Source organism: Pelophylax lessonae (genome assembly GCF_965119305.1).
Source record: "Pelophylax lessonae genome assembly, chromosome: 10".
Lineage (NCBI taxonomy): Eukaryota > Metazoa > Chordata > Amphibia > Anura > Ranidae > Pelophylax > Pelophylax lessonae.
In genome coordinates this window covers 5,092,798-5,164,886 of record NC_138777.1, presented here as the reverse complement: position 1 = coordinate 5,164,886, position 72,089 = coordinate 5,092,798, and the positions used below count along the sequence as shown (strand labels likewise).

The 72,089-nt window shown below is 42.3% G+C and overlaps 2 protein-coding genes across 2 annotated transcripts; one reads left to right on the top strand and one right to left on the bottom strand.

Annotated features, from left to right (window-relative positions):
• Nucleotides 1–20,324: 20,324 nt before the first annotated feature.
• LOC309564878 (uncharacterized protein C11orf16 homolog) lies at nucleotides 20,325–39,758 on the top strand. Its single transcript, XM_082269564.1, has 8 exons — nucleotides 20,325–20,497; nucleotides 22,135–22,297; nucleotides 26,378–26,606; nucleotides 27,491–28,153; nucleotides 33,113–33,285; nucleotides 35,665–35,837; nucleotides 36,718–36,967; nucleotides 39,622–39,758. Exons 1-8 carry the CDS (start codon nucleotides 20,337–20,339, stop codon nucleotides 39,724–39,726), a joined length of 1,917 nt encoding a protein of 638 aa, XP_082125690.1. The 5' UTR covers nucleotides 20,325–20,336; the 3' UTR covers nucleotides 39,727–39,758.
• Nucleotides 39,759–41,969: 2,211 nt separating this feature from the next.
• On the bottom strand, nucleotides 41,970–49,628 carry AKIP1 (A-kinase interacting protein 1). The gene is made up of 5 exons (XM_082271085.1): nucleotides 49,576–49,628; nucleotides 46,245–46,398; nucleotides 46,081–46,161; nucleotides 43,171–43,284; nucleotides 41,970–42,158 (listed from the first exon to the last, which is right to left on the bottom strand). Exons 2-5 carry the CDS (start codon nucleotides 46,386–46,388, stop codon nucleotides 41,979–41,981), a joined length of 519 nt encoding a protein of 172 aa, XP_082127211.1. The 5' UTR covers nucleotides 46,389–46,398; nucleotides 49,576–49,628; the 3' UTR covers nucleotides 41,970–41,978.
• Nucleotides 49,629–72,089: the final 22,461 nt, after the last annotated feature.

The following is a 72,089-nucleotide window of genomic DNA, read 5'->3' as shown; positions in this document are numbered from 1 at the left end:
GAGGCAGCGGGTGAAATGCGTCAACGAGGGCTACGCCAAGCTGCGCCACCACCTTCCTCCCGAATACGCAGAGAAGAGGCTTAGTAAGGTGCAGACGCTCAGGGCGGCCATCCGCTACATCATCCACCTGCAGGAGGCGCTGCGCTGGGGGGTGGAGACCACAGATTCTCTACAACCAATCAGCAAGACTAGGAAGAATGACACCTACCACAGACACGACTCCTGCGACATCGTGAAAGAGTCACAGCGCTGAGACGCCGATCAGGTGCCGATATTGATACCGGTAATGATCAATATTTAGTTTCCCCGTAGCAACCTGCCCGCAGAACGGACAGAACAGGGAAGACGTAAAGCAGAACTCCGGGCAGATATAAAAGACACCAATAAATGCCGCTCTGTAATCAATAATCCATTAAATCATTTTCATACAAGCGCTGGGAGTACCGCCTTTCATTTGGCATCAGCCTCTTCCAGTCCCTGTACAGCAGAGCTCAGACTGGGAAAAGTTAAAGCAGCACAATGAGGCAATCATTTGCACTGCAGTGGGGGGAGACACGCTGATAGGAGGAGAGAGCAGAGTGAAGGAGAGATGAGCTCATCAGCCTGCTGCTTCTCCTTTTCCTGTCCAATCACAGGCTGGGGGCGGTACAAGACCTGTAAGCCCTCATGCACATGGGACATTATAAAAACGCCAGTAGCTTTGTAGTGAGTTTTTTCAGCGTTTTTTGGCGTTTTTAGCTAAAAAAATCACCTCTGCTATTTTAGTGACTCCCACTTTCCCACAATGCAATGCTTGCCAGAAATGCATCGCATAGGTGTTCACACCCATGCCATAAGATTTAGGTGCAGGGGGAAAAAAAGGGTCCTACAACATTTTGGTGCAAATGCGTATTTTTTTTTTTCCCCGCATTAAAATCGCATCACATGGGTGTGAACACCCATACAATGCGATTCTGGCAAGTTCACTGCATTTTGTAATCCGTTTTGGGGTGTCATTCATGGAACATTAAGCCCCCATTCACATCGGGCAGATTTGACAAATGATGTCGGCAAAGTCACCGACCGAGTTGGTGCAACTCTGACTTTGCGGCGCCGCACCGATTCCCAAAAGTAGTTTCTGGACTATTTTTGGCGACTTCAGGGTGATTTCTATAGATATCTGTGCATGAACCCGTACAGATGTCTGTCAAATCGCCCCCGAAGTTGCACTGAAATGCGAGTTTGATATTGTGCGCGTTCCGCTGAACGATTTCAAACCCGCCCTCAGTGTGAGCCGGTGCCGTTGCCGGGAATAGGATCCGATTTGACACTCGATTTCACATGACAAATCGCATGCCATATCGTCCCAATGTCAACGGGGGCTTCAATTTTCAATGAACGATACCCCGAAACAGATTGCATAGCGTTCACACCCATGCAATGCGATTAGGTGTGAAGAAAAAAAGGGTCCTACAACATTTTGGTGCAAATGTTATGCAATTTGAGCCATACAAAATTATTTGCAGGTGGAGAGCCGGGAGGGTAGGCTGTGGTGCTGCAGGAAAATATAAAAAAATAAATGTAAAGCTGGCCATACACTATACAATTTTCTTATTCAATTTCCTTTAGATTTACCTTAAACTATGTAGTGCAAGGGCCTGCCTGACTGCATACAAATTGAAAGTGTTTATGTTTGACCCTATATTACATGGTTTTGGTAAATCTAAAGGAAAGTTGAACAAGAAAATTGTATAGTGTATGGCCAGCCTAAGAGTAGTGCTAGTAAAGGGTGATCTGCCCTGGCCTGCTCTAAAGGGGGATCTATGGGGGACCTGCCCTGGCTTGCTCTAAAAGGAGATCTGTGGGGGACTTGGCCTGGTCTGCTCTAAAGGGGATCTCTGGGGGACCTGCCCTGACCTGTTCTAAAAGGGGGATCTGTGGGGGACCTGCCCTGGCTTGCTCTAAAGGGGGATCTGTGGGGGACCTGCCCTGGCCTGCTCTAAAGGGGGATCTCTGGGGGACCTGCCCTGGCTTGCTCTAAAGGGGGATCTGTGGGAGACTTGGCCTGGTCTGCTCTAAAGGGGATCTCTGGGGGACCTGGCCTGGCCTGCTCTAAAGGGGATCTATGCCATAGATCCCCCTCATTTGCAGGGTCCCCATAGAGACCCCTTCATAGTAGGGTCACCATAGATCCCCCTTTATAGCTGGGTCCCCATAGATCCCCTTTAGAGCAGGGTCCCCAAAGATAGATCCCCCTTTAGAGCAGGCCAGGGTCTCCATAGATAGATCCCCCTTTAGAGCAGGGTCCCCATACATAGATCCCCCTTTAGAGCAGACCAGGGTCCCCATAGATCCACCTTTAGAGCAGGGTCCCAATAGATAACAACCCTCTTTAGAGCAGTCCAGGGTCCCCATAGATCCCCCTTTAGAGCAAGGTCCCCATAGATCCCCCTTTAGAGCAAGGTCCCCATAGATCCCCCCTTTAGAGCAAGGTCCCCATAGATTCCCCCTTTAGAGCAGGTCAGGATCCCCACAGATTCCCCTTTAGAGCAGGGTCCCCATAGATCCCCCTTTAGAGCAGGGTCCCCATAGATCCCCCTTTAGAGAAAGGGCCCCATAGATCCCCCTTTAGAGCAAGGTCCCCATAGATTCCCCCTTTAGAGCAGGTCAGGATCCCCACAGATTCCCCTTTAGGGCAGGGTCCCCATAGATCCCCCTTTAGAGCAGGTCAGGATCCCCACAGATCCCCCTTTAGAGCAGGGTCCCCATAGATCACTCTTTAGAGCAGGGTCCCCATAGATCCCTCTTTAGAGCAGGCCAGGGTCCCCACACAGTGCCGGGACAAGGCCATCTAGAGCCCAGGGCGAACATTGCCCCCCCCCCCCAAGATGTATAAGTGTTGTGTGTCAGCAAAAATCCCCCCACAATAACACTGAGCACTAATCTGTGTGCTTTCCCCCTAAGCATAAATCCCCCCTCCCAGTACAAATCCACCCTACTAGCACAAATCCTCTACCCCTAAAATTTCCCCTCCCAGCACAAATCCCCCCTCCTAGCATGAATCTTCTCCTCCCCCATCAAAAATCCCCCTAAATCATCACTTAGCATCCCCCCCCAGATCTTATAACACAAATTGCCTTCCCCCCTATTCTCCTTGTGGTGCCCCTCCACTTCACATGATGCCACAGCGCCCAGGGCAGCCGTCTCTCCTGCCCACCCCTTGTCCCGGCCCTGTCCCCATAGATCCCCTTTAGAGCAGGGTCCCCATAGATCCCCCTTTAGAGCAGGGTCCCCATAGATCCCCCTTTAGAGCAGGCCAGGGTCCCCAAAGATCCCCCTTTAGAGCAGGGTCCCCATTGATCCCCCTTTAGAGCAGGCCAGGGTCCCCATAGATCCCCCTTTAGAGCAGGGTCCCCATTGATCCCCCTTTAGAGCAGGCCAGGGTCCCCATAGAACCCCCTTTAGAGCAGGCCAGGGTCCCCATAGAACCCCCTTTAGAGCAGGCCTGGGTCCCCATAGATCCCCCTTCATAGAGGGGCCCTAGCCTTAGTAGAGAGTAGTGTTTTTTGATGATTTTAATTTGAAATGTGCCTTCACTATTTTCTGTACTTTGCAAAATGTCCCCCACAGCTTTGGTCCGTGCCTCTCCCTGGCTGGTGAGGAGGTAAAAAAAATCCTTCAAGCGGCATCTTTGGAGCGCAAAAAAAAAGCGCCTCAAAAACACCCCTCTCCATTGAAATGAATGGAAAGTGCCTGAAAAGTGCTTTAAAATGGTTCTTGAAGCAGTTTTTGAGTCACATGTCCTTTAAAAAAAAAAAAAAAAGCACACCGCTAACGCCTGAAAAGCACCGCAAAAGCACTTAGCGTTTTATGGGCAGTTTTCAAAAGGCTCAGTGTGAAAGGGCTCTAAAGGCAGGTGTCCCAATACTTTTGACAATACTTAGTGTATTTCTACGGGGACAGGGACGGGGGGGGGGGGGGGGGGAGTCTCTCCCGATTTATTTGTATTATACCTGAGTCTATGCCAGGCCTTCACTTAATGATTTGTTATACTGATATTATTTTGAAAAACCTTCAATAAATTCTTTGAAACGCAGAAATGAATTATATCAAATAAAGGATAAAATAAATAATTACAGTCAGGTCCATAAGTATTGGGACATGGACACAATTCTAATCTTTTTGGCTCTATACACCACCACAATGGATTTGAAATGAAACAAACAAGATGTGCTTTACCTGCAGACTTTCAGCTTTAATTTGAGGGTATTTACATCCAAATCAGGTGAAAGGTGTCGGAATTACAACAGTTTGTATATGTGCCTCCCACTTTTTAAGGGACCAAAAGTAATGGGACAATTGGCTGCTCAGCTGTTCCATGGCCAGGTGTGTGTTATCCCCTGATTACCCCATTTACAAGGAGCAGATAAAAGGTCCAGAGTTCATTTCAAGTTTGCTATTTGCATTTGGAATCCGTTGCTGTCAACTCTCAATATGAGATCCAAAGAGCTGTCCCTATCAGTGAAACAAGCCATCATTAGGCTGAAAAAACAAAACAAACTCATCAGAGAGATAGCAAAAACATTAGGTGTGGCCAAACCAACTGTTTGGAACATCCTTAAAAAGAAAGAACTCACCGGTGAGCTCAGCAACACCAAAAGACCCGGAAGACCACGGAAAACAACTGTGGTGGATGACCGAAGAATTCTTTCCCTGGTGAAGAAAACGCCCTTCACAACAGTTGGCCAGATCAAGAACACTCTCCAGGAGGTAGGTGTATGTGTGTCAGATCAAGATCACTCTCCAGGAGGTAGGTGTATGTGTGTCAGATCAAGATCACTCTCCAGGAGGTAGGTGTATGTGTGCCAGATCAGGATCACTCTCCAGGAGGTAGGTGTATGTGTGCCAGATCAGGATCACTCTCCAGGAGGTAGGTGTATGTGTGTCAAAGTCAACAATCAAGAGAATACTTCACCAGAGTGAATACAGAGGGTTCACCACAAGATGTAAACCATTGGTGAGCCTCAAAAACAGGAAGGCCAGATTAGAGTTTGCCAAACAACATCTAAAAAAGCCTTCACAGTTCTGGAACATCCTATGGACAGATGAGACCAAGATCAACTTGTACCAGAGTGATGGGAAGAGAAGAGTATGGAGAAGGAAAGGAACTGCTCATGATCCAAAGCATACCACCTCATCAGTGAAGCATGGTGGTGGTAGTGTCATGGCGTGGGCATGTATGGCTGCCAATGGAACTGGTTCTCTTGTATTTATTGATGATGTGACTGCTGACAGCAGGATGAATTCTGAAGTGTTTCGGGGAATATTATCTGCTCATATTCAGCCAAATGCTTCAGAACTCATTGGACGGCGCTTCCCAGTGCAGATGGACAATGACCCGAAGCATACTGCGAAAGCAACCAAAGAGTTTAAGGGAAAGAAGTGGAATTTTATGCAATGGCCGAGTCAATCACCTGACCTGAATCGGATTGAGCATGCATTTCACTTGCTGAAGACAAAACTGAAGGGAAAATGCCCCAAGAACAAGCAGGAACTGAAGACCGTTGCAGTAGAGGCCTGGCAGAGCATCACCAGGGATGAAACCCAGCGTCTGGTGATGTCTATGCGTTCCAGACTTCAGGCTGTAATTGACTGCAAAGGATTTGCAACCAAGTATTAAAAAGTGAAAGTTAGATTTATGATTGTTAATCTGTCCCATTACTTTTGGTCCCTTAAAAAGTGGGAGGCACATATACAAACTGTTGTAATTCCTACACCGTTCACCTGATTTGGATGTAAATACCCTCAAATTAAAGCTGAAAGTCTGCAGGTAAAGCACATCTTGTTTGTTTCATTTCAAATCCATTGTGGTGGTATATAGAGCCAAAAAGATTAGAATTGTGTCCATGTCCCAATATTTATGGACCTGACTGTATAAAGTAATTAATTGCAAAAAAATATTCCACATTCAATGGCTACTTTGAAAGAGTCAGTCGAAACGCGTGAGTGCCGCCGTAGGCATTGCATGTGACTTATGGAGTGGGTCTCCCAGTCCTGGGCGCTCCTATAACACGTGACTGTAACAGCTTTTTATTTGTTTTCAATAAACGGATTTACACTTAACGGTCTTTCACGTTACGTTGTTACTGGAAATCGTTATCTGAGGTCAGATCCATCGCACTGCGTGGAAAAGAAGGAGCTTTGAAGTGTCATCAGTGCGATGGGAGAGGAAAGGAGGAGGAGGAGGGTGGGGGAGCTATTGATGAGGTCTAATCATCTCTCTGTAATGAGGAGGTAATGAGATTGGAGCCTTTCCACAAGAGCCGGAGAAGGTGAGGAGCGAGGAGGGGAGTGAGGAGAGGAGCGAGCAGGAGAGCGAGGTGAGGAGCGAGGAGGGGAATGAGGAGGAGAGCGAGGTGAGGAGCGAGGAGGGGAACGAGGTGAGGAGCGAGGAGGGGAACTAGGAGTGGAGCGAGGAGTGGAGCGAGGAGGAGAACGAGGAGGAGAGCGAGGTGAGGAGTGAGGAGAAGAACGAGGAGGGGAGCGAGGTGAGGAGCGAGGAGGGGAACGAGGAGGGGAGCGAGGATGGGAGCGAGGTGAGGAGCGAGGAGGAGAGTGAGGTGAGGAACGAGGAGGGGAATGAGGAGGGGAGCAAGGAGGAGAGCGAGGAGGCGAACGAGCTGAGTGAGGAGCGAGGAGCGGAACCAGGAGTGTAGCGAGCAGGACAGCGAGGAGTGTAGCCAGGAGGAGAACGAGGAGGAGAGCGAGGTGAGGAGTGAGGAGAGGAACGAGAAAGTGAGCGAGGTGAGGAGCGAGGAGGGGAACGAGGAGGGGAGCGAGGATGGGAGCGAGGTGAGGAGCGAGGAGGAGAGTGAGGTGAGGAACGAGGAGGGGAATGAGGAGGGGAGCAAGGAGGAGAGCGAGGAGGGGAACGAGGTGAGTGAGGAGCGAGGAGGGGAACGAGGTGAGTGAGGAGCGAGGAGGAGAGCGAGGAGTGGAGCGAGGAGGAGAACGAGGAGGAGAGCGAGGAGCACGTGTCTGGAGCCAAGAGAAAAGCGCAGAATTATTATCAGTACTAATACAAAGAGACAGTGTGCCGCGGTACTGTGCACTCAATGTCTGCCGCTGACTACACAGTACAGAGGCCGAACGACAATTATCCTATGTAAACAAGGCAGACTGTCGACCTGTCAGTAGGGAAGGTAGTGATACTTTGTTTCTGCTAAGCAGGAACACGGATCTTTGCCTTCCTCCAGTCAAAGCACCTCCCCAACAGTGAGTTGGCACAACTTAGGCATACATTTAACCCTTTGATCGCCCCTGATGTTAACCCCTTCCCAGCCACTGTCATTAGTACAGTGACAGTGCATATTTTTTTTGCACTGATCGCTGTATGAGTGTCACTGGTCACCAAAAAGCGTCAGATAGGTTTCTGATTTGTCCACCGCAATATCGCAGTAGCTGATCACCACCTTTACTAGTACAAAAATAAATAAATAAATATACCCTAGTTTGTAGACGAACAAACCAAACCAATCAATATACGCCTATTGAGATATTTTTACCAAACATATGTAGCAGAATACATATTGGTTTTAAATTTATGAAGAAAATTTTTTTACATTTTTATATTGGATATGTTCTATAGCAGAGAGTAAAAAGTATTGTTTTTTTTTTTTTTTAAATTGTCAGTTATTTTTTGTTTATAGCGCCAAAAATAAAAATCGCACAGGTGATCAAATACCAGCAAAAGAAAGCTCTGTTTGTGGGGAAAAAAGGACATCAATTTTATTTGGGTACAGCGTCGCACGACCGCGCAATTGTCCATTAGAGTACAAGGCAGACCGCTGTTCTGTCACAGATGAACACAGGGATCTTGTGCGCCTGCGATTCAGAAACACGGATCTCTGTGTTCATCTAGTGAGACCATCCCCCACAGTTAGAAAGCACCCTCTAGAGACACACTTAACCCTTTGATCGCCCTTGGTGTTAACCCCTTCCCTGCCAGTGTCATTAGTACAGTGACAGTGCATATTTTTAACATTGATTACTGTAGTAATGTCACTGATTTCCTCAAAAGTGTCAGTCAGGGGTCCGATGTGTCCGCTGCAATAATCGCAGTCCCGCTAAAAATCGCTGATCACTGCAATTACTAGTAAAAAAATAAAAATGACATAAATCTTTCCCATAGTTTGTGGACGCAATAACTTTTGTGCAAAAAAATCAATAATTGGGTGGCACAGTGGTGTAGTGGTTAGCACCTTCACCTAGCAGCAAGAGGGTCGCTGGTTCGAATCCCAACCACGACACTACCTGCCTGGAGTTTGCATGTTCTCCCTGTGCCTGCGTGGGTTTCCTCCCACACTCCAAAGACATGCCGGTAGGTTAATTGGATCCTGTATAAAATTGGCCCTACTATGTATGTGAGTTAGGGACCTTAGATTGTAAGCTCCTTGAGGGCAGGGACTGATGTGAATGTACAATGTATATGTAAAGCGCTGCGTAAATTGACAGCGCTATATAAGAACCTGAAATAAATAAATAAAATAAAATAAAATTTACACCTATTGGGATTTTTTTGTACTAAAAATATGTAGCAGAATAAAAACGACTAAAATATTGAAAAAAAAATTAGATTTTTTTTTTTTTACTGGATGCTTTATAGCAGAAAGTAAAAATTATTATTTTTTTTTTTTAAATTGTTGGTCATTTTTTGTTTATAGCACTAAAAATAAAAATCGCACAGGTGATCAAATGCCACCAAAATAAATCTCTATTTGTAGGAAAAAAAAGACAAATTTTATTTGGGTACAGCGTCGCACGACCGCGCAATTGTCAGACCGCTGTTCTGTCACAGATGAACACAGGGATCTTGCTCCACCACAATGTCGCAGTCCTGTTAAAAATTGCTGATCGCCGCCATTACTAGTAAAAATAAATACATAAATATATAAAAATTACATAAATATTTCTCCTAGTTTTAAGACACGATAACTTTTGCGCAAACCAAAAATATGTAGCAGAATACATATTGGCCTAAAATGATGGAAAAAAATGATTTTTTATTTTTTTTATTAAATGTTCTATAGCAGAATTTAAAAAGTATTTTTTTTTTTTTTTTAAATTTTCAGTCATTTTTTGTTTATAGCGCTAAAAATAAAAACTGCAGAGGTGATCAAATACCACCGAAAGAAATCTCTATTTGTAGGAAAAAAGGACATCAATTTTATTTGGGTGCAGCGTCGCACGACTGCGCAATTGTCAGATTAATGCAGTGCCAAATCGCAAAAATGGCTTGGTCATGAAGGGGGGTAAATCTTCCAGGCCTGAAGTGGATAAGTAAAATGTAATAAATGTTTGCTGTTGGGTTTAATACACTGCAGAGATTTCTTCTTCCTTGCTTTACTGCAAAAAACCGAAAAGATACAAAGCAAAGCAGCGACATAAATGAATACAATGTAATATATAATTTATACAGCACAGTAAATCTCTCCATCTTTCTGCTAATTTACAGGGAATAAAAAACGTATTCATTTCAAAGTATTATTGAAGAATCTCCCCCTCCCCCGCCGAGTTAAATCTCTTTTATATAAAATAATGGATGGAATTTCGTTTTCCATTATAAAATAAATCAATAAATGATCGGCGTGTGACATTGGGAGGACACGTGACCCGCGTACTTCACAGACACGTGCCGACTCTCTTCAAGACTCCCCCCCCCCGCACACCTGTGCCACACCGCGACACAATGAAACGCGCTCCCCGCTTCGCGTAGTGAATATGCTGCGGGCAGCCCGACCTTGGCAATGAAAAGCTTTTCAGCATCCACAGCGCAGGAAAATATTGTGCAATCTGCTGAGAAATACGTCTTTTTTTTTTACATTTTTAATTGTGAATAGAAATGCGGCAGCACTGAGCGACGAACGCGGTTCTTTTCATGTGCCTGAATAGAAGAGCTGACGCTCATTTGAAGGATTAAAAGGATATTATGCAGAAACTTTGTATTATTTGAAATTAAAAATGTCACAAAAAACGTGTGCCAATGTTGGAGATCGGGGACGCTGAGTTCAGCTTTGCCTTTGTAATGCTCAGAGAGGGAGAGAGAGAGAGGGAGGTTGCACAGCATCATGTGATGAGATGTTGCAGTTCTTCACAGAAGCACGGATGGATTAAAGTGGATGTAAACGTGAATCTTTTTCTCAGTGAATTTTGAATCATAACCCTTTCCTGCCCAGTTCGGGATCCCTTTACAATATGTCTGGAAAGTAACTATTCACAGCGCTTCACTTTTTCCACATTTTATCTTACAGCCTTATTCCCAAAATTTAGAAATTCATTATTTTCCTCAATCCCCCATAATGACAACGTGAAAGAAGTTTGTTTGAAATCTTTGCAAATTTATAAAAATGAAAAAATCCCATGTACATAAGTATTCACACCCTTTCCCATGACACTCAGAATTGAGCTCAGGTGCATCCTGTTTCCACTGATCATCCTTGAGATGTTTCTACAACTTAAATCGAGTCCACCTGTGGTAAATTCAGTTGATTGGCCATGATTTGGAAAGGCACACACCTGTCTATATAAGGTCTCACATGTAACAGTGCATGTCAGAGCACAAACCAAGCCATGAAGTCCAAGGAATTGTCTGTAGACCTCGGAGACAGGATTGTATGGAGGCACAGATCGGGGGAAGGGTACAGAAACATTTCTGCAGCATTGAAGCTCCCAATGAGCACAGTGGCCTCCATCATCCGTAAATGGAAGAAGTTTGGAACCGCCAGGACTCTTCCTAGAGCGGCCGCCCAGCCAAACTGAGTGATCGGGGAAGGGGGGGGGGGCCTTAGTCAGGGAGGTGACCCCGATGGTCACTCTGACAGAGCTCCAGCATTTTTCTGTGGAGAGAGGAGAACCTTCCAGAAGAACAACCATCTCTGCAGCACTCCACCAATCAGACCTGTATGGGTGTGGCCAGATGGAAGCCACTCCTCAGTAAAAGTCACATGACAGCCCACCTGGAGTTTACCAAAAGTCACCTGAAGGACTCTCAGACCATGAGAAACAAAATTCTCTGCTCTGATGAAACAAAGATTGAACTCTTTGGCCTGAATGGCAAGCGTCATGTCTGGAGGAAACCAGGCACCGCCCATCACCCGGCCAATACCATCCCTACTGTGAAGCATTGTGGTGGCAGCATCATGCTGTGGGGGTGTTTTTCAGCGGCAGGGATTGTGAGACTAGTCAGGATGGAGGGAAAGATGAATGCAGCAATGTACAGAGACATCCTTGATGAAAACCTTCTCCAGAGCGCTCTGGACCTCAGACTGGGGCGAAGGTTCATCTTCCAACAGGACAACGACCCTAAGCACACAGCCAAGATAACAAAGGAGTGGCTATGGGACAACTCTGTGAATGTCCTTGAGTGGCCCAGCCAGAGCCCAGACTTGAACCCGATTGAACATCTCTGGGGAGATCTGAAAATGGCTGTGCACCGACCCTCCCCCATCCAACCTGATGGAGCTTAAGAGGTCCTACAAAGAAGAATGGGAGAAACTGCCCAAAAATAGGAGTGCCAAGCTTGTAGCATCATACTCAAAGACTGGAGGCTGGAATTGGTGCTTCACCAAAGTATTGAGCAAAGGGTGTGAATACTTATGTACATGGGATTTTTTTCTTTTTAATAAAGTTGCAACGGTTTAAAAAAAACCTCCTTTACGTTGTCATTATGGGGGATTGTTTGTAGAATTTTGAGGAAAATAATGAATTTAATCCATTTTGGAATAAGGCTGTAACATAACAAAATGTGGAGAAAGTGAAGCGCTGTGAATATTTTCTGAATGCACTGTATTTGGGCTATTACACCAAGGGGGGTGGGCAGCTGTGCTCGATCACGTGACCTCTGTGATTGGTTGTCATGGTGGTCACATTAAATGGGAGCCAGTCCCACCAGCTTCTGATCATTATTAGAGACTGGGAGCTGTTGACAGCTCAATCCCTGTGCTGAGAGCATGCAGTGACCCTGGCCTCCCATTGATATGTATGTGCAGCTTGTAGGTGTTAATGTCTGCCCTCTTTGCCACCACACATACGCGTTACATGGGCAGATTTGTAAACATATCATGCCCCCCCCCCCCCAGCTGCCCTCTGAATATTGAGCTACAATGGATCACTTTTCAGGGGGTCAGCAATGGCTAATGCTAACTTCAAAACTTCAACAAGCCTTTGCAAAGTTTCTTACCTGGAGATCCTGGCAACAAGGGCGCTTCCTGCTGACTTTGCAGCTGGGACAGGTTGAGGATGACCAGGGCTCTTAGGAAGTGGTATCTTTTTATTTTTGTCTGGGATTCTGCTATAATGGACATTGTGCAGAGTGTGGACAACACATAGGTAGGGACTGTGAAGTCCAAGCTTGTCACCCCCCCCCCCCATTTCCAGGCTGTGTGTCCCGAGTCCCCGGTATGTTCCATCGCCGGACTGACAGTATACTCGGTGTGTGCAGCCATTCATAGGACACACAGAGGCCGAGCAGCCGGGCCAATCCCTGTACTCTGTGTATAGAATAATATGTGATATCCCGGGAGTCTCCGAGTGTCACCAGGTGGGGGCGACAAACAAACACCGGAGGCAGAGAAACGCTTCATGAATAATAGATTTCATGGCCATTAAAGTGATAATATAACCAGAAGCAAACATTTCTTATATTGCAGCTTTCAAATCCTTAGATGTGATGGCTGCATTCCTTTTCTTTCCTTTATTTTCATCGGGTGATCCAGCCAGGAAGTATTTTCAACAGAAAACCTCTCTCGCAGTTACAGGGATGAGACAAACCATTTACCACTGACATGGCTGCTTACAATGATTATCTTTTGTAAATTATGTAAAACCGTTATCCAAAAAGGAAAAAAACAAAGTTTGCTGTAACTGTAATCCTGTGCTCCTTCATCCAGAGTGGGGGGGGGGGGGGGGTGATCTCATACAGGAGATGGACAGATTGCCAGGTGAAAACAGAGGGGGGAAAACCTAAAAAAGAAAAACAATGCAGCCACCACATCTAATGATTGCTAAGCTGCAAAATAGGACAGTTGGTATATAATAAGGGGGGGGGGGGGTTATTCTTGGAGAAGGATATTACTGTCACTTTAAAAATGGAAGCAATATATATTATACAGAGTGACATCACCACTTTCCAGATATAAGATATATTATACAGAGTGACATCACCACTCTCCAGATATAAGATATATTATACAGGAGTGACATCACCACTCTCCAGATATAAGATATATTATACAGGAGTGACATCACCGCTCTCCAGATATAAGATATATTATACAGAGTGACATCACCGCTCTCCAGATATAAGATATATTATACAGAGTGACATCACCGCTCTCCAGATATACGATATATTATACAGAGTGACATCACCGCTCTCCAGATATAAGATATATTATACAGAGTGACATCACCGCTCTCCAGATATAAGATATATTATACAGAGTGACATCACCACTCTCCAGATATAAGATATATTATACAGGAGTGACATCACCACTCTCCAGATATAAGATATATTATACAGGAGTGACATCACCACTCTCCAGATATAAGATATATTATACAGAGTGACATCACCGCTCTCCAGATATAAGATATATTATACAGAGTGACATCACCACTCTCCAGATATAAGATATATTATACAGGAGTGACATCACCACTCTCCAGATATAAGATATATTATACAGAGTGACATCACCGCTCTCCAGATATAAGATATATTATACAGAGTGACATCACCGCTCTCCAGATATAAGATATATTATACAGGAGTGACCTCACTGCTCTCCAGATATAAGATATATTATACAGGAGTGACATCACCGCTCTCCAGATATAAGATATATTATACAGAGTGGCATCACCACTCTCCAGATATAAGACATATTATATAGGAGTGACATCACCGCTCTCCAGATATAAGATATATTATACAGGAGTGACATCACCACTCTCCAGATATAAGATATATTATACAGAGTGACATCACCGCTCTCCAGATATAAGATATATTATACAGAGTGACATCACCACTCTCCAGATATAAGATATATTATACAGGAGTGACATCACCGCTCTCCAGATATAAGATATATTATACAGAGTGACATCACCGCTCTCCAGATATAAGATATATTATGTTGAATATGAGGGGAATATCGTAACAAAAGAATAAATAAATATAATACATCAGGTAGTGGGCTTGTACGGAGATAATAACGTAAAAGCATAGTAATATAGCAGTAATTATTGTACATCAGTACATTGGAGCCCACTACCTACAAAAAGGTACAAAACTGGGGGGACGGTTAAAAAAAGGGGGGAAAATGGGACTTTAAATGAAGTGTGAGGACATGCAGTTGGTAATAATTGTTTAAAGAACATTGGTAAAAAACAAAAACAGGTTTATTGTTACATATAAACTTGTATAGCATTGCATCAATTGCATAGTACATACATATAGTATTAGCAGATCATGGTGCAGTACAGAGCATAATATTGAAAACACATGATGTAATAGGCTTGTATATAGGTTCTTTGGCAGCTATGGGTACATATTGTATAAATCCAAATCGTAGTAACATAGATGCATCGGTAAAAGTCTCGACGCGTTTCGTGGACATAACCACTTTCTCAAGAGCAGGTGCATCATAAAATATATGCATATACAGCAGTAGAATCAGTATGCAAGACTAAGAGAACATCATGTGGCTTGGGTCAAGAAGGCAGCATATCCACACCGGGAGCTGAGGGAGCCCAGCCAGCAACCAACATAGGGCACACCGAGAGGACATTCATAAAGAGGAAGTGTAGCCAAGGTATTGACAGAGGGGCGGTATCATATTAGCAGTCACCAAAGTAATCTGTAGAAGTGAGTACAAAAATATATATAAGTATTCAGAAAATGGTGACATTGTAGTAGTGGGTCTTAAACAATGATAGGCAAAAAAGATTATTACAAAAAAGTAATATACCAAAAAGGTGATGTAAGTGGCCTATGCCAGAGAGGTAAGGTGATAAGCATGGGTAAAAAGTGAACATAGAGGAGATAGGTGTAGAGTACCCTAGGAACCGATAGGTATTGAGATAGAAAGAGTGCCACTGCCAAGAGACCCAATAGTGAGGATGAAACCAGACAGGCTGGTGAACAAAAAGGAGGGAGAATGTCCAAATCAAGTACCCGAGTACCTTGGTTCAATTCTCTTGTTTATAAGATATATTATACAGAGTGACATCACCGCTCTCCAGATATAAGATATATTATACAGAGTGACATCACCGCTCTCCAGATATAAGATATATTATACAGAGTGACATCACCACTCTCCAGATATAAGATATATTATACAGAGTGACATCACCGCTCTCCAGATATAAGATATATTATACAGAGTGACATCACCGCTCTCCAGATATAAGATATATTATATAGAAGTGACATCACCGCTCTCCAGATATAAGATATATTATATAGAAGTGACATCACCGCTCTCCAGATATAAGATATATTATACAGGAGTGACATCACCGCTCTCCAGATATAAGATATATTATACAGAGTGACATCACCGCTCTCCAGATATAAGATATATTATATAGAAGTGACATCACCGCTCTCCAGATATAAGATATATTATACAGGAGTGACATCACCGCTCTCCAGATATAAGATATATTATACAGAGTGACATCACCGCTCTCCAGATATAAGATATATTATACAGAGTGACATCACCGCTCTCCAGATATAAGATATATTATACAGAGTGACATCACCGCTCTCCAGATATAAGATATATTATATAGAAGTGACATCACCGCTCTCCAGATATAAGATATATTATACAGGAGTGACATCACCGCTCTCCAGATATAAGATATATTATATAATCTGTGTATTCTGTATCTCAGTATATCATTTGTATTATAGATGAGTGAGAAGTTTGCAGTATTTGCTCTCGGCGGGGAGGACGGACTGAGCATGCTCCAACTGCAGGTCTCATTCCCAGTGCCTCCATGACAACCATACTGGTAACCAGGAAACATGTCACCTAGGAACCAGTACACTGTGTATAGAGGACTCTGCCATCCGACTGATCTCCGCTCTGCTGCCTCTGGTAAGAAATATCTCCCAATGGAAGTCATCATAGATTATACAATTATTATTGATACATTGTAATCCCCCCTCCCCCATCACATAACTTCCACTTCCAGGCTGATTCTTCCCTCTGATCTTCCTTTTATATTCTCAGCTAAGAAAACTTCTCAATAACTTCCCAGAGAAACTTCTATAGAGAAAAACAGGAAAGATGAGACAGGCACTGTGATAGGCCCTGCTGAATTATCACAATGTATCATATTAGGAGTGTGTCACCCCGCCCCCTCGCTATTTTTAACCACTTCCATACCGGGCCAATTCTTCCACTCCGCTCCTACATGTAAAAATCATAATTTTTTTGCTAGAAAATGACTCAGAACCCCCAAATGTTATATATATATTTTTTTTAGCAGAGACCCTAAGGAATAAAATGGCGATCATTGCAACTTTTTACGTCACGCGGTATTTGTGCAGAAATTTTTCAAACGTGTTTTTTGGGGGGAAAAAAACAGTTTTAGGAATTAAATAAAAACATAACAGTAAAGTTAGCCTAATTTTTTTGTATATTGTGAAAGATGATGTCACTAGATATCTAGATAAATACATACCTAACATGTTACGGTTTAACCACTTAAGCCTCGGAGGATTTTCCTGCTCAATGACCAGGCCCTATTTTGCAATTCGGCACTGCGTGACTTTAACGGACAATTGCACGGTCATGCGATGCTGTACCCAAATGAAATTGATGTCCTTTTTCTCCCCACAAACAGAGCTTTCTTTGGGTGGTATTTGATCACCTGTGCGGTTTTTACTTTTTGCGATATAAACAAAAAAAGAGCGACAATTCTGAAAAAATAACAATATTTTTCACATTTTTTTATATGAAATTCTCAAAAAAAAAAAGAAGGTAAAAATCTAAATTTTTTAACATTTTAGGCCAATTTGTTTTCTGCTACATATTTTTGGTAAAAAAAAAATCGCAATAAGCGTATTTTGATTGGTTTGCGCAAAAGTTATTGCGTTTACTAACTACAGGAAAGATTTATGTAATTTTTATTGTTTTTTTTTTTTAACGAGCAATGGCGGGGATGTGCGATTTTTTTTGCGGGACTGCGACATTGCGGCGGACAGATCGGACCCCTAACTGACATTTTTGACACTTTTGGGGGTACCAGTGACATTACTACAGTAATCAGTGCTATACATATGCACTGTTACTGTAAAAATGACACTGGCAGGGAAGGGGTTAACTTTTTTAGAGTCCAGGGGTTAAGTGTGTCCCTAGGGGCGTGCTTCTAACTGTGAAGGGGTGTGGCTTGTGATGTTACAACAGAGACATACGATCCTACATAGCAGGACCGTATGATCTCTGTTGTTACACAGGGGAGAATGACAGGCGGCTTTGTTTACAGCAGCCGCCTGCCTTTCTCCCTCTCCAGCGGGAGATTGCGAGTGGCCGGTGGACATCGGAGCCGCCGGTCACACGCGCGGGGACCTCAGTGAATGAGCAGGGGCGGGAGCACGCGCTCGCCCCCTACAGGCTCCTGGGCAAGCGACATAGTACTACGTCACTTTGCCCAGGAGCGGCAAGTGGTTAAAATTGCGCACACTCATGAAATGACGCCAAACGTCGGTATTTAAAAATCTCCATAGGCAATGCTGTAAAAATTTTTACAGATTACCAGTTTAGAGTTACAGAGGAAGTCCAGGGCTAGAATTATTTCTCTCACTCTAACGATCGCGGCGATACCTCACATGTGTGGATTAAATGCCATTTACATATGTGGTCGCGACTTACGCATGCGTTCACTTCTGCGTGCAATCCTGCGGGTACGGGGGCACTGTAATTTTTTTTTTTTTTTTATTGTTTATTTTATTTATTTATTTATTTTACACTTTCCCTTTATTTATTTATTTTTGATCACTTTTATTCCTATTACAAGGAATGTAAACGCGCCTTGTATTAGGAATAGGGATGGCAGGTCCTCTTTATGGTCTATAAGACCTCCGATCTTTCCTATAGGCTGGAATGCCTGAAATAAAAAAAATTAAAAAAAACGATCTCGGCCATCCAGCTGAGATTGAGGCAATATTGAAAATTGCCAGGCCGGGTGTGACGTCATAACGAGACAATTATTCCCCACCACTGGGTGGCGCCATCTCACTTCTCACACAGCATAGAGAATATGAAGTGCTCCAGAGACACAGTTATTCCCCACCACTGGGTGGCGCCATCCCACATCTAACAGCATAGAGAATATGAAGTGCTCCAGAGACACAGTTATTCCCTGCCACTGGATGGCGCCATCCCACCTCTAACACAGCATAGAGAATATAAAGTGCTCCAGAGACACATTTATTCCCCACCACTGGGTGGTGTCATCTCACTTCTCACACAGCATAGAGAATATGAAGTGCTCCAGAGACAAAGTTATTCCCCGCCACTGGGCTGCGCCATCCCACCTCTAGCACAGCATAGAGAATATAAAGTGCTCCAGAGACACATTTATTCCCCACCACTGGGTGGTGCCATCTCACTTCTCACACAGCATAGAGAATATGAAGTGCTCCAGAGACAAAGTTATTCCCCGCCACTGGGCTGCGCCATCCCACCTCTAGCACAGCATAGAGAATATAAAGTGCTCCAGAGACACATTTATTCCCCACCACTGGGTGGCGCCATCTCACTTCTCACACAGCATAGAGAATATGAAGTGCTCCAGAGACACAGTTATTCCCCGCCACTGGGCTGCGCCATCCTACCTCTCTCACAGCATAGAGAATATAAAGTGCTCCAGAGACACATTTATTCCCCACCACTGGGTAACGCCATCCCACATCTAACAGCATAGAGAATATGAAGTGCTCCAGAGACACAGTTATTCCCTGCCACTGGATGGCGCCATCCCACCTCTAACACAGCATAGAGAATATAAAGTGCTCCAGAGACACAGTTATTCCCTGCCACTGGGTGGCGCCACCCCACCTCTAACACAGCATAGAGAATATAAAGTGCTCCAGAGACACATTTATTCCCCTCCACTGGGCTGCGCCATCCCACCTCTAACACAGCATAGAGAATATAAAGTGCCCCAGAGACACATTTATTCCCCACCACTGGGTGGCGCCATCCCACCTCTAGCACAGCATAGAGAATATGAAGTGCTCCAGAGACAAAGTTATTCCCCGCCACTGGGCTGCGCCATCCCACCTCTAACACAGCATAGAGAATATGAAGCAAAGCTGTCACATACAGTACACCACTGCCCCTTCCTGTGCAAGATGTCAGTGCAGGCTTATTATATCAAGGGGAGGAGTTAGAGATGGAGAGGAGGGCTTAACTGCTGACTTTTCCCAAAAAGAAGTCAACATTTGCATTTCAGCTCCATTCAGTCGACTTAGACGTCACATTTTGCAGTGTATGGAAGTCGGCCGGTGGGGCAGATCATGGAAAACGTTCACCTGTGTGAGAAATGAAAAGATTTACTTTAAAACATAACTCCGGGGAAACAACTAAACATAGAGATCCATTACATCTATAGGCATTGCCAGGGGAGTGGTATTTCCTGTTCTGTTTCAAACGCTGCTTTACGCATTGACACGCCTCCTTAGACCCATTCTGTCTATTTTATTCTTTTATTTTCAATTATATTCTGTTTTCTATTTGGTTTTATTCCATTCCATTTTTTTTCGAAATTCGAATTTTGGAGGCAGCTTTTTTCTATTTTTTTCTGTTGTAATTTTTTTCCTTTTTAATTCTATTCTTTTCTTTTCTATTCAATTCCTTTATTTTCTATTCTATTTTACTATATTCTTGTTTATTGAATTCGATTTAATTTTCCAATTTGATTTTGTTTTTAAATTTGATTTGAATTTGGCTCGAATTCGAATCGATTCGAATTTCGGACAGTTATTTTGGATTTGTTTAAATTTGTTTCTATTGTAGTTCGGAACTTCGGATACATCATGTGGGGGTAGGGGGGTACATACATGGTACCCCTACTTATTCACAAAAATAATAAACAGTAAATAAAAACGCAGTTTTTGACAAGTCCGTTAAAAGTCCCAGAATGCCCCTCCATTGTCAGGAATCTTTTTGTTTATTTGTTATCTTTGTGGTTTTGTAAGAAATAATAAAACGATACAAATCTGAATGAAATGTTTCTGTTTGTGTTGTGCAGAGTGTCGTCTCCTCAGGATGGATCACTGTGTCAAGTCGCTGTGTCTGGACCACAAGTATTGCAGCGTCGCCCCTCCCCCCACCACGCACGCCTGTCACAGTCTGATCGCACACTCTGACCCTCTGTGGGGGTGTGCATCTCACCCATGTGCCCCCCACCATCATCCAATCCACGGCCGGTATGTACCATGTCCCCTCCCACCAGACTCCTATCTGCTTCCAAGGAGCTCTGTACCCTGACCTCTCTCCTTTCCATTACCAATAATCGCCGAATGCTTTCATAGATCAATGATTTACCCTGAAACTCAGCGCAGTATAATCAATGAACAAAAACTCTGACTACAGAGACACAGTTATTCCCCACCACTGGGTGGCGCCATCCCACCTCTAACCCAGCATAGAGACTAGAGAGACATAGTTATTTTCTGCCACTGGGTGGCGCCATCTCACCTCTCACACAGCATAGAGAATATGAAGTGCTCCAGAGACACAGTTACTCCGCGCCACTGGGTGGCACCATCCCACCTCTAACACAGCATAGAGAATAGAGAGACACAATTATTTTCTGCCACTGGGTGGCGCCATCCCACCTCTCACACAGCATATAGAATAGAGAGATACAGTTATTCCCCACCACTGGGTGGTGCCATCTCACCTCTCACACAGCATAGAGAATATAAAGTGCTCCAGAGACACAGTTATTCCCCACCACTGGGTGGCGCCATCCCACCTCTCACACAGCATAGAGAATAGAGAGACACAGTTATTCCCCACCACTGGGTGGTGCCATCTCACCTCTCACACAGCATAGAGAATATAAAGTGCTCCAGAGACACAGTTATTCCCCACCACTGGGTGGCGCCATCTCACCTCTCACACAGCATAGAGAATATGAAGTGCTCCAGAGGCACAGTTATTCCCTGCCACTGGGTGGCGCCGCCCCACCTCTCACACAGCATAGAAAATATGAAGTGCTCCAGAGACACAGTTATTCCCCACCACTGGGTGGCGTCATCTCACCTCTCACACAGCATAGAGAATATGAAGTGCTCCAGAGGCACAGTTATTCCCTGCCACTGGGTGGCGCCGCCCCACCTCTCACACAGCATAGAAAATATGAAGTGCTCCAGAGACACAGTTATTCCTCACCACTGGGTGGCGCCATCTCACCTCTCACACAGCATAGAGAATATGAAGTGCTCCAGAGACACAGTTATTCCCCACCAATGGGTGGTGCCGTCCCAGGAGTGTGGGAGGAAACCGGAGCACACGGAGGAAACCCACGCAGGCACAGGGAGAACATGTTTTTCCAATCTTTTGAAGAATAAGAAGACATTGGGGTTTGATTTACTAAAACTGTAGAGTGCAAAATCTGGTGCAGCTCTGCATAGAAACCAATCAGCTTCCATTTTTTTTTTTTTTTTTGTCAAAGCTTTATTGAACAAGCCGAAGTTAGAAGATGATTGGCTGCCATGCAGAGCTGCACCGGATTTTGTCCTCTTCAGTTTTAGCAAATCAGCCCCAATAAGTTCCAAACTCTCTGAGAAACACAAACAAGACACGGAAGAGACAGGGAGGACTGAACAAACTAGCACTAAACAGGAGGACAGGACAGAGGGAGATACCAAATCACATTGGTAAACAAGTTGTGGCACAAAACCTCCACTAGATGTCAGCATACTACAAAACAACAGTTGAATAAAACACAAATCACAAAAAAGTGGACTCAGGGAACCCCTGCCAGGCAGCACAGCCAGAATAACGACCTTCAGCTGCAGATTCCTCCAAGAACACTTTCTGCTTTTATTTTGCACAGATGTTCATGTACAGATCCCTTCCCCCGCTACACCAGTGTGACCTGCAAGAAGCTGAACTGGTCATCAACTCCTCCATGTCTCACCACCATCATTAGGCGGGAAGCGGTGCTGGCACGCCGGGACCCCGACCGATTTTACTACCTCGGTGTAGTGAGGCACGAGGTAAGTCAGGGTATAAAAAACATCAACTTACACCTAACAGTTCAGGGGCCAATTTTATTTCAATTATTTTTCATTTACACATTTTTAAACAAATGTTTTATATATTTTTTTATTATATTTTTATATTCTAAATATTTTTATATTTGATTGTATTGTAAATATTTTATATAAATACAAAATCAATGACAAAATATTTTAAATATACAAGATTTGTTTTGGGTAAATATAATTACATTTTTTTTAAATTGCGCATCTTTAAACTCATTTTTAAAATGTATATTTGTTTTCTATATATTTTCATGTAGGGGTCTATTTATAAAACATTTGTTGCGTGAATGTCAGAAACATTTGTGCTAACAGAACGAAATGTCTCCATAATTTTTGTAGGAGATGTCTATATATTTTCAAAATATATTGTACTTTAATTGTTTTATAAATATACAACATAAATGATAAAATATTTAAAAAATATACAATTTTAGTTTTAAATCTATACATTTTTAAACTAATGTATATATTTTATGACTTTATATAGTCCATATATTTTCATATTATATTGTATTTTATATGTTTTATGAATATACAAAATAAATAATAAAATATTTTTAAAAATACAATTTTATTTCACATTTTTTAAATTTTTAAACTATTTTTTCATATTTTGTATGTATTTTTTTAATTCTAAATATTTTCATATTTTTGTATTTTATATAAATACAAAATATGTGATAAACATTTTTTAAAAATACAATGTAATTTCAATTTTTTTATTTTATACATTTTTAAACTAATGAATTATATTTTTTAATGTGTTTTTATAGTCTGTAGGATTTCATATTTTATTGTATTTTATATAAATACAAAATAAATTATAACATTTTTAAAAAATAATATTTTATTTCAAATCTTTTAAATTCATACATTTTTAAACTAATGTTTTATATTTTTTTAATGTATTTTTATATTCTGTATGATTTCATATTTTATTGTATTTTACATAAATACAAAATAATTGATAAAATATTTAAAAAAAAATACAATTTTATAACTGTTTTATATTTTTTATGGTCCATAAATTTTCATATTATATTGTATTTTATATGTTTTATAAATATGCAATATAAATGATAAAATATTTTTGGAAATACACTTTTATTTCAATTTTTTTTAGTTTATACTTTTTTAAACAAATTTTTTATATTTTGTATGTGTTTTTTTAAATTATATATATTTAGATTTTTTTTGTATTTTATATAAATACAAAATACATAACATTTTTTTTAAAAATACAATTTAATTTCAATTTTTTTTAATTTATACATTTTGAAACTAATGTTTTATATTTTTAAATGTATTTTTATATTCTGTATGATTTCATATTTTATTGTATTTTATATAAATACAAAATAAAAGATAAAATATTTTAAAAAATACAATTTTATTTCAAATCTATTAAATTGTTAAGTTTTTCAACTGTTTAATGTTTTTATGTATTTTTATGGTCCATATATTTTCATATGATATTGTATTTTTTATGTTTTATAAATATACAAAATAAATGATCACATTTTTTAAAAAATAAAATTTTATTTCAAATCTTTTTATTTATACCTTTTAAACTAATGTTTTATATTTTTTAATAAAGTTTTGTATTCTGTATGTTTTCATATTATATTGTATTTGATATATTTTATATCAATACATCATTATTGATAAAATATTAAATGCAATTTTATTTTATTCCTTTTTAATTTACACTTTTTTTTAAACCATTGTTTTCTCTTTTTTATGTATTTTTATAGTCTATATGTATTCATATTTTATTGTATTTTATATATTTTATATAAATACAAAATAAATGATAAAGTATTTTAAAAATAAAAGAATCGTTATGGATAACATTTTCATTTTTTTTTTTTTTTGATTACACAATTTTTGACTAATTTTTTTAAATGTATTTTTGTTTTCTATATATTTTTTATATGGGGGTCTATTTATAAAATATTTGTTGCATGAATGTTGTGCAAGCAGAATGAAATGTCTCCGAAATGTTTTGTAAGAAATAAATTTCTGTGTCGTCAGCTCCATCTAGTGGCCAACATGCGGTATAGTATTCTGAAGTACCTCAATGAGAAAACTATACCGCATTTTGGCCACTAGATGGAGCTGATGATACAGGAATTCATCTTGTACAAAAATGACTGATATTTTGTTCAGCTTGCACAAATGTTTCTGACATTTGTGCAATGAGTATTTTATAAATAACCCCCTAATAAAAATATCGGGAATATAAAAATTCAAAAAAATATAAAACGTTAGTGAAAAAAATGTATAATTTATTATTAAAATATTATACAAAGTATTAAAAAGATGAAATAAATTTGACCCAAAATCTAGTTTATTATTTATAATTTTTTTGCAGATTTATAAAAGATATATTTGTATCTCTATATATGTGTGTGTGTATATATATATATATATATATATATATATATATATATATATATATATATATATATATATATATATATATATATATATTTTTTATAATTTAATTATAATTTTCATCCAGAATATGGAGCTTTGGGCTACTTTTCATAGTTTTCCTATCTTCTTTTTTGCTTTTCTATAACGAGCCTGCTGTTTAGAGAGCTCTATTGTTCAAGCTGAATTTTTCAGAGCTTGAAATGTGACACCTCCCTCCCATTTTTGTCAGACAGTTTTGTCTACAGTTTCAATCAGAGAGAGAATGTCTGAAAGGAGATAATTATGTGTGGACTTTCTCTGTATCCTCTTGTGTTTTGAGGTATGATGTTAAAAGGCGTTTTGTGAATGTTTGTGTATATAGATATATATATATATATCTATGTACAGTAAAACCTTGGATTGCGAGCATAATTCGTTCCGGAAACATGCTTGTAATCCAAAGCACTCTTATATCAAAGCGAATTTCCCCATAAGAAATAATGGAAACTCCGATGATTCGTTCCACAAGTCCTTCAGTTTATAGTCTATATACAAAGATTATAGCAATGTGATAGGTTGTGTAACCATAAAATGTCCATCCACAATATGCAGCCTTCCCAAGGGGATTAGAAGCAAAATCTAGCAGAGCTACAGAATATAAAAGAGATGAGAGTGTAGAAATATGGTTACATGTAATGAAGTTTCAACATTTAGTAACTCACATGGTTGATGATTAAAATAGGCACACTTAAGTATGCAGGCATCCGGGGTAAAGCTGTTCACATAGACCATCTTCTGAACCACCGACTCTCACCACTGTCAGTCTGCAATCCTGACCGGGAAGAATAGCCTGCAGTAGAGTGATCTGAAAGTGAGGCTTTGAATCACTTGTGGAGTGCAGCGGGGAAGGGATGATGAAGACGGCTGTGCAGAGGATGGTCTATGTGGACAGCTTTACCCCAGATGCCTGCATACTTAGATGTGCCTGTTTTAATCATCAACCATGTGAGTTGCTAAATATTGAACCTTCATTAAATGTAACCATATTGCTACACTTTAGAGGCTCCTCTCTTCTTTTTTTATACATGACGCTACTTGTATATCAAGACATCGCTTGTATATCAAGTCAAAATTTATTTAAAACATTTGCTTGTCTTGCAAAGCGCTCTCAAACCAAGTTACTCTCAAACCGAGGTTTTACTGTATATCTATATCTATATCTATCTATCTATCTATCTATCTATCTATCTATCTATCTATCTATCTATCTATCTATCTATCTATCTATCTATCTATCTATCTATCTATCTATCTATCTATCTATCTATCACAGAAATATAAGGAAAAAGAATATATATTTATATGCAATGTTTTTATTTATTTATTTTTTTGCTTTAAAAATACAATTTACATTTTTTAAGTTAATAAAATATATACAAAATACCAGAAAAAATGTATCAGAAATCTAAAATATGAATGTGTATACCTGACAGTTAGTGAAATGAGCCCAACTTTAATCCTGCAGGCGCGGTTTGTACAATTTATGTGTTTTCAAAAAACCCGCCCATTTGTCCCAGTAAAGCAAATCAAGCCTTTATTTTTTGCCCCCTGTAGGAGGAGCCGGGGGTCTTCCTAATCGAGTTCAATAAGCCATCTGTGCAGAGGGATCGCTACCCGGCCATGCTGCAGAAGACGCGCTCCGGTGACATCATCCAGTATGAGGAGGGGCGGAGACATTCTATAGTACCCGGTGACAACGTTCTAGCCCCATGGGAGCCAGAACTGACCCGCTATGGGCCCGCAACCGTCATCCTGGGCCTGGAGACCAGAGACCCTCTGCGTGGTAAAGAACATTATATTCTCTCAGGGGATGAAAGGAACACTGAACTTTCTTCCTTTTTTATTTTTAAATTTGTGACATGCGGCAAGATTTTATCTTTCGTAACTCTGTGAAACAAAGAGAAACATACATTTAAGACTTAATTCTTAATGTATTTATTTAATTTATTTTCTAATTATTTTTATTTCAAATGATAATAATAAAGTTTTAATATTTTTCTAGAAATGTAATTTTATTTTTTTACATAGTACTTTTTTTATTATATATTTATTTATTATTTACTAAAGAATTCAAATAATTAATTTATGTTTTTATTTATTTAAATAAATCTATTTCAAACTATACTCTAAATGTATTAATGTAATTTATTATTTAATTATAATGTAATTTATTATTTAATTATCTATCTTTATTAAATGTATTTTCATTTATACATATGAATTCATTTAAACTTAGTTCTAAATTAATTTATTTGAACTGTTCTTTCATTACCATATGTATTATATTATTATTATTATTATTATTATCAATAATAATAATAATAATAATAATAACAATAATAGTAATGGAAGTGATATTTTTTTAATTATTATAATTATGCATTTTTCATTTTGTTTTTATTTTTATATTTACTATACATTTATTAATTATTTAATAGAGAATTTAATTAATTGATTTATTACATATTGTCCCTTTATTATTATAAATGTATATAAACTAAATTCTAAATATATTTAATTTATTTTTAATTAACAATTTTTATTATTTAGTTACTATTATTATTATTTCATTTTTTATTAATTTATTTTTCTTTTTATTATTATGAATTTAGCTTTTATTTCTTTATACATATAATTTATTTTATAATATTATTACATTTTTAATAGTGATGGAGGATGAAGAGTTGACCGTTTGTTTTTGGAATGGTAAGAAGGTCAATGTCCCGCTGGGTGTGGCTGTGTGGATATCCCCGACGGTTCATCATAGGATCATAGACACGCTTCATCGTCCTATCACCAGTCGCCAACTCCAGGAGGACCAGCCCCCGAGCACCACCACCTACGTCATCACCGACCGCTGTACCACGGTGCCCGTCCCTGTGTGCACGACGGACCTCCACCATGGATGGGGCCATCACACCGTCCACCCGCATCTCACCCACCGACACTGCGACTGCTGCTGCTTCCCGAGACACCCAACCTGTACCTGCTGCTACGACCCCAAGTGTCAGGATTGGTGGGCGCTCACCCCCAGGACCTCCGTCTACATCCGGAACAGAGAGGAAGCTGAGAGGGATGAGAGTTCGTATTCCGGTACCGGAGGGAGAAGAAGTCCCAGGAACTGCGACTTCCATCTGTCATCCACTTCTGAGAGTGAGGAGGAAGATCTGGAGGAGGACACAGACGGTGAGACCACACATAGCACCATGGTGGACAGCGCAGTCAACACCGATTCCAGCCTATGGGAGAGGCCGAAACTAGAGGCCGGCGACCGACCGGAGTGGAAGTATTGGAAACACGGACAACCGGAACCCTTCCACCGAAAACCGGGTATGTCATTGTGTCACCTTCATATTATCTCTTCTGGAGAGCGGTGATGTCACTCCTGTATAATATATCTTATATCTGGAGAGCAGTGATGTCACTCTGTATAATATATCTTATATCTGGAGAGCAGTGATGTCACTCTGTATAATATATCTTATATCTGGAGAGCAGTGATGTCACTCTGTATAATATATCTTATATCTGGAGAGTGGTGATGTCACTCCTGTATAATATATCTTATATCTGGAGAGCGGTGATGTCACTCTGTATAATATATCTTATATCTGGAGAGCGGTGATGTCACTCTGTATAATATATCTTATATCTGGAGAGCGGTGATGTCACTCCTGTATAATATATCTTATATCTGGAGAGCGGTGATGTCACTCTGTATAATATATCTTATATCTGGAGAGTGGTGATGTCACTCTGTATAATATATCTTATATCTGGAGAGCGGTGATGTCACTCTGTATAATATATCTTATATCTGGAGAGCGGTGATGTCACTCTGTATAATATATCTTATATCTGGGGAGCGGTGATGTCACTCCTGTATAATATATCTTATATCTGGAGAGCGGTGATGTCACTCTGTATAATATATCTTATATCTGGAGAGCAGTGATGTCACTCTGTATAATATATCTTATATCTGGAGAGTGGTGATGTCACTCCTGTATAATATATCTTATATCTGGAGAGCGGTGATGTCACTCTGTATAATATATCTTATATCTGGAGAGCGGTGATGTCACTCTGTATAATATATCTTATATCTGGAGAGCGGTGATGTCACTCCTGTATAATATATCTTATATCTGGAGAGCGGTGATGTCACTCTGTATAATATATCTTATATCTGGAGAGCGGTGATGTCACTCTGTATAATATATCTTATATCTGGGGAGCGGTGATGTCACTCCTGTATAATATATCTTATATCTGGAGAGCGGTGATGTCACTCCTGTATAATATATCTTATATCTGGAGAGCGGTGATGTCACTTCTGTATAATATATCTTATATCTGGAGAGCGGTGATGTCACTCTGTATAATATATCTTATATCTGGGGAGCGGTGATGTCACTCCTGTATAATATATCTTATATCTGGAGAGCGGTGATGTCACTCCTGTATAATATATCTTATATCTGGAGAGCGGTGATGTCACTCCTGTATAATATATCTTATATCTGATGTCACTCTGTATAATATATCTTATATCTGGAGGGCGGTGATGTCACTCTGTATAATATATCTTATATCTGGAGAGAGGTGATGTCACTCCTGTATAATATATCTTATATCTGGAGAGCGGTGATGTCACTCCTGTATAATATATCTTATATCTGGAGAGAGGTGATGTCACTCCTGTATAATATATCTTATATCTGGAGAGCGGTGATGTCACTCTGTATAATATATCTTATATCTGGAGAGAGGTGATGTCACTCCTGTATAATATATCTTATATCTGGAGAGCGGTGATGTCACTCCTGTATAATATATCTTATATCTGGAGAGCGGTGATGTCACTCCTGTATAATATATCTTATATCTGGAGAGCGGTGATGTCACTCCTGTATAATATATCTTATATCTGGAGAGCGGTGATGTCACTCTGTATAATATATCTTATATCTGGAGAGCGGTGATGTCACTCTGTATAATATATCTTATATCTGGAGAGCGGTGATGTCACTCCTGTATAATATATCTTATATCTGGAGAGCGGTGATGTCACTCTGTATAATATATCTTATATCTGGAGAGCGGTGATGTCACTCTGTATAATATATCTTATATCTGGAGAGCGGTGATGTCACTCTGTATAATATATCTTATATCTGATGTCACTCTGTATAATATATCTTATATCTGGAGAGCGGTGATGTCACTCCTTTATAATATATCTTATATCTGGAGAGCGGTGATGTCACTCTGTATAATATATCTTATATCTGCAGAGCGGTGATGTCACTCTGTATAATATATCTTATATCTGGAGAGTGGTGATGTCACTCTGTATAATATATCTTATATCTGGAGAGCGGTGATGTCACTGTATAATATATCTTATATCTGGAGAGCGGTGATGTCACTCTGTATAATATATCTTATATCTGGAGAGCGGTGATGTCACTCCTGTATAATATATCTTATATCTGGAGAGCGGTGATGTCACTCTGTATAATATATCTTATATCTGATGTCACTCTGTATAATATATCTTATATCTGGAGGGCGGTGATGTCACTCTGTATAATATATCTTATATCTGGAGAGAGGTGATGTCACTCCTGTATAATATATCTTATATCTGGAGAGCGGTGATGTCACTCCTGTATAATATATCTTATATCTGGAGAGCGGTGATGTCACTCCTGTATAATATATCTTATATCTGGAGAGCGGTGATGTCACTCTGTATAATATATCTTATATCTGGAGAGCGGTGATGTCACTCCTGTATAATATATCTTATATCTGGAGAGCGGTGATGTCACTCTGTATAATATATCTTATATCTGGAGAGCGGTGATGTCACTCTGTATAATATATCTTATATCTGGAGAGCGGTGATGTCACTCTGTATAATATATCTTATATCTGATGTCACTCTGTATAATATATCTTATATCTGGAGAGCGGTGATGTCACTCCTTTATAATATATCTTATATCTGGAGAGCGGTGATGTCACTCCTGTATAATATATCTTATATCTGGAGAGCGGTGATGTCACTCCTGTATAATATATCTTATATCTGGAGAGCGGTGATGTCACTCCTGTATAATATATCTTATATCTGGAGAGAGGTGATGTCACTCCTGTATAATATATCTTATATCTGGAGAGAGGTGATGTCACTCCTGTATAATATATCTTATATCTGGAGAGCGGTGATGTCACTCCTGTATAATATATCTTATATCTGGAGAGCGGTGATGTCACTCCTGTATAATATATCTTATATCTGGAGAGCGGTGATGTCACTCTGTATAATATATCTTATATCTGGAGAGCAGTGATGTCACTCTGTATAATATATCTTATATCTGGAGAGTGGTGATGTCACTCTGTATAATATATCTTATATCTGGAGAGCAGTGATGTCACTCTGTATAATATATCTTATATCTGGAGAGCAGTGATGTCACTCTGTATAATATATCTTATATCTGGAGAGCGGTGATGTCACTCCTGTATAATATATCTTATATCTGGAGAGCGGTGATGTCACTCTGTATAATATATCTTATATCTGGAGAGCGGTGATGTCACTCTGTATAATATATCTTATATCTGGAGAGCGGTGATGTCACTCTGTATAATATATCTTATATCTGATGTCACTCTGTATAATATATCTTATATCTGGAGAGCGGTGATGTCACTCCTTTATAATATATCTTATATCTGGAGAGCGGTGATGTCACTCCTGTATAATATATCTTATATCTGGAGAGCGGTGATGTCACTCCTGTATAATATATCTTATATCTGGAGAGCGGTGATGTCACTCTGTATAATATATCTTATATCTGGAGAGCGGTGATGTCACTCTGTATAATATATCTTATATCTGGAGGGCGGTGATGTCACTCTGTATAATATATCTTATATCTGGAGAGTGGTGATGTCACTCTGTATAATATATCTTATATCTGGAGAGCGGTGATGTCACTTCTGTATAATATATCTTATATCTGGAGAGCGGTGATGTCACTCTGTATAATATATCTTATATCTGGAGAGTGGTGATGTCACTCTGTATAATATATCTTATATCTGGAGAGCAGTGATGTCACTCTGTATAATATATCTTATATCTGGAGAGCAGTGATGTCACTCTGTATAATATATCTTATATCTGGAGAGCGGTGATGTCACTCCTGTATAATATATCTTATATCTGGAGAGCGGTGATGTCACTCTGTATAATATATCTTATATCTGGAGAGCGGTGATGTCACTCTGTATAATATATCTTATATCTGGAGAGCGGTGATGTCACTCTGTATAATATATCTTATATCTGATGTCACTCTGTATAATATATCTTATATCTGGAGAGCGGTGATGTCACTCCTTTATAATATATCTTATATCTGGAGAGCGGTGATGTCACTCCTGTATAATATATCTTATATCTGGAGAGCGGTGATGTCACTCCTGTATAATATATCTTATATCTGGAGAGCGGTGATGTCACTCTGTATAATATATCTTATATCTGGAGAGCGGTGATGTCACTCTGTATAATATATCTTATATCTGGAGGGCGGTGATGTCACTCTGTATAATATATCTTATATCTGGAGAGTGGTGATGTCACTCTGTATAATATATCTTATATCTGGAGAGCGGTGATGTCACTTCTGTATAATATATCTTATATCTGGAGAGCGGTGATGTCACTCTGTATAATATATCTTATATCTGGAGAGTGGTGATGTCACTCTGTATAATATATCTTATATCTGGAGAGCGGTGATGTCACTCTGTATAATATATCTTATATCTGGAGAGTGGTGATGTCACTCTGTATAATATATCTTATATCTGATGTCACTCTGTATAATATATCTTATATCTGGAGAGCGGTGATGTCACTCCTTTATAATATATCTTATATCTGGAGAGCGGTGATGTCACTCCTGTATAATATATCTTATATCTGGAGAGCGGTGATGTCACTCCTGTATAATATATCTTATATCTGGAGAGCGGTGATGTCACTCTGTATAATATATCTTATATCTGGAGAGCGGTGATGTCACTCTGTATAATATATCTTATATCTGGAGAGCGGTGATGTCACTCCTGTATGATTGTAGCAGATTTCGAACCTCTCTTGCTCTTTGTTTATAAACAATGTTCGGTGATGATGGAACGCGGTAGGACAGAATATATCAGTAAGCAGTTTGGAGAATCTTAGATATTTTTTCTGTTTAGGAATTCTAAGATCAAACAGTAAAAAGTCCACTGAGAATTCCAGAGTTGCCGTGTCGGATGTTTTCGGGTCCACCAATCGGAGTGCTCTGTTTGATACCATAGTGGATTCACCAGTCAGGCGTCTCACAGTGAAAGATGTTTTGGTCCACACTGATTTTGTCCCATCTGGCACGGTAAGTGAAAGGCCCCCCATGATAATGGTAAAGAATATAAAATTCTGGTAACTGTATGAAGAGAACACCTATAATAAATCGTATTCAGTATATAAATTCATTTTTAAAGCAGAAAATACCACATTTAGCCATTAGATGACACCAAGTACTGTATCATGATATGATATTTGGCACCATCTAGTGGCCAAATACAGTATTTTTCATTGTAAAACTAAATCAACCTGCCCAGGAAATAACCTAACATTTGTTTTTGTTATTTTTCCCTTTTATTGGATGAATTGCTATGCAAATTATCTTGTTTTTAAACACACCCATAGTATGTCTTTTTTGCAATAAAAAATTCTTCACAATTTGTCTCATAGGAGCAAAGTTCTGCTTAACCACTTAAGCCCCGGAGGATTTGGCTGCTCAAAGACCAGGGCCTAGTTTGCGATTCAGCACTGCGTGATTTTAACGGACAATTGTGCAGTCGTGTGACGCTGTACCTAAACGAATTTGACGTACTTTTTTTTCCCACAAACAGAGCTTTCTTTTGGTGGTATTTGATCACCTGTGCGATTTTTACTTTTTGCGCTATAAACAAAGAAATAGCGACAATTTCGAAAAAATAATATTTTTCAATTTTTTTTATATGAAATTCTCAAAGGAAAAAATGTAAAATTCAATTTTTTTTTTAACATTTTAGGCCAATTTGTTTTCTGCTACCTATTTTTGGTAAAAAAAAAAAAAAAAAAAATCGCAATAAGCGTATTTTGATTGGTTTGCGCGAAAGTTGTTGTGTTTAATAACTACGGGGAAAGATTTATGTCATTTTTATTGTTTTTTTTTTTTTTTTAACTAGTAATGGCCCCGATCTGTGATTTTTTTTGTGGGACTGCGACATTGCGGTGGACAGATCGGACCCCTGACTAACATTTTTGACATTTTTGGGGGGACCAGTGACATTACTACAGTAATCAGTGCTAAAAATATGCACTGTCACTGTAAAAATGACACTGGCAGGGAAGGGGTTAACTTTATTGGTGATCAGTGGGTTAAATGTGTCTCTAGGGGCGTGATTCTATTTGTGGGGGGGCGTGGCTTGTGATGAAACCACAGAGAGATACGATCCTACATAGAAGGATCGTATGATCTCATCAGTTACACCAGGGAGAATGACAGGCGGCTTTGTTTACATCAGCCGTCTGCCTTTCTCCCTCTCCAGCGGGAGATCGCGAGTGACCGGCGGACATTGGAGCCGCCGGTCACACGCGCGGGGATCCCTGTGAACGAGCGGATCCGGGAGCGCGCCTCCGGTGGTGCGCGCTCGCCCCCTACAGGCTCCTGGGAGAGCGACATAGTACTATGTCGCTTTGCCCAGGAGCGCCAGACTGCCGCAGTAAATGTACTTGCGGCAGTCGGCAAGTGGTTAAGGAAGCATGAATTATATGGGAGGATTAGGATGGTTTCGGAGGACTTTTTTCATTGATCAGCAGTTAGAATAGAACTAAAGACATTTGCTTTTCATTTTAAAATTTTTTAAATATTTCCCTTTACATCCTGTCCCACAGCTAAAACAGGAAGTGAGAGAAAATCTCTCCAAACTGAGGGAGTCCTGGGCTGTCACCAGAATTAGTGTCCTCATTGGAAGATTTCCCCTCTACTCCTGTTCTGGTGACAACCCAAAGTTTGGGATATTCTTTCACTTTTGGTGATGAAGTAAAAACAGGACAAATAGAGATGGTAAATCTCCTTAACAGGGGTGTTAGTCCCTCTACACTCTATTCAAAACTTAAAAAAAAAAAAAAAACCTCTGCCTTTAGTTAAACTTTTTAAAATAGAAAATGCTGCATTTGTCCACTAGATGGTACTAATGTAAGTAGAATATAAAAATCCCTATTATTTTATCGCCATCTAGCGGCTAAAAGGACTTCCAGCTGATTTGTTATTTTAATTCAGGTGAAATTTTTCCTATAATGGAGTTTTTTATGTTCTACATTGGAAGATCAGGAGGGTTTCTGAGTTATTTTTTCATTGATCAGCATTTAAAAAGAGCCACAGACTGAATCATTCTCTTCACCTAATGGACCTTTGTATAGACTTTGTAACTCTCCATCTCCCGTCTGATCAATGTTTATAAACAATGTTACTTTGTATCTCTTTCTCTCCCATCTGATCAATGTTTATTAACAATGTTACTTTGTATCTCCTGTCTGATCAATGTTTATAAATTAGCAACTAAAGAAATGTAAAAAAAAAAAAGAAAAAGTTTAAAACAAATAAATATAATCTCCCTTCTTATCTATTAATGAATACTTGCAGCATGAGGATTGAAATTAGTTGATGCTGAGAGAGTGAAGCTTTGCTTTTTTTTTTCCTCCCAACAAAATTTCTTCTCAGCATCCGCCACGCCCCGTCGCTGAGCGCCTCGGCGAATCAGAAGTAGGGAAGCTGCGCCACAAGCAGGCGATTCTTGAGAAGCAGCAACAGCAGAAGGAGAGACATCTGCAATGGGAGGAGAGGAGAGAGGACGAGTCCGGGAAGAAGTACAGCGAAAGCCAAGAGGCGCACAGGTACCGCCGTATATATATCTGATTATGGAAACTTTCTGACCCTCCCTCTTATACTAAAGGAATATTCCCAGGGGGGTTGGGCTGAAGCATTGCCCTTTAGCACTAAAGGTGAAAAGGTCAAGCAGCCTATCACCCCCAATCATGAGCTGTGGACTACTTCAGCGGCATAGTTTACACATGCTCTGGCCTGGTTTGTGCCCCTGTTGCCCTCCCCCTTAGCCCAGCCCTGCTGGGAGCACAGCGTTATACCAGACCCCATATCCAGCCTGCTCCGTCTGCAGTCACATTGAACAGCCGTGGCCCAAAGTTTTGAGAATGTGTATGCTGCTTTAGGGTTTTTAGATTGTTGTGTCAGATGTTACTATAGGATACTAAAGTATAATTATACCCATTTCATAGGTGTTAAAGGCTTTTATTGACAATTACATTAAAGTGGTTGTAACCCTAACAAAAAAAAGGCACAAGATATAGCACAGTGGTTTTGCCATGTCAGTTGTCCCTTTCTATGTTGTACAATACCTGGCTGATCCTGCCTATTCCTGTCTCTGTAAACTGACCACGTTTACCATGGCTGCTGATCTCTGATAGCATGGCTCCATCATCCTGCTATCTGCTCAGCGTCTCTGCATCTCCTCCGCCTCCACCCCTCCCCCTGTCTCTTCCGTAGTGTGTGACAACGGCTCTCCTCCCTGTGTAATTATAATTCCCTGCAGCTCCTCCAGTGCTTGTAAAGTCACATGTAATAATTACTTTGATCCTCTCAGTTTAAGTGGATCATGGCAGAGAAAATCAGTTTGTTTCCCCAAAAACAAACCAGAGAAATCTCCGAACTTTCCAATCTTTCCTGATGACATCATCTGACAGAAATATTTGTGTGCAGGAAGAAGACGCTGCAGCGCCTGCAGAACGAGGAGCGGAAGGTGAAGGAGCGAGAGACAAAGGAGAGCGCCGGTATAAAAGCCAAGATGGCCACCAGCGAGGAGCGCAAAGAGCACAACCAGACGGTCGCTGCAGAGGAGAAGAAAAGAGAACAGCGAAGGATCGATCACCTGAGGAGAGTGCGAGAGAAGATCGACCAGAGAGAGTTTGAGAAGTGCGCAACGAACGAGCGGAAGGAGATCGAACATCTGGTGAGTGCGCAAATCACAGCAGCGACACCAGTCTCTGTACCAGAGGAGCTTACACTCTAATTTCCCCTCCCCCCCCACAGTCACATCAGTCTCTGCACCAGAGGGGCTTACACTCTAATTTCCCCTCCCCCCCCACAGTCACATCAGTCTCTGCACCAGAGGAGCTTACACTCTAATTTCCCCTCCCCCCCACAGTCACATCAGTCTCTGCACCAGAGGAGCTTACACTCTAATTTCCCCTCCCCCACAGTCACACACTATTATTATTATACATTTATATAGCTTTGATATATACCGCAGTGCTATACAAAGATCACTGAGCCAGTCACATCAGTCTCTGTACCAGAGGAGCTTACACTCTAATGTCCCCTCCCCCACAGTCACATCAGTCTCTGTACCAGAGGAGCTTACACTCTAATGTCCTCTCCCCCCACAGTCACATCAGTCTCTGTACCAGAGGAGCTTACACTCTAATGTCCCCTCCCCCCACAGTCACATCAGTCTCTATACCAGAGGAGCTTACACTCTAATGTCCCCTCCCCCCACAGTCACATCAGTCTCTGTACCAGAGGAGCTTACACTCTAATGTCCCCTCCCCCCACAGTCACATCAGTCTCTATACCAGAGGAGCTTACACTCTAATGTCCCCTCCCCCCACAGTCACATCAGTCTCTATACCAGAGGAGCTTACACTCTAATGTCCCCTCCCCCACAGTCACATCAGTCTCTGTACCAGAGGAGCTTACACTCTAATGTCCCCTCCCCCACAGTCACATCAGTCTCTGTACCAGAGGAGCTTACACTCTAATGTCCCCTCCCCCACAGTCACATCAGTCTCTGTACCAGAGGAGCTTACACTCTAATGTCCCCTCCCCCACAGTCACATCAGTCTCTGTACCAGAGGAGCTTACACTCTAATGTCCCCTCCCCCACAGTCACATCAGTCTCTGTACCAGAGGAGCTTACACTCTAATGTCCCCTCCCCCACAGTCACACACTATTATTATTATATATTTATATAGCTCTGACATATACCGCAGCGCTGTACATAGAGCTAGACGCGTGCGGCTCGTTTCATTCCCAATTCAAAATTTCAAATCTTTTGTTATTCGGAAATTTGGATTCATCAGAATTACAATAGTAACAAAGTTAACCTCTTCTGGACCGGAAGGATTTCCCCCTTCATGAACAGGTCATTTTTTGCGATTCAGCACTGCATTACTTTAACTGACAATTGCGCGGTCATGCGACGCTGTACCCAAATAAAAGCTTTTTTTTTTTGGTGGTATTTGATCACCTGTGCGATTTTAATTTTTTGCACTATAGATAGAATATATAATAATATAAATAAAAAAATAGTGACAATTCTGAAAAAAAAAAAATTATATATATATATATATATATATATATATATATATAATATTCACATTCTGCCATACAACATTCCCAAAAAAAAAAAAAAAAGAAATTGAAAAAAATCTAAATTTTTTCATCATTTTAGGCCAATTTGTATTCTGCTACATATTTTTGGTAAAAAATAAAAAATCCCAATAAGTGTATATTGATTGGTTTACGCAAACATGATCTCGTCTACAAACTATGGGAAAGATTTGTCATTTTTTTTTTACTAGTAATGGCGGCGATCTGCGATTCTTAGCCGGACTGCGACATTGCGTCGGACAGATTGGACCCCTAACTGACATTTTTGATGCTTTTGGGGAGACCAGCGACATTACTACAGTAATCAGTGCTAAAAATATGCACTGTCACTGTACTAATGACACCGGCAGGGAAGGGGTTAACACCAGGGGGCGATCACCCTAGGGGGTGCTTTCTAACTGTGTGGGGGATGGGCTTATGGAATGAACACAGAGACCTGTGTTCCATACTGACAGAACAGCGCTCTGCCGTGCTTACAGCCGTTCTGTCTCCCCGGGGAGCGATTGTGGCCACCAGACCCGCAAATTGGCTTTCCCTGTGGCAAATGGGCACGCACGTGCGCCCCCATGAGTGGTCCCGCGAAGCGACGTACAGGTACGTCTATCGCGGGACAGAGCTGACCTGCCGCAGTCAATGTACTGTTGGCGGTCGGCAAAGTGGTTAAACTAATCAAAAAAAACAAAATAAAATTCAGTCAAAATTTGAATTAGAATTTAATTAAAAAACAAAAATAGAATAAAATAGAATAGAAAAAAAAATTGAAATAGAAAGTAAAAGAAAAGAATAGAAAAGAAAAGGATAAAACAAAAACACAATAATAAAAGAAGAAGAACAGAATAAAAAAAATAGAATAAAATAGAAAGAATATACCCATCTTCTGAAATTTGAATAGAATAAATTAGAATAGAAAACAATGAATTAGAAAAGAATAAAAAAAAAAATGTTAAAAAAAATATAATAATAATAATAATAATAATAATAATATAACCACCTTCCCAAATTCAAATAGAATAAATTTGAATTCAAATAGAAATATAGGACTTCCCAAAATTCGAAACAAAATCAATTCCAAAAACAAAATAATTAAAACAACAAATCAAAATGAAACAAATGTTTTGGTTCCGCACATGTGTAGAGAGAAGAGATATTTCCTGTAATAATGTAACATTGTATGATCTGGCTGTGTGTCTGATTCTGTACTCGGTCTCTCACAGGCTGCCCAGCGCAGGAGGGTGGAGGATCATTACAGAGAAGTGGCGGAGAAGGTTGTCCAGGCGGAGGGGGAAGGGAGGGGGAGATCTCGGGAGTTTGAGGCGTAGAATTCACATTACAATGGAGATCCGGCATTGATTATATGAAGGAAATATGGGGTCCTCATTGTCCCCGCCCACTCTGTTCCTTGAAGAATGACTCCGCCTACATCTGACTCATCAGCATTTTTATAGATGTGGGAACGTACGGCAACCAATAGATTTCCATGGGAAGAACGGATTACTTCAATTCTGATTGTAAAGAATCTCTCAAAAATTTCTCTGCAATTCTTCTAGAAGTGAATGAATAATGAATACAAATAAAGTTTTATTTTACTTTTAGTCTTCCCCCTCCCCTTCAGTCTTGCACAGGTGTACCGGCTCCTCCCCTTCAGTCTTGCACAGGCATAGCGGCTCCTCCCCTTCAGTCTTGCACAGGCGTAACGACTCCTCCCCTTCAGTCTTGCACAGGCATAGCGGCTCCTCCCCTTCAGTCTTGCACAGGCGTAACGACTCCTCCCCTTCAGTCTTGCACAGGCGTAACGGCTCCTCCCCTTCAGTCTTGCACAGGCATAACGACTCCTCCCCTTCAGTCTTGCACAGGCGTAATGGCTCCTCCCCTTCAGTCTTGCACAGGTGTAACGGCTCCTCCCCTTCAGTCTTGCACAGGCATAGCGGCTCCTCCCCTTCAGTCTTGCACAGGCATAATGGCTCCTCCCCTTCAGTCTTGCACAGGTGTAACGGCTCCTCCCCTTCAGTCTTGCACAGGCATAATGGCTCCTCCCCTTCAGTCTTGCACAGGTGTAACGGCTCCTCCCCTTCAGTCTTTCATAGGTGTAACGGCTCCTCCCCTTCAGTCTTGCACAGGCGTAACGGCTCCTCCCCTTCAGTCTTGCACAGGTGTAACGGCTCCTCCCCTTCAGTCTTGCACAGGTGTAACGGCTCCTCCCCTTCAGTCTTGCACAGGTGTAGCGGCTCCTCTCCTGGACTGAAATGACTTCCTCCGATTTCACTGCAGCTTCTCACAATGTGCATTAGGAACTGCAGCAAATCAGACAGAGCCTGGCTAATGCATGTCCATCATCATCCAGCCCTCTCCTCCCCAGCTCGACTGTGCCTGGCTCCACCCCTTTCATTCATTAAATTTCACTTCTTTTAATTTATAAGGGCTCAGTATCACATTTGGGCATAACCTATGCAAATACTGCATGCCTAGGAACGCCCACTCCTCCAGACTGACTCCACCCATGAAGGCATTTTGATATTTGCATAACTCCTCCCATTGATTACATCAGTACTGATGGCTCTAAAGAGGAGTACTGAGGTTGCTGTGATGATTTCAGGAAATTGTGTACAGCCCCTCCCACCAGCCACAATCTGCCTGCATTGCATAGAGAAGAACAGAGTGCGTACAGCCCCTCCCACCAGCCACAATCTGCATGCATTGCATAGGGAAGCACAGAGCGTGTACAGCCCCTCCCACCAGCCAAGATCTGCCTACATTGCATAGAGAAGCACAGAGCGTGTACAGCCCCTCCCACCAGCCACAATCTGCCTGCATTGCATAGAGAAGCACAGAGTGTGTACAGCCCCTCCCACCAGCCACGATCTGCCTGCATTGCATAAAGGAGCACAGCGATGACATCACTGGACTGAAAATAAAGAATGTAACAAAAACAGAAAGGTTTTATAAAAAAAAAAAAAGATGGGGGAGGGAGCGGGTAAGGAAAAATAAAAGCAGAATATCTGAGCATACTGAATTTTCGGTGGAGGATGGATGAAGGGGAGGGAAGGTTCCTCGGGGGCGTGTCTCTGTGCATTTCACCGTTTTCATTTTTACTGAATCAGACTCCGCCCAGATAAAAGTATGAAATCTTTATTATAAATTACAGAGAAGGAGATCTTTATAAGGACTCTGAGTGTTGCCCTCTGCTGTCCAGCAGCATGAATTACACTCCATTAATAATCTCAGACTTCTACTAAAAACATTCATTCTGACAACAAAATCCAAACCACAACCCCCGCCCACCCCCGCTCAGCCGGTATTGGTCAGATCTGTTCAGGAGAAGATAAATAAAGTGCCAATAACAATGATTATCAGATGCAGAGAGCAGAAAAGGTTCAGCACTGAAGGCAATGGAGAGCGGCCTCTCGGTTCTCGTCCGCCATCTCGGCACACATTCAGCGATACATTCAGGGTCGGGGATTCACACGGCGCCATCAGTAGTCAGGACCAATCCGGGCGTTTCTATAGAAGAGCCGAGCCCAGCGATTGGGAGATTGCACACTGCGGAGCGCACCGGGGAATCGGCCAATCCCGGCTAGACATGAAAAGTTAAGTCAACGCTCTGCCCGGGGGTGACGTTCACTATACGAGTCTGTGCCCGGCCATCCGGAGAGCCGGCGGATATGCGGTACATTCCAGGGGCCACCTCAATGTAGATGTCCTGGGGGTCCATCCTCTTCATTCCAGACGGGGGGAGGGGGGCGGAGGGAGAGCTCTGCAGAGAACAGAACAATGTTACCTTCATAGGACTGGTCACATGACCTTCATAAGTACCACAATAAAGAGGACCGGTCATGTGACCTTCATCAATACTGAAATAAAGAGGACCGGTCACATGACCTTCATCATTACAGCAGTAAAGAGGACCGGTCACATCTTCTCATCATTTGTAGGCCACTAAGTGACCCCCTACCTTATATCTAATTCTATACCAAGAAGGCCGACTACACTTATTTCTCTTTGCCCTCTTACACCTACCTTACACACAGGCCCCTCCCACCCTCCCCCAGTGCCTGAAACACAAGCCTATCACACTTCTACCTAAAATACATTCTGTCAGAAAAAAAAAAAAAAAAGGACCAGGCCCCCGTATACTTCTTATACCTTTCCTGGCTGGGGCCCCGTATACTTCTTATACCTTTCCTGGCTGGGGCCCCGTATACTTCATATACCTTTCCTGGCTGGGGCCCCGTATACTTCATATACCTTTCCTGGCTGGGGCCCTTAATACTTCATATACCTTTCCTGGCTGGGGCCCCGTATACTTCATATACCTTTCCTGGCTGGGGCCCTTAATACTTCATATACCTTTCCTGGCCGGGGCCCCGTATACTTCATATACCTTTCCTGGCTGGGGCCCCTTATACTTCATATACCTTTCCTGGCTGGGGCCCCTTATACTTCACATACCTTTCCTGGCTGGGGCCCCGTATACTTCACATACCTTTCCTGGCTGGGGCCCCGTATACTTCACATACCTTTCCTGGCTGGGGCCCCGTATACTTCATATACCTTTCCTGGCTGGGGCCCCGTATACTTCATATACCTTTCCTGGCTGGGGCCCCTTATACTTCATATACCTTTCCTGGCTGGGGCCCCTTATACTTCACATACCTTTCCTCCCTGGGGCCCCGTCAGAGGAGGAAATAACCCTCATGAGGACATGGATGGAGTTAGAATACTTGAATTTTTTGGGAGGGGTTTTAATATTTTCTGAGACTGCTCACCAGGCGTGATTGCGGCCTCTGCGTCGCTCGCTGGGATCCTCTGTGGTGAAATCGGCCAATGTGCTGCTTTTCTTGTTCACTGATCCCCCTGGGTGGTATACAGCTGTGATAAGCCTGATTTATCAATAACAATAATATCAATATCACACCATACAGACAACAATTCTAACATCATACTGCCCTCTGCTGGTGATTACCGGTACTGCAGTGACATGCAAGGCCTGATATAGGATATACAAATTGGGACACATTTATCATTTGTGACTTCATACTGACCCCTGCTGGTGATTACCAGTACTACACTAATATATATGAGACACTGTATTACAATATAGGAATTGGGGGGCAGGTAATAATTGTACCACCTTCTACTGATGAATACCGGTACTGCAGTGACATACAAGGCATCCTATTATATTATAGGGAATACACATTGGGGGTATAATTTATTCATTTTGTGATATTTGATTGCCCTCTATTGGTGAATGCCAGTACTGCAGTGATATCCCCGACACCATATTATAATACACATTGGGGGGGGGGGGTCATTTATACATTTTGTAATACCAGACTGCCCTCTTCTGATGAATACCAGTACTGCAGTGATATACTATACAAGGCACTGCAATGGGGAATACACATTGGGGGACATTTATTGAATGTGACACCAGACTTCCCCCCTACTAATGATCACCGGTACTGTAGTGATATATGAGGCATTGAAGTCTATTAAAGGGAATACACATTGGTGGACATTTATCAATTCAGTGCTGGCGATTATGGGTATTGCATTGATATACTACACATCTAAATATATTATGGGGGATACATATTGGGAATCATTTATCAATTGTACCACCAGACTGCCCTCTACTTATCAATACCGGTACTACAGTGATATATGAGACATCATATTGCAGGAAATACACATTGGGGGACATTTATCAATTGGGATACCAGACTGCCCTCTTCTGATGAATACCAGTACTGCAGTGATATACTAAACAAGGCACTGTGAAGTATTACGGATAATACACATTAGGGGGACATTTATCAAATATGGTCCCAGACTGCCCCCTACTGAGGCACTGAAATTACAGGGAATACGCATTGGGAGACATTTCTCAATTCTGTGACATCATAATACTCCCTCCTGGTGATTACAGGTACTGCAGCGATATACTATATATATTGTATTATATTATAGGGCAGTGATGGGGGAACCTTGGCACCCCAGATGTTTTGGAACTACATTTCCCATGATGCTCATGCATTCTGCAGTGTAGTTGAGCATCATAGGAAATGTAGTTCCAAAACATCTGGGGTGCCAAGGTTCACCATCACTGTTATAGGGGATACATATTGAGGATCATTTCTTAACTCTTCAGCCAGACTGCCCTCTACTGATGAATACTGGTACTACAGTGATATACAAAGCACTATATTATATTATTAAGAATACGCATTGGGGGTAATTTATTAATTCTGTGACATCATAATACCCCTTGCTGGTTAATACGGGTACTGCAGTGATATACTAGATCTTGGTATATGTTATGGGGGATACATATTGGGGATCATTTCTCAGCTGTACAGCCAGACTGCCCTCTACTGATGAAAATTGGTACTACAGTGATATACAAAGCACCATATTATATTATAGGTAATACACATTGAGGGTCATTTATATATTCTGTGGCATCATAGTACCCCTGCTGGTGATTACGGTACTGCAGTGATGTACTGTACATCGTAATATATTATGGGGGATACATATTGGGGATCATTTCTCAGTTTTACAGCCAGACTGCCCTCTACTGATGAATACTGGTACTACAGTGATTATTCCATTCAACATATTATATTATAGGGAATACAGTAAACCATCCATCGTGGTTCAGTTTTTGCGGTCCCGGTATATTGCGTTATTTTACTATATAAATCATTAAAAATGAAATATTTTTGTGTTTTCCATAGCTCTTGCTCTGTCTCTCAGTATCTTTTATGTGTTTAAATTAGTTTCTATTGTTTTAAAAGTGTGTTTAAAGACCTTAAAATGCTTTTACACGTACAGTGACAGTAAAAAAAACATGCCTACAATGCATTTTAATAGGGTTTTTCTATTTTGCGGATTTTCACTTTTCGCGGCTGGGGCCGGGACGTAAAACCCGCAATGGAGGGGGGTTTACTGTACACACTGGGGGTCATTTATTAATTCTGTAATATAGTACCCCTGCTGGTGATCATGGGTACTGCAGCGATATACTAGACATCGTAATAGATTATGGGGAACATATTTGGGGTATTTTATCAATTGCCTTTTAACTGTTGGAATACTGCTGCTGCAGTGATATACCAGCCACCATATTATATGACAGGAAATACACACTGGGGGATATTTATCAATTGGGAGACCAGACTGCCCTCTATTGATCAGTACCGGTACTACAGTGATATACAAAGCACTATAATATATTATAGGAAATACACACTGGGGGGTCATTTATTTATCTGTGATGTCATAATACCCACCGCAGGTAAATATGGGTACTGCAGTGACATACTAGACATCGTAATATATTATGGGGAATACATATTGGGAATCAATTATCGTTCAATACCGCTGCTGCAGTGATATACCAGGCACCATATTATATGAAAGGAAATACACATTGGGGGAAATTTATCAACTGGGACACCAAACTGCCCTCTACTGATGAATACAGGTACTGCAGTGACCTATAAGGCACCTTGTTATACTATAGGGAATATTGGGGGACGTTGTGCCAGCCATGATCTACCTGTATTGCGCAGAGAAGCCAAGAGACCCAGTTATGACATAATTGGGTGCGAAATAAGATATGTAAAAGAAAAAAATCCATGGAAGTCATGTGACCGGCAGCGGATTACCTCGCACAGCTCTGTGGTGTGACGCATGAAGTGTGACATGGCGGCGAAGGCTTCCTCTAGGGTGGGCGGAGTTTCATCGTCCTGCCAAGACACAACATACAGATTGTACAGATCATCTGATTCACCGGCTTCCCTGTAGACTTTATTCTGAGTCTGGTCAGTACCTCAGCGTCCTGCCTCCGGATCCCCTCCTGTCGGTGAGCGGCCCCCCAGTCCACCTCCCGGCGTCTGGCTCTCTCCAGAACCTCTCTGGCCCTCTCAGAGCTCCTCTGCAGAGACTCCTCCATCCGCCTGTACTCAGCCGCCATCCACCATGTCCTATGGAGACAGACACACCGAGAGGAGGCATGAGGCACCCAAAACCTCCCCAGCACCACAGCTTCTTATCACCAGAAAATGGAGGATTCTATTTTGTTTACTATCTGCAATGTTTTGCTTATATTTGAAAACCGTGTCAGTTTTGTCATATAATACGATCTTTGTAATACAAATTTATTTTTTTAATAAAAGTTTGTAATAAAAAAATAAAAATGAATGAAATGCGAATATTCATGGGAAATCTTCGCTTCCGGAGATCCGACCTCCACACAAATCACATTTTTTGAATAAATTTCATATTTTAACCACTTCAGCACCGTGACACCCCGGTATGTCACTGGACTGGGAATGGAACCGATTTTATTTAGCGCAGGGGGATGGCTCTTTTGTAAAAGCAATCCTAGCAGTTAATTAGCCGCTAGACCCCCCTCCCCCCCAATCTCTAAATCCCCTAAAGAGTGCCTGTCACTGCCTATAGCTATCACAGAGGACATTTACACTGAACACAATTATAAAACGATTTTGTTTTTGCCCCCATTTTTCATGAAAAGTGCTCACTGACCAAAAGTAAATTAGCATTTTAGTCAAAAGAATAAAACTAAATTTAAATTTGCTGCCAAAATTAACACTGCCTGTCACTGTCACAGGGGATGCGTACATTCCTTCTGACAGCAATAAAAGCCAGCAGATTTTTTTTTTTTTTAAGGGACAGCGTAAAAAAATAAATAAATGTTTAAAGCGCCGCCGTTCCTGCATGCTTGCGGGCCAAAAAAAAAAAATGCACAAGTAAATCGCACCCACAAATGTAAACAGTGTTTAACCACTTCAGCTCCGGAACGTTTTACCCCCTTATTGACCAGGCCATTTTTTGTGATTCGGCACTGCGCTACTTTAACTAACAATTGTGCAGTCGTGCAACGCTGTACCCAAATAAAATCGATGTCCTTTTTTTCCCACAAACAGAGATTTCTTTTGGTGGTATTTGATCACCTGTGCGATTTTGCGCTATAAACAAAAAAAAGAGCGACAATTTTGAAAAAAAAAAAAAAAAAAACAATATTGTTTTTTACTTTCTGCTAACATTTCCAATAAAAAAAAAATATTTTTTTTTTTTTTCATTTTAGGCTAATTTGTATTCTGCTACATATTTTTGGTAAACAAAAAAAAAAAAATCACAAAAAGCGTATTTTAATTGGTTTGCGCAAAAGGTATCGCGTCCACAAACTACGGGATAGATTTTTGGACTTTTTTTGTTTTGTTTTTATTAGTAATGGCGGCGATCAGCGATTTATAGCGGGACTGCGACATTACGGTGGACAAATCTGACACTAAAGGCCCGTACACATGTAGCGATTGTCGGCCGTAAATATTCGGCCAATGTCCGATCGGCCGATTGTCGGCTTGTTGGTATGATGCTTCCGACAACCGACTGCGACTTTTCGGCTGAACAGAATCGGGTGTGCAGGCATTAAAATTTTTGTATGCTGACACCAGAACGGCCGATTGTTCACCAGTCAGTACAGAATTCGGCCGACAGACAGCAGATTTGCAAGACTGGGCATGCTCAGAAAAGAAAAAAACACATGGAAAGTTAACCATCACATGACATCACTTCTGCAGTCGGCTGTTGTTGGCCGACAAAATTCATGTGCAGTCTTTAGCACTTTTCAACCGACAGGACAGCACCGGACAAAAGACGGCCGATCGTTCGGCCGACAATCGCTACGTGTGTACGGGGCTTAAGTGACACTTTTTGGGGACCAGTGACACCAATACAGTAAATCAGTGCTAAATAATATGCACTGATACTGTATAAATGACACTGGCAGGGAAGGGGTTAATACTGGGGGGTGATCAAAGGGTTAGGTGTGAGCCTAAATGTGCTTACTAACTGTGGGGGGAGGGGCTCTGTGACAGGAACATAGAGCGGTGATTCAGCTTAGCTGAGACACACGATATCACTGTGCCTGTCTGACAGGAGAGCCGTCTGCTTTGTTTACATAGACAGACGGTTCTCCTGTCAGTTTCTCTGAAGATCGCGGGAGGCCGGCGGCGTTCGTGCCCGCTCCTCCCACGCTCTGGCTCCTGCGGTGTCTAATCACACCGGGAGCTCGGCGTGCGCCGCCGAGACCGCGTGCACGTAAACACGTAAGTGATTATGCGCAGCCGAGTCGCCCTGCCGCAGTAAATTTGAGTGGGGCGATCAGCAAATGGTTTAACCACACATGTGAGGTATCGCCGCGAACGTCAGAGCGAGAGCAATAATTCCAGCACTGGGCCTCCTCTGTAACTCTAAACCGGTGACTGTTAAAAATGTTAAAGCGTCGCCTATGGAGATTTCTAAGTATTGCAGTTTGTCGCCATTCCTCGAGCGTGCGCAATTTTAAAGCGTGACATGTTGGGTATCTATTTACTCTGCGTGACCTCATCTTTCACATTATACAACAACATTGTGCTAACTTTACTGTTTAGTTTTTTTTTTTTTTTTAATTCAGTAAAGTGTATTTTTTTACAAAAAAAATTGCGTTTGAAAAACTGCTGCTCAAATACCGTGTGACATAAAATATTTCAAGGACCACCATTTTATTCTCCAGAGTCTTTGCTAATAATAAATAAATACAAAAAAGTAAAAAAAAAAAAAAATAATAAAAAAAATTTAAAAAAAAAAATAATATATATATATAAATAATAATAATAATAATAATAATAATATGTTTGGGGGTTCTGAATCATTTTCGAAAAAAAAATACTAATTGATATCTGTAAAAAATTATAGTCTTAGTCTTTGCTAAAAAATAAATAAATAAAGTAAAAAAAAAAAAAAAACAAAATAAAAAAAAAAAAAAAATGTAAAAAAATAATATATATATATAAATAAATAATATGTTTGGGGAGTAATATTCTAGAAAAAAATACTGATTGATACCTGTAAAAAAAAAAAAAAAAAAAAGTATCAGAAAGGCCTGCAGGTGGGGGGGGGGGGGGATTTATACTAAGCCTGATAAATAGACATAAATACAGGAGAAGAGGGGTGGAGACTGGAGAGGGGGGGGGGTAACACACCTGTGGGGGGGTCCAGTGGTTAAGCTCTAGAATGGGGGGGGTTCTGATATGGGGGAAGGGGTGACAGTAGACCTGGCGGCGTCCAATTACTTTCTTTGCATTCCTCTCTCTCACCTCCGATACAATGTGTCGCCTCCAGTCACGTGCCTCTCAGAAGGACTGATGACCGCGCCTCGCCTCGCCCCGCACAGCGCATTCGCTTGGATCCCGTCTGACGTCGCTATGCCCCGCCTCCCTTCCCCGCAGTGCGTGATCGTCCGTCTGAGAGTTCCACACACAAGATGGCGGCTGCCGGAAATGGGGCGGAGGGGTGAGAAAAGCCTGACTGAGCCCTGAACTCTTCTTGCAGATAGAATAAATGTCATTTGTTGGGACAGATTCATGTCCCAGTCCTCAATCTGAGTAAATCTGCTATTTGTATATATAATGTATTTTATTGTTGGCTCTCATACAGGATGAAGAAGTGATGTCACCGATGGCAACCGCTGAGGTTTTCTGAATCCGTACAATCTGATGGTATGGGGCGGGAACATTACCTGGACACGCCTCCACCTTTCACCTCACTGCGGCTCCTCCAGGGACGGTCCAATCAGCAACTTCCAATCACACTGCAGGAAATCCTCGGATGCAATTATAATGGATTGGAACCCGGTACTTCGTATTCTCTCAGTTTGTTTTATACCTCTTTTGTGGGCGTGTGATGCGCTCCTCGGGGGTGTGGCTAAACCTGACATTTTAAGGTCCTCTCCGCCCCCAGCAGGTGAATATGTCAGACATGGGATGGGGATTTATTACATCAACCGGACATAACATAGATTAAAGCCCCGCCCACCGCGCCTGACTGGACAGGCGGAGGAGAAGGATGGGGGGGGGGGGTTCTGTGACCTCTACAGTTAAGATTAAAATGTAATTATACAAATTATACAAATTACATGTTATAGGCCGGGCGCTGAATCCACAGAGAGAGAGAGACAGGAAATACAGGAGAGTACCGGGGTCACAGAGAGAGAGATAGGAAATATAGGAGAGTCCGGGGTCACAGAGAGAGAGAGACAGGAAATACAGGAGAGTCCGGGGTCACAGAGAGAGAGAGAGACAGGAAATATAGGAGAGTACCGGGGTCACAGAGAGAGAGAGAGACAGGAAATATAGGAGAGTACCGGGGTCACAGAGAGAGAGAGAGACAGGAAATACAGGAGAGTACCGGGGCACAGAGAGAGAGAGACAGGAAATATAGGAGAGTTCAGGGGTCACAGAGAGAGAGAGAGACAGGAAATACAGGAGAGTACCGGGGTCACAGAGAGAGACAGGAAATACAGGAGAGTACCGGGGCACAGAGAGAGAGAGAGACAGGAAATATAGGAGAGTACCGGGGTCAGAGAGAGAAGGGAAATATAAGAGTACCGGGGTAACAGAGAGAGACAGGAAATACAGGAGAGTACCGGGGTCAGAGAGAGAGAGAGAGACAGGAAATACAGGAGAGTACCGGGGTCACAGAGAGAAGGGAAATATAAGAGTACCGGGGTAACAGAGAGAGACAGGAAATACAGGAGAGTACCGGGGTCACAGAGAGAGACAGGAAATACAGGAGAGTACCGGGGCACAGAGAGAGAGAGAGAGAGAGACAGGAAATACAGGAGAGTACCGGGGTCAGAGAGAGAAGGGAAATATAAGAGTACCTGGGTAACAGAGAGAGACAGGAAATACAGGAGAGTACCGGGGTCAGAGAGAGAGAGAGAGACAGGAAATACAGGAGAGTACCGGGGTCACACAGAGAGAGAGAGAGAGAGAGAGACAGGAAATACAGGAGAGTACCGGGGTCACAGAGAGAGAGAGACAGGAAATACAGGAGGGTACCGGGGTCACAGAGAGAGAGAGACAGGAAATACAGGAGGGTACCGGGGTCACAGAGAGAGAGAGAGACAGGAAATACAGGAGGGTACCGGGGTCAGAGAGAGAGAGACAGACAGGAAATACAGGAGGGTACCGGGGTCACAGAGAGAGAGAGACAGGAAATACAGGAGGGTACCGGGGTCACAGAGAGAGAGAGACAGGAAATACAGGAGAGTACCGGGGTCACAGAGAGAAAGAGAGAGAGACAGGAAATACAGGAGAGTACCGGGGTCACAGAGAGAGAGAGACAGGAAATGCAGGAGAGTACCAGGGTCAGAGAGAGAGAGAGAGACAAGAAATGCAGGAGAGTACCAGGGTCAGAGAGAGAGAGACAGGAGAGTACAGGGGTCACAGGGAGAGAGACAGGAAATACAGAAGGGTACTGGGGTCACAGAGAGAGAGAGACAGGAAATACAGGAGAGTACCCCGGTCACAGAGAGAGACAGGAAATACAGGAGAGTACCGGGGTCACAGAGGGAGAGAGAGACAAGAAATACAGGGAGTACCGGGGTCACAGAGAGAGAGAGACAGGAAATACAGGAGAGTTCGGGGTCACAGACAGAGAGAGAGAGAGACAGGAAATACAGGAGAGTACCGGGGTCACAGAGAGACAGGAAATACAGAAGGGTATCGGGGTCACAGAGAGAGAGAGACAGGAAATACAGGAGAGTATTGGGGTCACAGAGAGACAGGAAATATAGGAGGGTACCGGGATCACAGAGAGAGAGAGACAAGAAATACAGGAGGGTACCGGGGTCACAGAGAGAGAGAGAGAGACAAGAAATACCGAAGGGTACCAGGGTCACAAAGAGAGAGAGAGAGACAGGAAATACAGAAGGGTACCGGGGTCACAGAGAGAGAGAGACAGGAAATACAGAAGGGTACCGGGGTCACAGAGAGAGAGAGACAGGAAATACAGGGGAGTATCAGGGTCAGAGAGAGAGAGGAAATATAAGAGTACCGGGGTCACAGAGAGAGGAAATACAGGAGAGTACCGGGGTCACAGGGAGAGGGAAAGAGAGGAAATACAGGAGAGTATCGGGGTCACAGAGACAGTCACGGGCACTGGAGTCACAGGATGACACAGGACTTGTGGGGGTCACTGGAGGTAATGGGGGGTCATTAGAGGGTCACTGAAGATACTGGGAGTCACAGGACAAAAAGGTGTGCTGGGATCACTCAAGACACTAAGTGTCATTGGTGACACAGAAGCACTGGGGTCACTCTAGGTAATGGGGGTCACAGGAGCGCCTGGGTCCTTGGAGATAATGGGGTCACTGAAGACACAGGAGCACTGGAAATATTGGAAGTCACAGGATCACTGAGGTCACAGAAGCACCTGGGTCACTGGAGATAATGGGTATCACTGGAGATAAAGGGGGTCATTGAAGATAATGGCATCACTGAAGACACTTGAGGCCACTGGAGTCACAGGAGTGCAGGGGTCACTGGAAATATTAGGGGTCGTTGGAGATAATGGGGTCACTGAAGACACAGGTTCACTGGAGGAACAGGGAACCACCAGTGTCACAGGAATTCTAGGGCTTGCTGGGGACAACTAAGATACAGGAGTACTGGGGTCAATGGAATCTGGAAATAATGGGATCACTGAAGACAATGGGAGACACTGGAGTCACAAGGGTTCTAGGGGTCATTGAAGACACTAGGGGGCACCAAGGGTCACTGGAGAGTGGAGACACAGAAGCACTGGAGTTACTTAAGGTAATGTGGATCATTGGGGTCACAGGAGTGCCTGGGTCACTTGAGATAATGGGGGTCATTGGAGATAATGGGGTAACTGAAGACACAGCAGCACTGGAGACGCTGGAAGTCACAGGAGCACTGGGGTCACTGGAGACACAGTGGTATACTGGAGGCACTAAGGGTCACTAGAGACATGGGGACACCAGAGTCACAGGAGTTCTACAGGTTGCTAAGGGACATGGGAGATACAGGAATGCTGGGGGTCACAGAAAATAATGGGATCACTAAGGACACTGGGGCACATTAGAGACACAGGAGCACAGGAATCACTGAAGTCACAGGAGTACTGGGGTCACTGAAGACACTGGAGTCATGGCAGTGCTGGGGATAATGGGGTTCATTGGAGATAATGGGGTCACTGAAGACACAGGAGCACTGGGGGTCACTGGAGATAATGGGGTCACTGAAGATAGTGGGGTGAGTAGAGGCACTAAGGGTCAATGGAGATATGGGGACACCAGAGTCACAGGAGTTCTAGGGGTTGCTAAGGGACATAGGAGATACAGGAGTGCTGGGGGTCACTTAAAAAAAAGGGATCACCGAGGACACTGGGGCACACTAGAGACACAGGAGCACAGGGGTCACTGAAGTCACAGGAGTGCTGGGGTCACTGAAGACACCGGAGTCACAGGAGTGCTGGGGATAATGAGGGGTCACTGGAGATAATGGGGTCACTGAAGATATGGGGGACAGTAGAGGCACTAAGGGTCACTGGAGACGCAAGTTTTCTAGGGGGTGCTGGGGACACAGGAGATGATGGGATCACTAAAGACGCTGGGGGATACTAGAGACACAGGAGCACAGTGGTCATGAAAGACACTGGAGCTGGGGTCACTAGGGATAATGTGGGTCATCAGGGTCCCATGAGATAATAGGGTAGATAATGGGATCACTGAAGACACTAGGGACATAGGGGTTCTAGGGCTCATTAAAGACCCTGGGAGACACTGGAGATACAGGTGTGCTTGGGTCATAAAGAATATCTCTGGAGTCACCTGAGTGCTGGAGACATAGGAGCTCTTAAATGTGTTTCCCACCTGCTGCTGGGTGCAGTGGTAGATTTCTGGGTGAAAGCTGAAAGTGCTGGCTGTCGAGGGCTGGAAAGAGGAGGAGCCAGCACTGAACAGGGAGTAGGTGAGGAGGAGCCAGCACTAATCAGGGAGTAGGTGAGGAGGAGCCAGCACTGATCAGGGAGTAGTGGAGGAGGAGCCAGCACTGATCAAGGAGTAGGTGAGGAGGAGCCAGCACTGATCAAGGAGTAGGTGAGAAGGAGCCAGCACTAATCAGGGAGTAGGTGAGGAGGAGCCAGTACTGATCAGGGAGTAGGTGATGAGGAGCCAGCACTGATCAGGGAGTAGGTGAGAAGGAGCCAGCACTAATCAGGGAGTAGGTGAGGAGGAGCCAGTACTGATCAGGGAGAAGGTGAGGAGGAGCCAGCACTGATCAGGGAGTAGGTGAGAAGGAGCCAGCACTAATCAGGGAGTAGGTGAGAAGGAGCCAGCACTAATCAGGGAGTAGGTGAGAAGGAGCCAGTACTGATCAGGGAGAAGGTGAGGAGGAGCCAGCACTGATCAGGGAGTAGGTGAGGAGGAGCCAGCACTAATCAGGGAGTAGGTGAGGAGAAGCCAGTACTGATCAGGGTGTAGGTGAGGAGGAGCCAGCACTGATCGGGAAGTAGGTGAGGAGGAGCCAGCACTGATCAGGGAGTAGGTGAGGAGGAGCCAACACTGATCAGGGAGTAGGTGGCACTGATCAGGGAGTAGGTGAGGAGGAGCCAGCACTGATCAGGGAGTAGGTGAGGAGGAGCCAGCACTGATCAGGGAGTAGGTGAGTGTTACATTGTAAACTTATAGTCATTTCCTTCTGTGTGTAATTTAAAGCTTAAGCTACATCAGTCTGCATATACAGTAGCTGGAGATACATCTATACAGTACATAGAAGCCCGTTTTGAACTCTTCTGTGTGGGCACAGCAGACACCTCAAGATCCGGTATACAGTAGGTCTATGAAAATATTAAACAGTATAGAAGGTTTATCGTAGTTTTGTCCTCTCATACATTTCAGCATCAGAACCAAAATAAACCTTTTATCCTCACCGTTCTACGTTTGAGGAGTCACCGGGGCCGGCCGGGTCCCCTCTCCTCACCATATAAGGGTCGTCTTGTTTTCAGCCCCTTTTTATAAAACATCCGGTTTATGACGGTGTGCAGTCTAAAGCTGCTAATTAAAAACACAAAAAACACGTTGATGGGTTCCAGGAGACGCCGCTTTCCTCCAAGTCTGACAAACAGCAGAGGAATAGGATTTGTTCTCCTAATGTGAAATTGTATAGTTGCTACACAACCTTCCACCCTACAGACCATAAGATGCTGCCGGGGATAGAGAAAGCTCTCATCCTGGATGAAAGAAGTGGGCGGGCTCTTAGGAGGAGTTATGCAAATATCAGAATGCCTTGATGGGTAGATGTCAGTCTGGGTATGTGGGTGTTCCTAGGCAGACCGATTTGCATAAAGACCTCTCTAGGTAACACCCACACATCTAATACTGAGCATCCTTGATTGAAAGAACTGGAATCCAGGTACAGTCAGTCTGGGGAGGAAAGGGCTTGATGATGCTGAACGCCCTCCAGGCAGGAAATGAGGTGGGGCTCTATATGACTTGCTGCTGATTCTAATGCACATTGTGGGAAGCTCACAGTGTGCAGTAAAATCAGAGGAAGCCGTTTCAGTCCAGGAGGGGAGATGGTACACCTGTACTAGACTAAAGGGGAGGAGCCCGTACACCTGTGCAAGACTAAAGGTGGAAAGCCAGAACACCTGTGCAAGACTAAAGGTGGAGAGCCGGTACACCTGTGCAAGACTGAAGGAGAGGAGCCGGTACACCTGTGCAAGACTGAAGGAGAGGAGCCGGTACACCTGTGCAAGACTGAAGGAGAGGAGCCGGTACACCTGTGCAAGACTGAAGGGGAGGAGTTGGTACACCTGTGCAAGACTGAAGGGGAGGAGTTGGTACACCTGTACAAGACAGAAGGAGAGGAGCCGGTACTCCTGTGCAAGACTGAAGGGGAGAAGGCGGTACAATTGTCCAAGACTGAACTGGAGGAGCCAGTACAACTTTGCAAGACTGAAGCGGAGGAGCCGGGAACACCTGTGCAAGATGGAAGGGGAGGAGCCAGTACACCTGTGCAAGATGGAAGGGGAGGAGCCAGTACACCTGTGCAAGACTGAAGGGGAGGAGGCGGTAAACCTTTGCAAGACTGAAGGGGAGGAGCAGGTACACCTGTGCAAGATGGAAGGGGAGGAGCCAGTACACCTGAGTAAGACTAAAGGGGAGGAGCCGGTACACCTGTGCAAGACTGAAGGTGAGGAGCCGATACACCTGTGCAAGACTGAAGGAAAGGCCAGGGGTCAGTTGTAATAAGGAAATTGATACATAAACACAAAGAACATTTTGTAAAGCCACAAAGGAAGGAATTTTCAAGATGATCCAGACCAACAGCAATGCTCCAGGCGCCAAGTCTCTCATCCACTGTTGCCTTGTCAGGAAAGGAGCCCATCCCCACTCCCAGCCCACCCCAATATTAATAAATATACACACCAAATGATTATAAATAATCATAAAGTGCAATGTGCAAACCATGTGCACAAAATTAACTAAGCATATAGAGTACCCAATGATAGGGTATCATAAAATGTGAACTAATTCAGCGTGATGATTCAATGAATGGTGATAGTCCAATATATATAAAATGTAAGTAAAGATGGTGATAGTCCAATAGATATATAAATATATATAAAAGAGTGATATAAATGTATATAAAAGTGGTGTCAGCAAGTGTCCACATAAATCCAAAAGTGCTTAAGTGCCAGAACTGCTGGCCGCACACCGATGACATCACTTCTTTGTTCAAAATTTATTCAACCACTAACAGCATACAGCATGTCCCTGCCTGAGAAAGTTCCGATGCATTTTATCCCTTGGGGTGAAATGCGTTGGAGGAAAATTCTTAGGCGGGAACATGCTGTATGCTGTTGTTGGTTGAATAAAGTTTTTACACAGAAGCATGGGCATCCGAAAAGGGGGACAAGTTCCCCCCCCCCCCCGAAATCTCAACCTCCACTTTATACCATCCTGTCTGGTCTGTTTAATAATCCTGTGTGCCCCGGTGTCTGTGTATGTGTTTAGAAAAAATAAGCCGTTGTTTACCAGTTTTTATGTTAATAAACACTTTAAAAATAAATTCTGCCGTTTCCCCTTTGACAATAAATACTCGCGAGTCACGGCTCACGCAGTGACAGACGTTGCCTTCATGGCGCTGAAAAGGAGAGGAGCATGGGTGATCTTAAAATGATTCCCCACTTGAAAAAAGTTCTGCGGACGCCCCTGCACAGAAGTGATGTCATTGTTATGTGGCCCGCAGTCTGTTACAGCAAAAAAAGTTTGTGTTTTATCTGTAGGTGGGGCATACAGTCCCTCATAGAAGTGAATGGCTGTACACCCCTGTACCCATGTAATCATCGATGCTTCGTTGTATCTGTTTATCCACGCATGCGCGTACAGTGTATTTTCCTGAATGGCACACTCCTGGTATTGACTATGCAGAATTTTTCTGCTCCACTTGAATAGATTTGGCTTCTGCCAGCGATGTGTCCACTTTCCCACAGGCGGGTGATGGACACGTGTGAAGCGGAGGATACAGAGACACTTGTGGAATGTTATCAGTTCCTGTTAGAAGAGGTTGTGCTGAACTCGGGGTCAGTGACCCCTGTGTTGTCGGAGAAGGGACAATGACTCCGGGGACCTTCCACATATTCCTGAGAACGTCCAAATTGCGTATTACAGCAGACAAGATGTCACCGTCTTCTATCAATTCATCATAATCATGAAAAATCAACATTTATGTGTCTGTTAGAAGTTATACGACAAGATACAAGAAGATACGACAAGATACAACAATATACAACAAGAGTTCAATAAGATACAACAAGATATAACGAGACACAAAAAGATACCACAGAATACAACAATATACAACAAGAGTTCAATAAGATACAACAAAATACAGTGCCTTGCGAAAGTATTCGGCCCCCTTGAACTTTGCGACCTTTTGCCACATTTCAGGCTTCAAACATAAAGATATAAAACTGTAATTTTTTGTGAAGAATCAACAACAAGTGGGACACAATCATGAAGTGGAACGAAATTTATTGGAAAATTTGTTTCAAACTTTGTTAACAAATAAAAAACTGAAAAATTGGGCATGCAAAATTATTCAGCCCCTTTACTTTCAGTGCAGCAAACTCTCTCCAGAAGTTCAGTGAGGATCTCTGAATGATCCAATGTTGACCTAAATGACTAATGATGATAAATAGAATCCACCTGTGTGTAATCAAGTCTCCGTATAAATGCACCTGCACTGTGATAGTCTCAGAGGTCCGCTTAAAGCGCAGAGAGCATCATGAAGAACAAGGAACACACCAGGCAGGTCCGAGATACTGTTGTGGAGAAGTTTAAAGCCGGATTTGGATACAAAAAGATTTCCCAAGCTTTAAACATCCCAAGGAGCACTGTGCAAGCGATAATATTGAAATGGAAGGAGTATCAGACCACTGCAAATCTACGAAGACCTGGCCGTCCCTCTAAACTTTCAGCTCATACAAGGAGAAGACTGATCAGAGATGCAGCCAAGAGGCCCATGATCACTCTGGATGAACTGCAGAGATCTACAGCTGAGGTGGGAGACTCTGTCCATAGGACAACAATCAGTCGTATACTGCACAAATCTGCCCTTTATGGAAGAGTGGCAAGAAGAAAGACATTTCTTAAAGATATCCATAAAAAGTGTCGTTTAAAGTTTGCCACAAGCCACCTGGGAGACACCAAACATGTGGAAGAAGGGGCTCTGGTCAGATGAAACCAAAATCAAACTTTTTGGCAACAAAGCAAAACGTTATGTTTGGCGTAAAAGCAACACAGCTCATCACCCTGAACACACCATCCCCACTGTGAAACATGGTGGTGGCAGCATCATGGTTTGGGCCTGCTTTTCTTCAGCAGGGACAGGGAAGATGGTTAAAATTGATGGGAAGATTGATGGAGCCAAATACAGGACCATTCTGGAAGAAAACCTGATGGAGTCTGCAAAAGACCTGAGACTGGGACGGAGATTTGTCTTCCAACAAGACAATGATCCAAAACATAAAGCAAAATCTACAATGGAATGGTTCACAAATAAACATATCCAGCAGTTAGAATGGCCAAGTCAAAGTCCAGACCTGAATCCAAACGAGAATCTGTGGAAAGAACTGAAAACTGCTGTTCACAAACGCTCTCCATCCAACCTCACTGAGCTCGAGATGTTTTGCAAGGAGGAATGGGCAAAAATTTCAGTCTCTCGATGTGCAAAACTGATAGAGACATACCCCAAGCGACTTACAGCTGTAATCGCAGCAAAAGGTGGCGCTACAAAATATTAACTTAAGGGGGATGAATAATTTTGCACGCCCAATTTTTCAGTTTTTTATTTGTTAAAAAAGTTTGAAATATCCAATAAATTTTGTTCCACTTCATGATTGTGTCCCACTTGTTTATTCTTCACAAAAAATTACAGTTTTATATCTTTATGTTTGAAGCCTGAAATGTGGCAAAAGGTCAAAAAGTTCAAGGGGGCCGAATACTTTCGCAAGGCACTGTATAACAAGATACAGCAAGATACAACAAGCCATGCTTTCTATCATTGTGCAGGGGGACCGGTCTTGTCTACCCCTCCTGCTGTAGTTTTCTTTAGTGGGTGTAGCCTGCCGGGCCCCTCCCACAGCTCTGCTCTCACTCTTTGTGCAGGTTGACTGGTCTTGTCTCCGCCCCTCCTGTAGTTTTCTATAGTGGGTGGAGCCTGCTGAGCACTCCCACATCCATGCTTTCTATCTTTGCGCAGGGGAACCAGTCTTGTCTCTGCCTCCTCTTGTCGTTTCCTATAGTGCGTGGAGCCTGCTGGCCCCTCCCATAGCTCTGCTCTCTATCTTTGTGCAGGGTGAGTGTTATTGACTCCGCCCCTCCTGTAGGTTTTTTTATAGTGGGTGGAGCCTATTGGCCCCTCCCACAATTCTGCTTTCTATCTTTGTGCAGGGTGACTAATATTCTCTCCGCCTTCTACTGAAGTTTTCCTATAATGGATGGGGCCTGCCGGCCCCTCCCACAGCTCTGCTCTCTATCTTTGTGCAGGGTGACTGGTCTTGTCTCTGCCCCCTCCTGTAGTTTTCTATAGTGGGTGGAGCCTGTGTGGCCCCTCCCACAGCTCTGCTTTCTGCACAGGCTATGTACAGCACAGTGATGATGTCACTGTTACTTTTACAAGGTTATTTGTGGGTTTTAAAAGACATTTGGAGCAGAAAAAAGATAATTTTATTCCTTGTCGCTGTTGAGGAGTATTTTTAAATCAATTTTTAAATTGTGGCCGGAGTTCAGCTTAAAACACGCAGCGCACCTCGCACTTCCCGAATCGCCGATTTTTGCATTCTGACAATCTCATAACAAAAGCCGGGCCGGACATTTCCATATCCACACTCCGGGTCACAAATCTTCACAGCGGAAACGTCTGGAAAGCAGCAAACGTGGAATTCCAAACATGTCACTGATATTCCGAGGAGGTAAAAATACTCTTCACCGCGTCCCCGCCCCCCTTCCCAAACCAGAGCGCCACCCATATTTATACGACACCCGCCGAGGAAACAGATAAATCTGTTTCCATTATTGGGGGCAAAAGTCAGAGACCCCCCCGGGGTCTAGGAAGAATGTCAATCTTCATGAATAAACCCCCTACATGTCACAATATACAGCAACAGTACTCAAGTCAGTGACTTTGCCTAACCTGAGATGATGTCATCAGTCTGCTGCAGGCAGGAGGAAGCATTTCCTCAGTCTCCCCTCCCCCAGTGATCAGACTGTACATTGTAACTTTGTAGAAGGAGGGGGAAATGTTGTGCAAGACTGAAGGGGAGGAGCCGGCACACCTGTGCAAGACTGAAGGGGAGGAGCCGGCACACCTGTGCAAGACTGAAGGGGAGGAGCCGTTACAACTGTGCAAGACTAAAAGAGAGAAGCTGGTACACCTGTGCAAGCCTGAAGGGGAGGAGCCGGTACAACTGTGCAAGACTAAAAGAGAGGAGCTAGTACACCTGTGCAAGACTGAAGGGGAGGAGCCAGTACACCTGTGCAACACTGAAGGGGAGGAGCTGGTACAACTGTGCAAGACTGAAGGGGAGGAGCCGGTACACCTGTGCAAGACTGAAGGGGAGGAGCCGGTACAACTGTGCAAGACTGAAGGGGAGGAGCCGGTACAACATATTTATACGACACCCGCCAAGGAAACAGACAAATCTGTTTCCATTATTGGGGGCAAAAGTCAGAGACCCCCCCGGGGTCTAGGAAGAATGTCAATCTTCATGAATAAACCCCCTACATGTCACAATATACAGCAACAGTACTCAAGTCAGTGACTTTGCCTAACCTGAGATGATGTCATCAGTCTGCTGCAGGCAGGAGGAAGCATTTCCTCAGTCTCCCCTCCCCCAGTGATCAGACTGTACATTGTAACTTTGTAGAAGGAGGGGGAAATGTTGTGCAAGACTGAAGGGGAGGAGCCGGCACACCTGTGCAAGACTGAAGGGGAGGAGCCGGCACACCTGTGCAAGACTGAAGGGGAGGAGCCGTTACAACTGTGCAAGACTAAAAGAGAAGCTGGTACACCTGTGCAAGCCTGAAGGGGAGGAGCCGGTACAACTGTGCAAGACTAAAAGAGAGGAGCTAGTACACCTGTGCAAGACTGAAGGGGAGGAGCCAGTACACCTGTGCAACACTGAAGGGGAGGAGCTGGTACAACTGTGCAAGACTGAAGGGGAGGAGCCGGTACACCTGTGCAAGACTGAAGGGGAGGAGCCGGTACAACTGTGCAAGACTGAAGGGGAGGAGCCGGTACAACATATTTATACGACACCCGCCAAGGAAACAGACAAATCTGTTTCCATTATTGGGGGCAAAAGTCAGAGACCCCCCCGGGGTCTAGGAAGAATGTCAATCTTCATGAATAAACCCCCTACATGTCACAATATACAGCAACAGTACTCCAGTCAGTGACTTTGCCTAACCTGAGATGATGTCATCAGTCTGCTGCAGGCAGGAGGAAGCATTTCCTCAGTCTCCCCTCCCCCAGTGATCAGACTGTACATTGTAACTTTGTAGAAGGAGGGGGAAATGTTGTGCAAGACTGAAGGGGAGGAGCCGGCACACCTGTGCAAGACTGAAGGGGAGGAGCCGTTACAACTGTGCAAGACTAAAAGAGAGAAGCTGGTACACCTGTGCAAGACTGAAGGGGAGGAGCCAGTACACCTGTTCAAGACTGAAGGGGAGGAGCTGGTACAATTGTGCAAGACTGAAGGGGAGGAGCCGGTACACCTGTGCAAGACTGAAGGGGAGGAGCCGGTACAACTGTGCAAGACTGAAGGGGAGGAGCCGGTACACCTGTGCAAGACTGAAGGGGAGGAGCCGGTACAACTGTGCAAGACTGAAGGGGAGGAGCCAGTACCACTATGCAGGACTAAAGGGGAGGAGCTGGTACACCAGTGCAAGACTGAAGGGGAGGGGGGCTGGAGGGAAGATTTAAATACAAATAATAATAATGATAATATAATTGGTAATAACAGATCATAGAGATATTCTCTATAATGCAGTGGGGCAGACAGACGGATGGATGGATGGACGGATGGATGAATGGATGGACGAATGGACAGATGGATAGACAGATGGATGGACGGACAGACAGATTGATGGATGGACGGACAGATTGACGGACAGACGGTTGTGGCACATTCTGTACTATGAGATAATGCGGAGCGCGTTTATTTTAGAGTTTCTGCTGTTCAGCTTCCCCGTCTTCCTCCGTCCTCCAGCCGGGATGCTTTGTTTTTCCATCCTCTCCCGTCTCCGGACAGAGCATCCTCACCTCTCACTGTGGTGTCCGCTGCGCATCGCCTCTTCCAATGTACATTCTCCGAGTCCCCCCCCTCCCCCCTCCTTCACCCCCGCAGCTGGAGTGCAGCTGTTTTATCGATTGGACGATAATGGCTTTTATTTTATAAGGATCCATAAAACGTTCTGATGGCCGTATAAGGGAATAGGTTGGATTAAACTATTAAAGGTTCGTCCTTGCGGGGATTGGCGTCAGTTTATGGCCCGACGCATTCTGTAGGAGGAAAAAACTGAAACGCGATGAGGCATGCAAAGTCAGTGGGTTACTTATTGCAAAAAATGCATCTACAGTATATCATTACAAGAAGACAAAATGTATATACTATGTATGTACAGAGAAGGAAGGGACTGAACATAGATAAATATAATACAATAATATACTAAAAATATAATAATAATAATAGTGAAGAGCATAACTTATAAACAAGATATAATAAACAAAAGTATGATAATAAAAATGGATAAAAATCGATAAGTCATAGAATTAACATAAAAATATACTAATATATATTGTGAATAAAATACCATAAATTAGATGCATATTATTTAAATAATCATTATAATATAAAAACAATTATAAAGTATAATATACAAAAATATGATGTAAATGAATGAAAATCAATAAATAATATTTTAAAATAATATAATAAACAAAGTAATAGTAAATATAAACAATATAACATAAACTACATGCATATTGATTAAATAACAAATATAAAATAATATTTACAAATAAAATAATGGAAATGGTTAGAAATTGATAAATAAAATACAAAAAAATATAATAATAGCAGATATATAACATATAAACGAAATATGTATTATTGAAATAAGAAAATATGAATACAAAATCATTCTCAGGGGACACTGGGTGACACAGGATTCTGAGGGGTCACTTGGTGACAAAGGACTTTCAGGGGTCACTGGGTGACACAGGATTCTCAGGGGTCACTGGGTGACACAGGATTCTGAGGGGTCACTGGGCGACACAAGATTCTGAGGGGTCACTTGGTGACATGGGACTCTCAGAGGTCACTGGGTGACACAGGATTCTCAGGGGTCACTGGGTGACACAGGATTCTCAGGGGTCACTGGGCGACACAGGATTCTCAGGGGTCACTGGGTGACACAAGATTCTGAGGGGTCACTTGGTGACACGGGACTCTCAGGGGTCACTGGGTGACACAGGATTCTCAGGGGTCACTGGGTGACACGGGACTCTCAGAGGTCACTGGGTGACACAGGATTCTCAGGGGTCACTGGGTGACACAGGATTCTCAGGGGTCACTGGGTGACACAGGATTCTCAGGGGTCACTGGGTGACACAGGATTCTGAGGGGTCACTTGGTGACACGGGACTCTCAGGGGTCACTGGGTGACACAGGATTCTCAGGGGTCACTTGGTGACACGGGACTCTCAGGGGTCACTGGGTGACACAGGATTCTCAGGGGTCACTGGGTGACACAGGATTCTCAGGGGTCACTGGGTGACACAGGATTCTCAGGGGTCACTGGGTGACACAGGGTTCTGAGGGGTCACTTGGTGACACGGGACTCTCAGGGGTCACTGGGTGACACAGGATTCTCAGGGGTCACTTGGTGACACGGGACTCTCAGGGGTCACTGGGTGACACAGGATTCTCAGGGGTCACTGGGTGACACAGGATTCTCAGGGGTCACTGGGTGACACAGGATTCTGAGGGGTCACTGGGTGACACAGGATTTGCAGAAATTTCTGAAATGACTTTGGGGATCAAGATTGGTGAGGGAAGATTGGCTCAGAACAGCGGCCTGTGCTCCGCCCCCTGAGGACAGTATGCAGTGGGGCGTCATCGTTAGAAGTCCGGCTTTCTGGAGTCGGTAAGATTCCTCCACATAGGGAAATTTATTACACAAAATCCCAGATTCATTTTAAATTACATATTAATTATTATATTTACAGTGCCTTGCGAAAGTATTCGGCCCCCTTGAACTTTGCGACCTTTTGCCACATTTTAGGCTTCAAACATAAAGATATAAAATTGTAATTTTTTGTGAAGAATCAACAACAAGTGGGACACAATCATGAAGTGGAACGAAATTTATTGGATATTTCAAACTTTTTTAACAAATAAAAAACTGAAAAATTAGGCGTGCAAAATTATTCAGCCCCTTTACTTTCAGTGCAGCAAACTCTCTCCAGAAGTTCAGTGAGGATCTCTGAATGATCCAATGTTGACCTAAATGACTAATGATGATAAATAGAATCCACCTGTGTGTAATTAAGTCTCCGTATAAATGCACCTGCACTGTGATAGTCTCAGAGGTCCGTTTAAAGCGCAGAGAGCATCATGAAGAACAAGGAACACACCAGGCAGGTCTGAGATACTGTTGTGGAGAAATTTAAAGCCGGATTTGGATACAAAAAGATTTCCCAAGCTTTAAACATCCCAAGGAGCACTGTGCAAGCGATAATATTGAAATGGAAGGAGTATCAGACCACTGCAAATCTACGAAGACCTGGCTGTCCCTCTAAACTTTCAGCTCATACAAGGAGAAGACTGATCAGAGATGCAGCCAAGAGGCCCATGATCACTCTGGATGAACTGCAGAGATCTACAGCTGAGGTGGGAGACTCTGTCCATAGGACAACAATCAGTCGTATACTGCACAAATCTGCCCTTTATGGAAGAGTGGCAAGAAGAAAGCCATTTCTTAAAGATATCCATAAAAAGTGTTGTTTAAAGTTTGCCACAAGCCACCTGGGAGACACCAAACATGTGGAAGAAGGGGCTCTGCTCAGATGAAACCAAAATCAAACTTTTTGGCAACAATGCAAAACGTTATGTTTGGTGTAAAAGCAACACAGCTCATCACCCTGAACACACCATCCCCACTGTCACACATGGTGGTGGCAGCATCATGGTTTGGGCCTGCTTTTCTTCAGCAGGGACAGGGAAGATGGTTAAAATTGATGGGAAGATGGATGGAGCCAAATACAGGACCATTCTGGAAGAAAACCTGATGGAGTCTGCAAAAGACCTGAGACTGGGACGGAGATTTGTCTTCCAACAAGACAATGATCCAAAACATAAAGCAAAATCTACAATGGAATGGTTCACAAATAAACATATCCAGGTGTTAGAATGGCCAAGTCAAAGTCCAGACCTGAATCCAATCGAGAATCTGTGGAAAGAACTGAAAACTGCTGTTCACAAACGCTCTCCATCCAACCTCACTGAGCTCGAGCTGTTTTGCAAGGAGGAATGGGCAAAAATTTCAGTCTCTCGATGTGCAAAACTGATAGAGACATACCCCAAGCGACTTACAGCTGTAATCGCAGCAAAAGGTGGCGCTACAAAATATTAACTTAAGGGGGATGAATAATTTTGCACACCCAATTTTTCAGTTTTTATTTGTTAACAAAAGTTTGAAATATCCAATAAATTCCGTTCCACTTCATGATTGTGTCCCACTTGTTGTTGATTCTTCACAAAAAATTACAGTTTTATATCTTTATGTTTGAAGCCTGAAATGTGGCAAAAGGTCGCAAAGTTCAAGGGGGCCGAATACTTTCGCAAGGCACTGTATATGGCAAAAGCAGAAGTAGTGACAGGTTCTCTTTAAGGCACATAATAGTAAGAGATGATCATTTTGCATCTCAGTTTGCAAAGGAAATAATTCTCACCCCGGTGTAACCAAGTGCTGGGCTCCAGCAATATGAAGAAGGAGACTGTGACTTTACTTAGGCTGAGATGATGTCATCAGTTTGCTGCAGGCAGGAGGAAGCATTTCCTAAGTCTCCCCTCCCCCAGTGACTTTGCCTACGCCGAGATGATGTCATCAGTCTGCTGCAGGCAGAAGGAAGCATTTCCTGAGTCTCCCCTCACCAAGTGGATTTGCCTAGGCAGAAATGATGTCATCAGTCTGCTGCAGGCAGGAGGAAGCATTTCCTAAGTCTCCCCTCACCCAGTGGATTTGCCTAGGCTGAGATTATGTCATTAGTCTGCTGCAGGCAGGTGGAAGCATTTCCTAAGTCTCCCCCTCCCCCAGTAACTTTTCCTAGGCTGAGATGATGTCATCAATCTGCTGCAGGCAGGAGGAAGCATTTCCTTAGTCTCCCCTCCCCCAGCAACTTTTCGAGGTGAGATGATGTCATCAGTCTGCTGCAGGAAGGAGGAAGCATTAACTAAGTCCCCCCCCCCCCCCACAGTGACTTTGCCTAGGCTGGAGATGATGTCTGCTGCAGGCAGGAGGAAGCATTTACTAAATCCCCCCCCCCCCCCTCAAATGACTTTGCCTAGGCTGAGATGATGTCATATCAGTCTCCTGCAGGCAGAAGGAAGCATTTCCTCAGTCTATCCTCCCCCGTGCTCAGACTGTGCATTGTAACTTTGCCAAAATGATGTCATCAGTCTGCTGCAAGCAGGAGGGAGCATTTCCTAAGTCCTCACTCCCCCAGTGATCATTGTAGCTCTGTAGCAAGTCACACAATGTGCATTAGAAGCTGCAGGTGGTCAGATTAGAGCCAACCACAGTTCCTTCCTAGAAGACATCTGGCATCATCTAGCTCTTTCCTCCCCAGTCTGACTGCCCCCTCTTTCATGTATTGGAATTTGGTTCTTATAATCACATAGAGATCACACACGGGTGTTACCTAGAGAAGTCTGCATTCAAAAATCAAACACCCCCACCTCTAAACTGGCATCAACCCATCAAGGCATTTGGACATTTGCATAACTCCTCCCAATAGCCAGCCCACTGCTTACATCAGGACTGAGGGCTCTTGGGAGGAGTACTGAGGGCGGGGGTGCTGTGATGTAATCAGGAAGCTATGTACAGCTCCTCCCACCAGCCATGATCTGCCTGCATTGCATAGAGAAGCACAGAGACCCGGTGATGATGATGTAAGTGATGAAAATGGAAAGGTTTTGTTGAAAAATGCCATTATCATGTTGATGAGGGGGGGGGGAGGGGGGGAACTAGGGAAGGTAAAATATAAGCAGAATAAACTTCAGCTGTGACCCCCCCTCCTCTCCATCTGAACTTTATCTCTTTTTCCATTGTTTCCATTCGCAGAATTCTCTTTAGAAATTCCTCCGGGCGCTCCGCAGCCAAACGCTCTCCTTGCCAATTTATATTTGTTTCCCGGTGAATCCGGCGTTCGGCGTGCCCTGATTTTGCCCCGTGGCGCGTCTGGACTTCACCAAAGTGGCAAATTTCCCAGTCCTGACCCCCCCCCCACCCCCCCTCTTCCCTCTTCAGCTTCTTTCCTGGCGGTTTGGGTTTAGTGTTTCACATTCATCTCAGCTTCTCCCCACTTCCTGTCTTTCCAATTTTTTTTTTTTTTCTCGGTTTCCAAAAATTAGTTTCAGGCAGAGAGGAGAAAGAGAGAGAGAGGAGCCGGAGGGAGACGGCGGCGGCGGCGGGCGATCGGTGGAGCGAGCCGCGGGAATAACGGTGAGCAGAGATTTAACTCCTAATGCAAAAAAGTCAAAAAATGTCTCCAATTTTCTGAAATGATTTGTAACTTTGTAACAAAGGATGGATCCTCCGGATCGGGATGTAAAGGGATCGCTGGGAGGGGGGAGCTGCGTTTATTTTCGGGGTGTATTTATAAATCAGCGAATCTGACATTCACCCAACATTCACTGCAGGTGAATCTTCCTGGCGCATGTGTTTTCAATCAGGTGATGGGGGGTCGGATGCACCAATCTTTGACCTTCCACTGAATTTTGCACATTTCCCAGATTCCAGTGACAAATTTTTCGGCACCCATCAAGGAGCGTCCGATCTCTGATTGGGTGTCGGGGTGCTCGCTGTGCGTTCGGCCGATCGTTTATTTGTTTTTTACAGGAAATAAGGAGGATGTGCTGGAATGCATCCATTGCTGGGACTGTCTGCTGATGCTGGGATGGAAATCTCAATGATGAGAAGAAGGAAAACACTTTGTATGTTATAATAAGACCTGGGATCAGGGCGGGTGGAGATTTAAAGTGGATCCAAAGCCAAAAAGTTTTTTGTTGTTTTGTTGTTGTTTTGTTTGTTGTGGAGTGTGGAAGGATTAGAACCCTGGTCAGGTTTTTATTGCTTGGGAAAGGGGATGAATGGTGCTGAAAACCTGAAGGTTTTTTAAATATTTATATTACATATTTCTTTACTATTTTACATATTTATTTTATATATTTATATCATTTTATTGTGATCATCCAATACCATGGCGTTGGTGTATACAGTATGTATTATTTTATATATTTGTTTATTTATATTATATATTTATATAATTTTATTGTGGTCATTCAATTTTATGGCAGTGCTGTATACAGTATGTATTATTTCATTTATTTATTTTATATATTTATATCATTTTATTTTTGTCATCTAATTTTATGGAAGGGGTGTATACAGTATGTATAATTTTATATATTTGTTTATTTATTTTATTTATTCATATCATTTTATTTTTGTCATCCAATACTATGGCAGTGGTGTATACAGTATATATTATTTTATATATTTGTTTATTTATTTTATAAATTTATATAATTTTATTTTTGTCATCCAATTTTTTTGGCAGTGGTGTATACAGTATATATTATATCATTTATTTATTTTATATATTTATATCATTTTATTGTGGTCATCTAATACTATGGCGTTGGTGTATACAGAATTTATCATTTTATATATTTGTTTATTTATATTATATATTTATATCATTATTTTGTGGTCATCCAATTTTATGGCAGTGCTGTATACAGTATGTATTATTTTATATATTTGTGTATTTATTTTATATATTTATATAATTTTATTGTGGTCATTCAATTTTATGGCAGTGCTGTATACAGTATGTATTATTTCATTTATTTATTTTATATATTTATATCATTTTATTGTTGTCATCCAATTTTTTTGGCAGTGGTGTATACAGTATATATTATTTCATTTATTTATATTATATATTTATATCATTATTTTGTGGTCATCCAATTTTATGGCAGTGCTGTATACAGTATGTATTATTTCATTTATTTATTTTATATATTTATATCATTTTATTTTTGTCATCCAATTTTATGGCGGTGGTGTATACAGTATGTATAATTTTATATATTTTATATATTTATTTTATATATTTATATCATTTTATTGTCATCTAATAATATGGCGGTGGTGTATACAGTATGTATAATTTTATATATTTTATATATTTATTTTATATATTTATATCATTTTATTGTCATCTAATAATATGGCGGTGGTGTATACAGTATGTATAATTTTATATATTTTTTTATTTATTTTATAAATTTATATCATTTTATTGTTGTCATCCAATTTTTTTGGCAGTGGTGTATACAGTATATATTATATCATTTATTTATTTTATATATTTATATCATTTTATTTTTGTCATCCAATTTTATGGCGCTGGTGTATACAGTATGTATAATTTTATATATTTATTTTATATATTTATATCATTTTATTGTCATCTAATAATATGGCGGTGGTGTATACAGTATGTATTATTTTATATATTTATTTTATATATTTATATCATTTTATTGTCATCTATTACTATGGCAGTGGTGTATACAGTATGTATTATTTTATATATTTATTTATTTTATATATTTATATCATTTTATTGTTGCCATCCAATACTATGGCGGTGGTGTATACAGTATGTATTATTTTATGTATTTGCTTTATATTTATATTTAAAATAATAAATAATATATATATATATATATATATATATATATATATATATATATGTGTACATATAATATAATAAATAAATAATACAAATATATAATATCCAATGGTTGCGACTGCACACATTTAGTCCCGGTTCACACATATGCAATGACAGACATCGCATGTGAGTCGGAACACGCTGCTCTGCAAATCACATGCGATGTCTGTGCCATGCGAATTCAGCCATACAGATTGTACAGATATTATGGCTGAATTCGCATCGTAACACACACAGGACCCTTTTTTTGGGCCTGCACCAGAATCGGATCGCATGGTTGTTCACACCTATGCAATCCGATTCATGTCCGAACTGACAGTTCGCACTGCGATATGCGAACTGATCAGGGGGTGTCGTTAACTTTGTATTGACACCCCCAGCGATTCGCATATGGCAGTGTGAACTGCCTGCGAGTCGAATGCGATGTGGGAACCCGCAGTGGATTCGTAGGGTTCCTGCATTGCATATGTGTGAACCGGGACTAGGAGATAAAAAATGGGCCCGGGTGTGCGGCCATGACAAAAAGAATACATACAGTAAATGTATTGAATATACAGTATCTCACAAAACTAAGTACACCCCTCACATTTTTGTAGATATTTTATTCTATCTTTTTCATGTGACAACACTGAAGAAATGACACTTTGCTACAATGTAAAGTAGTGAGTGTACAGCTTGTATAACAGTGTAAATTTGCTGTTCCCTCAAAATAACTCAACACACAGCCATTAATGTCTAAACCGCTGGCAACAAAAGTGAGTACACCCCTAAGTGAAAATGTCAAAATTGGGCCCAATTAGTCATTTTCCCTCCCTGATGTCATGTGACTCGTTAGTGTTACAAGGTCTCAGGTGTGAATGGGGGGCAGGTGTGTTAAATTTGGTGTTATCGCTCTCACTCTCTCATACTGGTCACTGGAAGTTCAACATGGCTCCTCATGGCAAAGAACTCTCTGAGGATCTGAAAAAAAGAATTGTTGCTCTACATAAAGATGGTCTAGGCTATAAGAACATTGCCAAGACCCTGAAACTGAGCTGCAGCACGGTGGCCAAGACCATACAGCAGTTTACCAGGACAGGTTCCACTCAGAACAGGCCTCACCATGGTCCACCAAAGAAGTTGAGTGCCATGCTCAGCGTCATATCCAGAGGTTGTCTTTGGGAAATAGACGTATGAGTGCTGCCAGCATTGCTGCAGAGGTTGAA

Coding starts and splice junctions, on each gene's coding strand:
- LOC309564878 (XM_082269564.1), top strand. CDS start 20,337: ATGGATCACTGTGTCAAGTCGCTGTGTCTGGACCACAAGTATTGCAGC. Junction 20,498..22,134: donor CATCATCCAATCCACGGCCG/GTATGTACCATG, acceptor TATTTTGCACAG/ATGTTCATGTACAGATCCCT. Junction 35,838..36,717: donor GAAAGCCAAGAGGCGCACAG/GTACCGCCGTAT, acceptor ATTTGTGTGCAG/GAAGAAGACGCTGCAGCGCC.
- AKIP1 (XM_082271085.1), bottom strand. CDS start 46,388: ATGGCGGCTGAGTACAGGCGGATGGAGGAGTCTCTGCAGAGGAGCTCT. Junction 46,162..46,244: donor TCCGGAGGCAGGACGCTGAG/GTACTGACCAGA, acceptor GTGTCTTGGCAG/GACGATGAAACTCCGCCCAC. Junction 43,285..46,080: donor ACACCACAGAGCTGTGCGAG/GTAATCCGCTGC, acceptor TTGATAAATCAG/GCTTATCACAGCTGTATACC.